The sequence below is a fragment of the Brachyistius frenatus genome, unplaced genomic scaffold (genome assembly GCF_029030835.1).
Source record: "Brachyistius frenatus isolate BFR_SWC_R1_liver_20210118 unplaced genomic scaffold, ASM2903083v1 Contig_47, whole genome shotgun sequence".
Lineage (NCBI taxonomy): Eukaryota > Metazoa > Chordata > Actinopteri > Embiotocidae > Brachyistius > Brachyistius frenatus.
In genome coordinates this window covers 2,656,949-2,717,896 of record NW_027210646.1, presented here as the reverse complement: position 1 = coordinate 2,717,896, position 60,948 = coordinate 2,656,949, and the positions used below count along the sequence as shown (strand labels likewise).

At 40.8% G+C, this 60,948-nt stretch overlaps 2 protein-coding genes across 2 annotated transcripts; both read left to right on the top strand.

Annotated features, from left to right (window-relative positions):
* Positions 1-14,351: 14,351 nt before the first annotated feature.
* Positions 14,352-31,418, top strand: trpa1b (transient receptor potential cation channel, subfamily A, member 1b). The gene is made up of 27 exons (XM_069703473.1): positions 14,352-14,447; positions 14,771-14,933; positions 15,179-15,354; positions 15,798-15,905; positions 16,062-16,170; positions 16,785-16,930; positions 17,685-17,821; positions 19,907-19,955; positions 21,470-21,569; positions 21,675-21,775; positions 22,085-22,260; positions 23,291-23,455; positions 23,665-23,779; positions 24,002-24,168; positions 24,955-25,045; positions 25,197-25,256; positions 25,358-25,450; positions 27,215-27,285; positions 27,400-27,556; positions 27,742-27,831; positions 28,212-28,381; positions 28,473-28,602; positions 29,562-29,744; positions 29,945-30,013; positions 30,417-30,518; positions 30,625-30,743; positions 31,113-31,418. Exons 1-27 carry the CDS (start codon positions 14,352-14,354, stop codon positions 31,324-31,326), a joined length of 3,357 nt encoding a protein of 1,118 aa, XP_069559574.1. The 3' UTR covers positions 31,327-31,418.
* A 3,566-nt stretch (positions 31,419-34,984) lies between these two features.
* On the top strand, positions 34,985-35,413 carry LOC138623782 (musculin). Its single transcript, XM_069703471.1, has one exon. It carries the CDS (start codon positions 34,985-34,987, stop codon positions 35,411-35,413), a length of 429 nt encoding a protein of 142 aa, XP_069559572.1.
* Positions 35,414-60,948: the final 25,535 nt, after the last annotated feature.

Genomic DNA, 60,948 nt, shown 5'->3' with positions numbered 1-60,948 from the left:
ACGACAATTTGTTTTGGGAATATGCACCACTACAATACAATATCAACCAACGTGATAAAGGTTTCATGATAACGATAATAAATAACACGTTTAATCACAATCCAAAATAGGGGCCGGGGAGTATTCCAGTATTTGTAGAAAACCATGTATTTCACAGAAAGCGGCAGGAACAGGAGGGTTGACAGAGCAGTTCTTTTTATGCTCAGGCTCCAGGGAACAAAGAACCTTAAGAAGAAAACCTTCACTTTGTGCATTATCCCAGATAGACATCTAAAAAAGAGATTGTGCCATTGTTAGATTCCTCTTCTACACTTCTGTACAACTTGTACATGTACAAGTCCTCACTTACACCTAATGGCTCCGTTTAGGGAAGCCCTCTGCTTTGTTCTCTGGAACAGAGAAATTGTGCCTCTCTTCTCGGTGTGCCTTTTTCTTTTTCTGACTCTTACACACAAATACAACAAACAAACACGATGACACCTTCAGACTTCATTCTCCAGAACATTGGGCGTATGCATTATCGCTCTCCTTTTGTTTTGGACCTCCTGGGTCGTTTCTTCCTGCCCTCAAATACAACTGACAGGAGTGTTTCCTAAACGAGCATCTCGGGTTAGGTTTAGGCACAAAAAACACTTGGTTAAGGAACGGTACTAGTGTGGCGTAGAAAGGGATTTCTTGAAACAGGTTGTGTCAAAGTTACTACTTCCATAAAGCTATGCAACATTCATCGTCATGGCAACAGTAAAGGGGGTTTAAAAACAACAACAACTGGAAAGTGAACAGGCTTGTCCTGCATCGAAGGTTGCGGTTAAAGACTCACATCATGTAGATGTCAACTGAACTGTGTCACATTTGTGTGGCTGCCATGATAAAGGACTTTTTAGCTGACTTTACATTAGAGTTGTTTCGGGGGTACCAGTGGGTAATTTTAACACATTGTGTATTAGTGCAGCGTTAAGAGGTTGAGGTCATTTCACTAACAGTGAAAGATAAATTTGATGATGACACACCAGATTGTCTGCAATGATAATAGCGCTAGTAGCCACTTAACTTTAAAACTATGAGTTGTAATAAGCGGCTTGCACAAAAGACCAAAGGTGGGGTTTTTAAAAAAAAATTTTTTTTTAAAGACAACAGTCTCTTCTGGAGGCCACTATTGTGATTCAGAATCAGGGGGGTTGAGTTGCAGTAGTCAAGGTGGTCAAAACATCCCTAAAGAGCTTTCATTACAACTTTGCTCTGACCCATTTACAGGAAACGAAAAGTGTCATTCATTTACTATCACTTACAGCAGTTGTCCCACACGGAGTAGATCACTCTATCTAATCTCGTGATGACACAGTTGATGTGTCTTAATGATTTAAAAATAGATCTGATGACTGGGATCAAGCCACATACCACATGCCTTTTGAGTGCAGTAAAGCCAGTTAATTTGTTATAAGGCTGACTTGCGCATTTGCTTTTAGGATGGTTTGTTATTTGGTCTGCTTGCATGGTGCATGTCATGAGTTCTACACACAGTTCTTTATTGCCCGCTACTTCAATACATTTAGCCATCGGTAGAAGTCAATAAGGTTTTTCCTGCCTCTGTAAATCTACCGCAGGCTACGCTGAGTGTTTTTTTTTCTTCCCGACCCTTTTTCCATACCCTGTTCTGTCTGTAACTGTTACTTTAGGAAGCTCCGAAGCTTCACCGGGGGAAGATCCGATTGTATAGATTCCAACGGAAGGAGCTTTAATTTTTTATCATTCCTGTGAAGGGACTGTGACTAAATATGTATCAGCTGTTCAAGAGTATAAAAAAAACAGGGCACCACTTCTCAAAAAAATCTTGAAGTAAAGACGGTCTAAGTTCTATTGTTTAAGTATGGAGAAAGATCATCCAATCCCGAAAATGATTTTGGAAAACAGAGTTGCGAATGAGTTTTATTGTACTTCAAAATCTCCCACGAGTCCTGAACGTACAAATCTCCACCAACAAGGCAAACTCCGAATCCCTTCCCATCATCCATCATGCAGTGGGCCTGGCAATCCTGCGCAGCTCTGCATGCCCTCTACCCAGCGCACAGGTCCAAGCCCTTGTCCAAAAGTGGAATCATGATGAGAAGTATCAAAATGAGCTATTGCTGTCACCATAAAGGAGAGCCCCCGCCCCAGGACAGATGGCAGTCCTTGGATCATTGCACCCACATTAACCTTCCTGTGAAGGGATAAGGCGCAAGCTTACTTTCACAAGGGAGTGGGGTCATTGTTCTAAGAATACCATTTCTGTTTTTTTTAGAGGACACTGATAGAGACCGACTCTCCAGGAGCTCCTGTGGAAGAAAACCCTTCAGGGCCTGGCAGGCAGACAGAAAAGGAATGAAGCCCTCAGTAGAAATGACAGGCAGGCCTTTGGCAGAGATGGTAATGTTATCCCTCGGGTGCTCTGTAACTCACACCTGAGGGAAAGGTTAGCGTGCTGCTGAACTCTATCCATTTGATTACCGTGACAGAGGCAAAGGTAATTAAGTTAATACAGTTTAATTACGCTGAGTAGGATTCAATGAATGTTTCATTTGTTATCCCTTGTTACTGGCAGTGCAATGTAGTCTGAGATAACTGGAACACACAAAGGTGTCAACGAATGGTGGCTTAGAAGTGGTTCCCGAAATGAACAACCCCGCAGCCACCATGCTTAAATATTTAACTTCTATAGCCAAAAGTCAGTGGAGAGGAGCTGGCGATCTGTTTGATAATTCATCTGGAAAATATATTGTTTTCCTCATTAATTATAAAAGGCATTAATGTAGCACCTTTTTAAATACTTATCAGCCCTGCTTTCCACAAATAATCTTAAAGAAACTGTGGCTGTTTGATTTGAACAAAGACATTTAAAAGCCATCATCTCTCACGTTGTGACAATAGATGGGTCCCATTACTGGATTTGAGTGTTTATACAGCACAGTGACTATGTTGTCAAGAATACCGTTGACATATTTTTCACTTGCTGCAATATACACTAATTGAAAGCTTTCAACGTGTGAAAGGAGGATTCATTTAAATCAAAAGCAAACACTTTTCTCTTGGTGTTAAATAATGCTCTCTTTAAAACAGCTTAGTCTTGAGTGTACATTTGAACAGTAGTTTCTGAACCTGTTTCAGCTCATTCTGCTGCAAGGTTAGCTGTGTTTGCTGTCCATTGAAATGGTATTGACTGCTGTCTTTTTTAATGAGTGCATTTGTCAGTATAAGCTTTCAGTCATTTGAAATACAGCTGGACTCCGTTCTATGCAAGGTGTTTAATTGTCTGCTCTCTAAGTGCCCTTTTGGTATTTTATTGAACTAATTTATTCTGAATGGAAACCCGAGAGGGTATAAAGCCATCTGTTTGACATTGCCAGCTGGACCCTGTCCGATAAGAGACATTTTTACAGCCGGGTTAAGCTTCAGGGTTTAAAAACCCACAATGCAGCGAGGTTGGTAAGTGCGGCTCTTTAAAACTGGAAGAGGCATAAAACCGATTCCAAACTATGAATGAGAAGTTACTGAGAGAACACACTGATAAGGGCCTAAATTATTATCTCAATCTTGTTGTCCTCAACCCAAGATAGAGGGTTTGGACAAATCAATAATCTGCAGGGTGCAGGAAGAGATGATTTAAAACAGCTGAGATCAAAACTGAACACCTGAGATAGAGAGAAATTTGTACAATGCCAATGAATAAATTATCTTTTTTTTTTTTTAATTTATTGCAAGGTGAGCTCTGTTGCTCTGCTTCTCCAGGGAAACCTCCACCAACTCACAGGAGCTCACACACAAACACAAACACACACACACACAGATGTAGTCCCACCCACTGGTCAATCGCAGGCCCCCCACCAACACATGTATCACTGCAAATGTCCTCCTACACAGAAATGCATCTACTGAGATCATGCACATGCACGTGCAGCACATTCAGTACACATACGCCTGTAAAGAAATGATGCATTTGAGCAAGCACATACACTCCTCTTTCTCTGAGCCCAATGCGTTCTAATGAGTTATACGAAGGGCACCTTCACAGTGAGTCTCTTGACCCGTGCATGTGGGAAGCTGTTTGCTGTGGGAGAGGAGGAGGTTCAAGGGGTGAACACGGCTCTCAGTAAATACACTGAAATTACGGCACAGAGGAGGCAGCCAATAGAATTTCTGATTTCTGATTTTCAAAACGCTTTTCCAGTGCAGGTTTCTCACAATATTGCTGAACCAACATTTTTACTTTAATGTACAGCTTCAATAAAAACCTGCCACATTTGAAGGTGACACCCGGATGAGAGATACTCTCAGCCCTTGCACATGCTTTACAGTATATACGGGCTCAAATAAATATCAAAATAAATTGGGAGGATAGCGAATGATTAAACTTTTTAGCATTATTTATTGTGTGCTGAGCAGACATGCTGGGAGGTAATTTATTAACAGTCCATGAAAAACATTTATGAGTCTGTTTCAGCAGTAGGCTCTAAACAAGAAGACATAAATCCCCCACTGCATCCTCAGTCCTCTCCTCTTCCTCTCTACTGTATGTTGAGCCGCCTCCACCTCGCCAGCTCTCTCTCTCTCTCTCTCTCTCTCTCTCTCTCTCTCTCTCTCTCTCTCTCTCTCTCTCTCTCTCACTCCACATCTTCTTCTGGTCATTTCTCATTTTTCAGTAGCCCACATCACAGGAGTAAGTGCCTGAGCTTAAAGATTTGCCATCAATTTCAAATTCATCAGTCGTGATTGGACTTTGGGAAGGGAGGGGGTGGTGTGTGAAAAGAGTGAAGTGGAACACATTTCAAAACTAATGTCCTTGATGTCCAGCAGTTCTGGAAAAACAAATTGGACAGACTATGTCCACGAGGTAAAAGATGATTAGTAAGAGCAGCCATAGTTTTCAGGACTGCACAAGCGCACACTTGTCAGATAAGCATTTCTTCTCTAATTAAAAATGGAACAACCTGCCTGTCTACGCACAGTGTGATGTTTGTGAATGGTGCGTTTGTGAACGGAGTTCGTGCAGTTTGTCGCTCGAGCACGTGTGTTCCAGTCAGAAATCTGCGTTGTCTCCACAAGGTGGTGTCATGCCTATTAGCTGAATGTTGCAGCTCGTTTGAACAGCTCTCGTGACTTCGTCGTGTGGGTGACACAACCTCTCCTATTCCCACATCTCTCGTGAAAGAAATAACGTACTGTATCAAGCCTGTAGGTCATTTTGATTTATCACAAAAAAAAGGTTTTCATAAATGTGCCTGTGCTTTTTTTTGTTGTTGTTTATTACAGTCAGTTTAAACTGTCTGTTGACTCTTGTTATCCTTCAGTGTGAAATGCCAAGTGTGAGTGTGCAAAACCGTTTCACTGCTGAGAGCAGTTCAGCAAAGTGAGACAGTGAAGCCAGCCACTCATTACCACAATTTGCAGGCCTTGACCCGTCCATTGACCTTCAGAATAATAGTGGCAGTAGTGTGGAGACAGTTCATTACCCACAATGCCTGCCAGTCCACGAGCTAATACATCCTCAATCACAAAACAAGGGCAAGAAAACGGGGCATCTTTTTGAAGTGCTGAGCTGACTCCCATCTCAATCTCCTAGATGTTCTCTATCCACTGAGCCTTCCAACCTGATTTTCTCTTCTGTCTCTTCCTGCATTTCATCCTCACTCATTACCATCAGACAAACCTGCCCTCTGGAAACACAAAGCTTTAAAAAAAAAAAATCAATTATCGATTTTCTAAACCTGGAATTCCCTGCTGTGTGCGAGAACAAATGATGAGTGATTACGCAATACAATTACAGTAAACCGCTCTCGTCCCTGGTGACACATTTCCCTGGTGGTCAGCTTTGTCTGGGGCAAGCAAGCCCATAACTAAATTAAAACACAATGCACCGCAGAAGCTAGTTTTTACATAGACATCAGTTGGGGGAGTCCAAGGAAATGCTAAGTGTCAGAGAAGTATATACTAGTTTATTTAAAGTTGATTTAAATTATAAAATAATGTTAGCATTTTACATGATCCATTTCAATGAGTGAAATACGGTCGCCATATGGCCTGATACTTGCACAGTCCGCTGATCTGCACAGGCCAGTGCACCATGTTTTTGACAGTTGCACTACATGCAGTTTGATTGTAATGTGGGATATCTCTTTTCTGCTGTTGGACACCGTGCGCCTCTACGGATCAGAGGATCCACCAGGTCGGTTACTTTAAATGTACAGGTAGTGTTGACAATCTGCACAGGGAACAGCATCGACAGATGGGAGAATACTGTTAAAGAGGATTAGAGGTCAACTCAGGGGAAGTGGTCCTTCAGGTACATCAGGGATGGAGCGGGGATGCATTTGCAACACACATCTGTCCCTTCTTCCGTCCTGGTGTGGTGTTTAGTTTGTGATAATTAAATTGTACATTAATACAGTCCACTGCATGTATTCAAATCACTAACACGGCGGATATTCATAATACCAATATCTGTTTGCACACTATATTTTTACTTGTAAAAATAATAAGCACAATTATTGTCCACAATTTGAACTATTTCAAAGAAGAAGAAAAAATGAGTTTAAAAAAAAAAAAAAAAAGAGGAATAGCGACAGTTTCAATGCTCCACTCCGGTATGTGAGGGCACGTCCTCACAAACTGAGCAGATGGCGGAGCAGGGATGGAACAGAAATGAGACTGTCTCTGACAAGCAACAGCAGCAGTCTGTGTAGCTCATGATTGTTTTTCCAATATGACCGGTGCGAATCCACACAGATAATCACAGGCACTGGGATCAAGGACTTAGACCTCGGGGAGTTCCAGCAGTCATAATGCTCATGACTGTCTCAAGACAATGCAGTTGAGCTCACCTCAGCTTAGCTAAGAGCAGCTGGGGCTTGGAGGGACGGAAAAGAAAGGATAGAGACGGGGAGAAAGAGAGCGAGAGTGATACGAATGGAAACTACTGCACTTTTATGTCGCCTGCAGTGACACTCCGACCACTCAGATTCTCACTAACGAATCAGTTTACCATTATTCTGATTTGCTGTTTTGCCTCGAGACATTCTTCAAAAACTTGTGTTCAAAAAAACAGTCCATCTCAACCAACAAGCCAAAGTAGCAGCAGAGAATCAAATCCCTTATTTTGAAAGAGGACTCCTTAGTAAACAGGAAGTAAGAATTGTCAAGAAAACTACAAAACTTCAAGTCAAGTTTCCCAAACAGAAACACACAACATAGTGTCTGATTAAAAGCACTTGCTAGTTAAACAGCCAAACAGCAGCATTTTTATTGGCAATTTCAGTCTTTTCACAATAAAAAAAAAAAACTCTTTTGGGGCCGAAATGAAACAAGGAAATGAACATAAAACTATAGATTATTTAATAAATACTAAAGAAAACAGAATTTTGACAAATTGTTTGCCCGATTGATTAATTTCTTTTGCAGAACACACATTTCTCTATTTTTATCAATTGTTGGAAATATATATTTTTCTTCTTTTGTTCCTTTATATTCTACCTCCTGCACACGTCAGTCTGTCTGAAAGGGCGTCAGATAAACTTTTTCATAACTTTGCAGTAAGTAAAAATAATGAGGAACCTTCAAAACTGTAGCATTACCTTGACTAAAAAAGTAAGTTCAGAATAAAAATCCTCCACCGAAAAGTTTTCGGTAAGAATAAAACATTTATGAATAAAATTCAATGAAATGAAATTAATAAAACTAAATTTTGGTTTTTTTTTTTTTGTTATGGTAAAACAGATACTGAACAATTCCTGTTGTTTCCTGGAGTGACATACAGTTCAATCAATACAAGAGTTTGATAGACTTTGTTGTCATTTTATTAGGGACGCCTAACTAAAACAAATGCAGTCTAGCATCAGCCCTGCAATGAATCATCCCTTCAACTTTATGATCATTATGGAGGATGCAGTTTGTGGTGCTGTTCAACTGCTTTCAATTATACAGATGGGTGTTTCTGCTGTCTCGTCGACCCTCATTGATGTGAAAACGACGGACAAAATAATAGACTTGACGCTTGTCAGTCTAACACAGTTACAATTCAACAGCACTACAAAGTGCGTTCTTCAAAATGATCATACATTTGAACGAACAACCATCTTCACGAAGGTAGGATTCACTGCAGGACTCTTGTATTGAACAGCATCAGTTTTAGCCAAGTGTACCTACCGACTAAACACTAAGTGTACAAGCACCATTTCTTCCAAAAGAAGAAAGTATATAGATTTGTCTCATCTGGCATAATTCCATATCTCAGTAAAGCTCCAAAAGCATGCCTGTGAGCTCTTAATTATATGCTGAAAAATAATCGAATCCCCAGTATGACTAAAGAGATTCCCTGTGCAAACATACTCATTGAAATTTGCATCCTCATTTCAGAGTGATTTACAATGTCTGACAGGCTCGTTGCCATCGGGCAGGAAAATCACTACGATGAGCTTAACTGTTATAAAATGCTTTGTTTGTCCATGTAAATTTAAAGGATGGGGAAGTTACCTTTTGTTTTCATTATATTTCAGTGGTGGCACATGGAAAAAGTCAAACATGCTGAGTAGCTTTCAGCAGGGGACAGATAAAGTGTCAAAAAGCAGTCTGGCAGCCAGACCCGCTGCACTGTCTCCAAGGACACCACCACTCTTAAGAGGAAACCTCATTTATAAGTGATGGAACACAAACGCAGTGGCACATGCTACCAGGACCACACACACACACTAAAAAACACTTAACTCCGTTGTGAACTTCTGACTGACAGCTCGGCGTTAATGCACTCTGCATATCGCTGTTCTCAGCCACTTCTGTGTCCAGCAACACGTTAACGTGTCCTTTTTACACTTTGTAAACCAATAAGAAGTTTTTTTTCTTCTGCAAGCAACGCACTTTAAATAACTTCCAAGTATTCCTGCCCGGAGGACGTTCTGCTGGCAACAAAACACACAATATGCAAATCAGGGCAAATGTGTGAAATTGGAAATCACATTTTAAGTGTACAAGTAATAGTGCTATCACATACATGGCTGAACATGTGGAAAGCATGTGAGACATGACATTTTTTACGCTGTGGTGATTTCTGCAGTGCGCATTATCTGTAGTATGTCTTCTGCATGATGGCATGAATGTATAATTCGTCAGCAGTCGTGGAATCGTGCGACCGCTTCAGTCCAGCATCGTGACAGATGCGCTGCTAAATACATATGCCCTCTGTCTGAATTGAACTGAGCAGGCTATTCAAAACTAAATGTTATAGGCTCGCCATCATGCATACAGGTACACTTATGAAATGAATCCATGGAACAAATCTAGTGAAAATACAAATACTCCTCACTTCACCTTCGCTTCTAATGAGCTGTATTCTACTCAAGGTTTTTAGAGAGAGTTTTTTTATTTGCCACCGTCACCTCAGTGTTTGCATCTTGAGACAATTTCAATTGTTAATGGTGCTAGACCTATATATGTGAAATAAATCGAACATAAAAGCATTCTACTGAATTGCATTAAATTGAACTAAATTCATTTCGACCGCACATTTTCAAGATAAGCACTCTGCGATGTGTTTATTTAACTAATAGGAGTACAACCTGATCCTGGTAATTCATCAAGCTCAGCTGGAGAGATAATACACGCTTTGTGACACTGGCTCCATCTGCTGCATGTGTGGCTTTTCCACAAATATTGCTAAGACAACAATACATCACAATGATAACCTGTATGAACAATAACCGGGCAAATATTAGTTTTGCATTATAAGTCATATGGTAGGTCAGAGCATTTATTATGTTGGTTTGTACTTTGTTGTTTGGCAGGAGAATAGACCTTAAACTCATTTCATCAGATTAGAAAAAAATGCTTGGTCATTACTTATTGGCTCATTAATTGTAATATGGCTGCTGTAAATCAGAGTCATGCCAGTAATTATGATACATTACATTTACAGTGTTTCAATTGAGAGGTCAGGTCAGGTCACATGTGCTGTCAGGCAAATATAGCAATAAATATTCTGTTGTTTCATAGTTTGTAAATTTTTAAAGACACATAAATTACATAAATCTATAAACCCAAATCAAACTATAAGAAGAAAAAAAGAGACCTTCGCTATGGCCAGTAGTCCAGTCTTCTATGACGTGCAAATCTCCAACCGCAGCCACTATATATGTCTGGATATACAGTATTTCAAAAACTATCAGATGACCCTGAGTGCTCCACAACTGTCTACTGTGTTAAGATTGACAGGTACAAGTGTAACCTAGACGATTGCTGGTGCCTGTGAATGAGGATATGGAGTTGCCGTATTATCAGAGCTCCCTGAGTTTTGTCACTATTAAACTTTAATAGTGGATTTTTCAAATCAAATCAATTCACATCATTTTAATTTTCTATAGTACCAAATCACTGCATAAGCCACTTCAACAGTATGTAGTACTGTGACATGCATGGAGCAGAAGGAAACCATTTTGTTGGGTGATCAACATCAGCAACTGAGTCACACACATTTTTGTGAGCGCCGGTCTGTCTGGGCTTACGGCGATTTCACCGCGGACATGAGCAGAAACAGCAAATAACATTTTGTGTCAAGCAATGGAGATCCTTGAAAAGCTTCAGAAAGCCCACATCAACAGATCAATGAACCAAACAAGGTACAGTATTTTGAGTGAGATTTATATTTCAAGAGGGGCAGAACGTCACCGTACAAAACCAAAAGGGCGCGTCGGATCAGGAGCTCAACCAGGTGGGTTTTCTTTGACGTTCACAAAGTTGTGAACCGTGAATTTGTCCCCGAGGGCCAGACTGTCATCACAGAGTTGTACTGTGACGTTCTGAGGTGTCTACTTCCCGGGTTTGGCTCCCTGACACTTCTCTTTCTTCTGAAAAAGCTTTACACTAACTTTGATGTGCACTCTTTGCTCAAGTCCCCCCCCCCCCCCCCCAAAAAAAAAAAATCACAGTGCGCCTGGACCGGGGCTCTCAAAAACAAGTAACTCATTGATCAAGCGACGATATTTAGAATACTTACTCATGAAGTTTATAGCTTCTCCCTGCTCAGTGCACATCACGGTGCTGCGCACAGTTCACGCGTAACACAAGTTTTTGATCTTCCTTCATATGATTCATCCTCTGGGGGAGCATCAATTCGTTTTTTCCTTGCAGCTGATTGAAAAGAGGCCAAAGCGACCCAAGCAACCACAGGCAAACATTACCATCCACAGAGCTTTAAAAATGGATACAAATGTAAATAATTCTTTACATGGTGTCTGAGGTTTCCTGACAGGATAGGTCATCTATTTGCAGTCCCTTTCATGGTATTACATGATTTTGAATATACAGTAGTTCCAAATTCAGTACACCTGGCAGCCAGAATACGCATTTTGTACAGTCTCAGACAAATCTATCTGAGATGCTTATACTTATTCTCATGATGATAGTGCTGGTAGAAATGCTCGTATAATCCTTGGTTAATGATGTACTTTATCTGATAATCCTGCCTGATGAAGATTCCCAAAGGAATACTCCTTAATCCTCAACATCAACAAGGAGGTCATGAAGGTCGTCTTCATTCTGTCATGTCAGGACTCACTTGCTTCAAGAGAAAAAGCAGCAGAACAGGCCTCAGCACAAACGTAGATCTTAAAAGATACTGTTTACTTCACAACGTAATGTTAGGTAAATGGTATCTACTGTAGTATGCCATGTGCAGCTGTGTCAAGGCTTGTTCAAACTGTCACAGTAGCCCTGCCTTTCAAACACTAACAATGAGAACAGCGCTACACACTTCAAAAGATGGCAAAGCCCGTTTTAGACACAAATGCTTGCTTTGGTTTCTTGGAAGTTGAACAAAAGTGTGTGAGTTACCCGTAAATGTTCACCATTTTGCGTAAAAAAAAAAAAAAATCCAAAATAGATAAAAAAAGACAAGTTTCCGGTTTCTAGCATATTAACCAAAACTTAATTTGAGGGAAAGAGAAGTATTGTGTTTGCAGCTTAATGTATTGCTGCCAGTCCTATCACATTACAGCATGGGTTTGTCTTGTCTGTGAAAACATCAGGAGAGGCATTTGGTCACAAGGGGCAGCGTCTTGCCTGCATACAGGGAAATAGCTTTCTCCCCACACTATTTAAGCCCTTTTGCAGTGAAGAGAACATCCAGGTTGTTCAGCTGAATATCAGCATCACACAAAGGTAAGTGCATCATATCCTCTACTTTGTCTTTACTGTTTAAGCTTTTTTGCATAAGTGTCTATTTACAGAGGACTGTGAGAACAAATCAAACCTTAAATGATACATTGAATTTTGTCGAATGTTTTCCAGGGTGACAAATATATCAGCTGACGTGTCGCTTAAAGTACCTTTAAGTTGATTTGCGGTTTGATTTGTAGCGTTTATCGTATAGACGGATAGATAGAGTTAGATCCAACAAGTGTGTACGCTGAACACAGCCACAAACTTTCTCATTAAATATATTCTTTATACACTGGAGTTCATCATTAACTCATCAATTAATACCTCACGTTTTAGAATCACTTGGGTTTTTATGCTCCATGATGTTTATAACGACCTAGTTTCTCATGTTCATTTATTTTTAGTTCTTTTAGTTCTACGAAAGTCTATTCATAAAAAGGAAACCATGTATTATTAATATCAGACTGGTTATTGTAGGTGTTCTAAGGAATAATGTTGTTGTTTTTTTTTTTTAATTAAACTCTACAAACAAACATTTATCCCATCTGTGTGACAGGACTGGGAATAATACTTCCATAAACTGTTGAACATGAATAATGTAGGACTACACGACACAAACAAATTCCTTGCATATGTTGCTGTCATTGTTAAATACAGTTATATCCCCCAATTGTTTCTGTATTGTTTGGAAAATGTGTTTACCGCCCTCCATTAGTGCACTTCCTGGACACTTGGCTTCTGCAAACAGATGAGGGACAGGCTCAATTACAAGAACCAATGACACTTATTTACTGCAGCTGCTCGGAAATAATAGCGAGGATGACATGCTGTGGGCACATTATCAGATTCACCAAATTATGGGGAAAACGATGCTGCGCTGTTTAATTTGCACTGTAACATAAAGTTCTATCTGGACTGCAGAAAATGGGATATAAAGTTATGGATGAATGGCAAATGACATTGATTGTGAGTAATCGGTTTTCATTCACGTTGTGGTCGAGACTTGAGTGCGAGCTAAACCCGAGTATACAGAGTACTAATAAAGTAGGACTAAAATATTGATGGATCATAATGGAATATTTTCCCAGGTGGACATGCTTTACAATATCTAATTACAAACTTGGGTGAACTACAACGCATTGCATATCTTTTGGTTTTCAGCATTGGTAAAATCTGTAACAATCATTTACATTTGTATATAAATACTTTTATATTATAATTAAGTCTTTGGGAGGTCCTCCCTAGCAGAAAGCACATGTTCTTGTAAGAGCTACATTTGATTCTTCTTCCTTTTTTTTTTTTTTACTACTCTATCTTGATGATCACAGTTCACGGATGTTAAAGTTAAATATTAAACTCTCATCTAAGTCATTCTGCTCAGCTTAAGGGAGCCAGTAGTGGAGAAGTCCTTGTTAGAAGCTGCGTTCAGGGGCACTGGTCTATGTGATATAGCTTAAATGTTAAGTTGTCACTGACTGTGCAGGAATGCTCCGTAAATCGAGTAACAGTAACAAAAAATAATTTCCGCAAAATAACTCCTACCCCCACACACAGGGGGGGAAACTTAGCTGCTGCTTTGACCTGAGAAACAACTTTAGTATACACCAAAGAAACACTGGTGCAATGGGTCAACGGGATTTCCAATACAAATTTGCCATAGTAATTTGCCCACCAAAAATGTCATTTGAGGTTTGGCCTTTTGATGTGACGGGAGGGCCTCATGCAACACAATTACAAGGTCTTTCTCAATCTCGCTCACCCGGGATCACCCAAGGACACCTGGGACAGGCTCAAACAAGCTGCCCCCCAACTGTGAAGAACATAATTGCTTTCTTCAACTGAAGGGCCTCAACTTCCGAACACTCGGCGGATCTGAACGCCCTTCCGGGTAAAGACAAAGTCATCTGCGCCCACTTCCCCTCGTGGCAGTAGAAGCCTATGGCTTAAGGCGTTATCTGCCCCCTCTGTCACATAACACTCGATGTTCTTCCAGCTTGTTAAGCAGGCTTTACACTATATACTCACTTATATGGCTCCATTAAAACTGTGATGGATTTGTGTTCTATTTTGGTGTTTTGCTGTTGCCTGTTCAATACAACGTGCACCTATGGGTTATGTCCAAATGAGCTGTCACCGATCACGAGGGCTTGTCTCCCCAGAGTGTCAGCTGAGTGATGAACTTCAGCAGGGATGTGGCTCGGCAGACCAGCTGTTATACATATGTGATCGAGGACGAGGATTCAGCCCTGGCGAGTTTAAATGTATTTGAGGTGAGAATTTTTTTTATTTGAACTGTAAACTGGCAAATTAAAGGACAAAACCACACATGTTCCTCTACAAGTACTTAAAATATGAGGACGGTTTATGTAACAACCTATCAGTCGCAACCCTGTGCAGCCTTAAGTCATTGTGAAAAGCTAAATAGAGTCCCAAACAATTCTCGTGCTGTATAACAATAATGTTGCCGTATGTAATAAAAATGGTAAATTTAGCGTGTAATGGCCAATGATCTGATAAACTCACAAATTGCTTCTCCGCTCCTCTCCTCTCTCCTCTCCTATTATATCATATTACATTGAATTCTACCATCTAGTTGACCGGGAAGGGTGACCTGGCTCTCCTGGAGAACGTAGTGCAAAAGAGCCCAGAGGTCCTGACTGAGAAAGATGAATGTGGAGCCGGTCCCCTTCATCACGCTGCCGCAGGGGGCCACGTCAACCTCATTCAATTCATCACCACTGTCATAGACTCACAGGGTAAGCATGCCTCAGTCATTGATCATAAGCTGCACGACAGCATGCACCGAAAGTCCCTCTTCTCAGTTAATATTCGGAACAATGTGTTTCATTTTTATAAGAGCATCTGCTTCATGTATTTGCGTGTGTGTGTGTGTGTGTGTGTGTGTGTGTGTGTGTGTGTGTGTGTGTGTGTGTGTGTGTGTGTGTGTGTGTGTGTGTGTGTGTGTGTGTGTGTGTGTGTGTGCTCTCGTATTGTCTTTTAGAGCTGAACAGCGGTGATGAGCAGGGCAACACGCCCTTACACTGGGCAGTGGAGAGGAACAGGGCAGAGAGCTGCAGGGCTCTGTTGGACCTGAATGTTGACCCCAACATCCTCAACAAGACCCTGCTGTCCCCGCTGCACCTGGCTGTCAGCCACGGACACAACAACCTGGTGGAGGTAAGAAATTGAAGAGCGGCCAGCTGAAGTAGACATTCATATGAAGTGTGTTTCCTGTTGTGTTTTCTCGGTCGTAACAAGGTATTGCAGAAGCACATGTCTGTTTCTTCTGACATTTACTGTAGTATATTTTACAGATTTATTACCTTTATTACCTCGTGTGAGTTTTTCAAACTAAATTGATTCATTATCGTCACGTCACATCTTTTATATACCACATGAACTTTGAGCAGACACATTATCCTAAAGTAAACTGACAGCTGTTTACACTTTTAAGAAACCTAGGTAAACAGTCTTCTCAGAGAGACCGTGTCATGTCTTGGCCACAGCATCTGGCTCCTGTCTACAAACTGACACGCGCAGTACGTAGAGGTGCTGAGGAAAATACGGACTCAGCTGGAACTGACTGTTTTTTTGTTTTTTTTATCTCCTGCTCCATACAGCTGCTGTTGTCCTACGGCACTACAGACTGCAATCTACAGGGAGACCTCGGGAACACCCCGGTGATGCTGGCCTGTTCCATCAATAACTGCGAAGCACTCAACATATTGGTACGTACAACCTGCACCACCCCGTAAAAGATAACTGTCCATCTGAACGGAACTCATTGCTTCCATATATTGACAGCCAGCCTACCTCAGCTCTGCCTCTGACAAAGCATTGTGTCTGTCGTTCTGTCTCTCCGTCCATTCTCCGGTTCAACAAAGATGAAGCGCGGCGCGAAGCTCTGCCAGCAGAACAAGCTCGGCCATTTCCCCATGCACGCTGCTGCCTTCGCAGGTGCTACGAAAGCCATGGAAGTGATTCTGAAGGCCGGTATGACAAAGCTAATGATCTGTCATCAAAAACTGAAAGTGCTGACAATAATGAAAACATTTTACAAGGCCAAGCAACACATTACGCTGACAGATAACAAGAGACTTCATCTCAGCCCCAGGAGACATTTAGCAGAAAAAAAATGCTCGTCCTACTTACATGTACATGGGCCAGATGCCACAGACCCAACAGCGTGTTTATCCACGGTGGGAGGTCTGCTTGGTAAATCTGGTGTTGTTGGACAAAGTTTAGTCAGAGCACAATTTTTTTTTTTTTTTTACATAAAGATTTTATGTTTTTCAGTTCAAAATATCTTTGTAAAATATTTGTGTCAAATTACCCGAACATTTGGAAAAGCTAGTGTAGATAAATTAATAAATAACAACCAAAAAGTAGACAAAACTTGCTAAAGAACTCCACAGTGGAACAACCACAACCATTAAAAAAAAGTCAGTTAGTTATTTTTGATTCTCTCCAAAAGGATTTTACATCAGTTCAGCTCAGGTGGGAGCAAAATGGCTTGGTTGCTGTGCCCAACCCTTATAATGGTAGGGAAGCCCTACCAGTATATAATCCAGTTTTAAGAAACTAATTATGTGATTCTCTGCTGGCAGGAGAGGAGTTTGGCCACACACCTGTGGGCCACATCAACTATTTGGACAAGTCCATGAGCAGTCCCCTCCATCTCGCTGTACGAGGTGGGAATATTGAGACCATCTGTCTCTGCATTGATACCGGAGCCAGAGTTGACCAGCAACAGGTATTTGCCTCACAAATGATCGCATGTAAATTTCGATACCAATTTAAGACAGACACTCTCATTTGGTTGTCACCACTGTTTTTCCTAACATTCAGCATGACCCAGTCATAAACATATTAACATCTGTGCATGACAGATAACAGGTGTTGCTGTTCATAGCATGTTCTATCATATTTGCATTGTTTTATTTATTTGGATCTCATTTGCCTGCACCTGTAAAGCATTTCTCTGGACAAGGTTCTCAGTCTTTGTCCTCAAAGGATAGTCAATCTTATCACGCCCATCTGGGAGTGATCGTTATGTCTAGCCCTGGGCTAGTGGCCAGAGCTACAGCAGGAACAGTGAGTACAGTAATCGCTTCGGTTGCCGAAATTGATACAAATTACCTCCACTTACAACGTGGAGCTGAGTGGAGCGATCACTGGCCTCCTCCTGCCAGTCCTGGTTATCTCATTAAAGGCTTGTGTTACAGCTCCCAGTGTTCAGCCATCATGTCTGGGAGATACTTTACCAATGTTACACTGGGGAAGTGTACAATATGTACGTGTGTTAGTGAGTACACATGATAGCTCGTGTGCATACTAATTCCTGCATGTGTGTTTCTGTTTTGTGTTTATATCGCTCAGATTTGATTTCACTCACCACAGTGTCTCCGTGTGCAGCAGATATGATCGTGTTTGAGGAGCTTGTGAATATGCAATCCATGTATCAATTATTCATCACTCATAATGCATCCATGTTTGTTGTGGTCCAGAATGACAAGTCTACACCGCTTCATTTGGCCTGCACCCAGGGAGCTACTGAGGTAGTCAAATTGATGCTCTCCTCTGTTGACCAAGTTGAAGACATCATCAACCTGTCTGATGGGGCGTGTCAGACTCCTCTACACAGGTGGGTTTCCAATTCACTTCCACCATGATGCCGAGAGTAGCTCAGCAAAGAATCTGGGCGCACATCAATCAAAAAAAAAAAAAGAGTCAGCCAATTAGAGGATATCAATTTGCCTTAAAGATACAAACACAAAACAGCTTGTTTTTGGTAGGTCAAGAGAGAAGCTTAAGACAGAAGATATTACACTATATTGAGATGGTTCATTGTACTTTAAACCAAATTATTGTACCTGTGGAAAACAAGACTGCAAATAAAACCCTGGAAGTGGGTTTTTGGAACATTACTTACTTATTTAGCAGTTATGAAAAATATTATTGTTGCTTGATAGACTGATCCATTTAAAGATGTCGGGAAAGATATTTCATGTTGACGGTTTAACTATGTGGCTGGAGGACTGGAAAGCAGTTAGCTATTTTGGACTTGATGACACTCGGGCCTTTATACTTTTATTGACTTCCTTTTGAAGTCAGTTGCACTTTCATAGCATCAGAACTTGGGATCAGTTCTTCTGCCAGTGAGATTCATTACAAAAACACAGTCAGCATTGTGCTTTAGTCATAGACTCCACTAAAGCCTACTCAGCTGCTTTGGTCTCAGCTGTAAAATAGTGGAAACCTTTTTCTTTGAGTGTCATAATATTTGCAAACTAACTAGTTTTCATAATTTTTTTATAATAACGTTTGTAGTGTTGTCGTCAGAGCAGCACAATTGATCTATTCAAGTTATCATAGAGTTAATCCAGAAGATAGCTGGCTCTCCCGGCGTAGGTCGGTGGTGCGCGTGCTCTACCTGTAAACGCTGCCCTGTGTGCAGTCATCTGGCCACCGCAGCGTGTCACCACATTTAAAAACTCTTCATACTGTGAGATATAGAGAGCTTTCTGTCTCTCTCTGAATCAGCATTGTGTGAACTCGTTTATTTAGGGCTGAGTGTAACTGATGTTTATTTACTAGTAGAAGTCCCGCACTACAGTTTTAAGTACTTCTTATGTGCTTTTATGTCGAGTTCTAAATTGGTCAATTTCTAAAAACACATTACACAGTTGATAAAAATGCAAACCATCTTGGCAGTACGGAACTTTGAGAGGACAGAAATCCTGAGAGTCCAAAATGTAAAAAGCTATATTTTTCACTGTATTTCACCATCCAACTTTATATCACTGTCCACAGTGATAAAATACAAACAAGACAATATCTTTCAAATATTTCCCCTTGGGTTAATAATCTGGCCAGTAAGTGACTGAGAGCACAAAATCTAATTTCACCAAGCCAAATTGTAATCATTTTATGCAGAGACTTTGTATAGTTAACATTTCCATCATTCATCTATCATTTTATTCATAAATAGTATTTCAATTAAACTACATGACAGTTTAAAATGTACCCCCACAGCATTTGTGTTGATGTGTAATATCTGAAATTATCATCTGAATTGCTTGCTCAGACTGTGTAAACATCAATTTAACTGCATCATATCCACACTATAATGCTGTGGAAAACAAGAGGAAAGGATGTAACCTCCTTAGACATGGCTGGCAGAACAATGAGCTTCAATTGGGTACAATAATAACAATATAATTACATGATGAAGAGGCTTCCCACATAGATTCAATCTCAAAACTATTTGTATTGGCACAGACAGCAGCAGAGTAAAGGACAAAAGTCCTTACTCACATTTTCATTCCTATTCTGATATCGTACAAACAATTTGCTGTATAATACCCAGACTAATTTGAGTAATATCTGATATGACGTCTAACCCATGACTACCAAAACAACAGCTTTGTTCCCCTCTCACCCCAGACTTGGGGTTTGCACATTGCTGGATTATCAAGTATTTTCAGATCAGTCAGTTGCGGATATCATCCAGTCTAGTCTCTCACTTGATGCTGAATTTCATCAGAATACCAGGAATTAGTTATTCAACGTTATCAAAGAGAACCACTTAAATCCTGGAGAAAAAACATGTAACCACGAAGGAAAGTCTGTCTTTTATATAATTCCCCGACAAATAAGAATGAGATTATCCTTATTGAACGTCATGTGTGGTGAGGCTGGTTTACAACAATCGTGTTTACATTTCCAGGGCTACAATATTTGACCACGCGGAGCTGGCAGAGTACCTCATTTCTTTGGTAAATAACACACACACGCACACACGCATACACACATACACACACGAACATGCCAGACAGCTGTTGAGCACAGGACATCCCTGGCTTGAATAGCAGGGATTGTGTTATTAATCTCCTGCTTTAAGAGCAGAGAAACTGCATTTTTTTTTTCCTGTATTAAATACAGATGATCAAAAATGAAATGACAACTTTTGCTGAGGCTTGCCTTTACTGCTCGTTTGATTTCATTCAGTAAAATCCACCACTTTAATATGTGTGCTCCCCTTGCCACTATTAAACAATATCTACAATTTGAAATACGCTGCTCAGCATAATATTTGCCACCTATTGCTTATTGACCATCTGTCGCCATCTGTTGCACTTCGTAGATTGTTTTAACAGAAGTGTTGCTAGGAAAGAGGCGCAGGTCCAAAGCTGTCACACTGAAACAGGAAATAAACTTGAATGTGTTTATCATTACCAGCAGTTGATAAGATCAGGAATCAGCTCGACTACAGAGATTTGGGATCAGTGAATGATTTATTAATTTCACCATACAGGATGTATTCTGTATTAATGTGCATTTTTAAGTACAAGTTACTGAGCATTGGTCAAGGCCCATCCCCTTAGTTACAGTTTTTATGCCTGTCAAAACTTCTGCATGGCACATGCACAATTTCAGGACCTTTATAAAAGCAGCTTCTCACTTCTAGTCTGAGCAGGTTTTTTTTTTTAACCTTAATACCGGTCATTGCTGTCAGGTTTAATTAGGGTTTTTTCCGTTTTTAAGCTATAGTGTAACTCCATACTTAGGTTAAAGACCCTGTTTATGACTTGACTTTCTAATGTGCCCAGCGGACCCTTTTAAAAATGTCAATCCTGTGAGAGCGGCCTTAAATGTGCACTTAATGGCTACACACATAACAATGTGAAACAAGACTGAGGCTAATGGTGCATGTTGCGGGTAAAAAGTCGACATCCCCAGAGCTCATGATTCATGAAGAGGACATATAGAAGCAGCTAGTTAGTCCCATAGCAATCTATAACCCAACAAACTAATGTAGATAATTAATGATATGCTTCTTTGCCTTCGAGGTCCACTCAGTTACTACTGTAGGTCGTAGGGAGCACAGTTCGCTTAGGAGCATAAATACACTTTTGATGCTCTGTTTTTGGAAATCTCTGCAACTGTTGCTTTGTACATGCTTTCCATTTCAATTTGAATTCTGGGTAAAATGATCCTTTCCACTCATCCCATGCGTGCTGCTTCAGCACGTGGAGAATTGCAAGGCTGAACAGATTGGCTACAACCAGTTAAATTGAGAAGCTACAACTGGACAATTGCTAGTAGGGGGGAGAATTAGGGAACAGGAGTAAAACTGAAAATCTTAGAATTCAAGATATAAATGTATCTACTGGCCATTTAAAGTCCTTATCAGTACACTGCACATCTGACATAGAGACACTGTTAATTTCCCCCCACAATGCCGTCATCTGTCAGCCGTAATTTCAGCGCTGTGTAAATCTCTTCTCAGGGTGCAGACCTGAACAGCATTGATTGTAAGGGAAACTCTCCCTTGCTGCTGGCTACGAGCTGTGGAGCATGGAAAACTGTGGCTCTGATGCTGTCTAAAGGTGAGCTGCAGTACTGTACTCCACCACCAGCAGAGCTGATGTAGCGCGTAAGATGCCTGATAATGCAGACTGTGAACACACGTGCGCATGTTTATGTCTTTACAGGGGCAAATGTAAATATGACAGACAGATGCGGCTGTAACTTCCTTCACCTGGCCATTCTGCAGCCCAAGGGTCTGAAAAATCTCTCCGAGGAAGTGCTGCAGGTATCCTCAACGATCAGTGTAGTCTGTGGCTTGTCAAATGTATGCTGTCAGCAAGTGATTGGAATTTAATTACTATACTGTCCTTGATCAGTTTGCCTTGAGCCTTCAGTCGTTGCATTCAAGGCCACGATGAAGTTCATTACACTGCCACCAAGCTGACGAGTTCTTTACACACTGTATGCCTCACTTAAACCTACAGCAATGACCCGGCTTTCAAAATAAGCCATTAAGGATATGTTTATAGACAGCGTGTGAATGGGATCATTATTATGCATCAATACAATGTGTTTATCATGTGTCTGCCTTTAGCAAAACAGTGTGAAGGCATTACTGAGCTGCGAGGATAATGAGGGCTGCACGCCCCTCCACTACGCTTGCAGACTGGGCATCCATGACTCAGTGAAGAACATGCTGGGCCTGTCGGGGCAGCTCGGCCTCGCATGCAAGTCCAAGGACAAGAAGTCTGCCCTGCACTTTGCCGCTCAGTGAGTTCGATTTGTCCCTGAGGGCAGAACTTTCCATAACATTGATCTGAACAATACTGATTTGAGCTGATTTTCGCTCCAAGTTGCTTCAATTTTGCAAATTTGTTTAGAGAAGTTCTGGCAATGTCAGGGCTGATGACATTGCAATAATTTGAGTTTGAAGATAGCTTTATTATTAGGACTCCCTGTTGTGTAAATGCAGTCTCCACAGACAGCAGAAAATCGCTGACATTTTTATTCTAGTCTTCAGCAATTTTAACACATATTATAGAAAACAGTATTGATCCATGATAAAACAAGAGTAAGATTAATTTAAAAAAAAAAAAATGTCTCCTCAGAATACTTTTGATCTACCAATGTAAAGTCAATACTTCTTCTGTACCTCTGTAATTGAACAACAGTGAACAGATGAAAAATGAACAATCTCACTGTGTTTAAAAAAGTTACCTCCCTGTCCAGCTGTATTAAATTCTGAGAGAAATTTCTGCACACAAAAGCCTTTTGAAGATTAATTGCAGAGACATACCTATTACAGTGACCCAGAGGGGCAGTCACAAGAATAGACTTCATTTAGCGAGGCACACGTGAAGAAATGTTACTAATAGTGAGAAATGACTGAACATTCAACATTATTGGTATTCATTTTTCTGTCATGTACACCCATTTCATTAGAGCCAGAGGGTAAATGAAGGCCATGCTATGATATCATCTCTTGTAGAAACATCAGTCCTTTTCCCCACCCGGACCACTGCACAGACACAAAGTGCTGCTGACCTTCTGCTTACGTCATCTTCCAGCTGCCAGCTCTATGAGTCATTGTTGGTACCCAACACGCTTCCCTTACACTATACTCTTGTACCTCTAGGTTCAAGCCCTGTAACAGCAGCCTTAAGCGTTTAAGAGTAAGAAAGTAGGAACTGGGCTCTGTGACTTCCACAAAAGGCTCTTCATTTCAGAGATCAGCAGGTCATAACAGTGAAACTAATTCTTCCAAAACCCAATGTTTCTCCCCACCCCTCTCTTCTTTAAGGTACGGGCGCGTCAATACATGTCATCGATTATTAGAGACCATCACAGACTCTCGTCTGCTAAATGAAGGGGATGAACGGGGCCTGACACCACTTCATTTGGCCTCAGGAGAGGGGCACACTAAGGTGGTGCAGGTGCTGCTGCGCAAAGGAGCTCTCTTTCACAGGTAAACCCAAACACGTATCAAAAGCACACGTACACACAAAAGCTCAGGATAGAAATCTTTTTTTTTTTTTATTTTTTTTACTGTATGTACTCGTTAGTCAATAGCCATATTTATAAACCAGCAGTGAGTGCAATTTACAGTGTACAAATCTCTGCACAATTTTTACCGCTTTCACCGATTACTATTTCTTGGGCTTGTGTTGTTTACAGCGATTACAAGGGCTGGACTTGTCTGCACCACGCTGCATCCCAAGGATACACACAAACGATGGACATCCTACTGTCAGCCAATCTCAAGTTACTGGATAAATCAGATGAGGATGGGGTATAAAAGGACGATTGTTTTCAAATTTTTCAATGTTAATTGATTCATAATTTGTGGTGACAAATGTTAGATAAAGCTATTCATGGATAGATAAAACGAGCTAAAGCATATGCCCTTTGCAAACATCTGCACAGTAATAACTACCATCACCATGGAATGAAAAAAGCATCAGTGTACTATAATAAATGCATTACTGTCTACTGTTATACACTTATTTGCCAGAACACGGCATTACACATCGCAGCAAGAGAGGGACATGTGGCTGCTGTCCGGCTCATGCTGAGCAGGGGGGCAGAGATCACCTTAAACAAGAACGACACTTCCTTCCTCCATGAAGCTTTGCAAAATGGGAAAAAAGATGTGGTCAATGCCGTCGTTGACAGTGACAGGTATGTTTTAAAAATAACTTTAAAGTTTTTGTATTTTTCTTTTATTTATCCATATTTCATCTTTTCTCTCTGAGCATTGCCGTTTTAAATGAAAAGGTTATTATTATTATTATTTATTTTATTTTTTTCCTTTATGAAGTTTAGTTAAATCAAATCAATACGATTTTTTATTTTTTTATTTTTTATAATCGAATACGAAGCGTCAGCGTATGACCTATGAGGCTCCCTTTATGTTTGTTTAAACCGACCTGTAATCCAAGTGGAGAATCCGCTACGTTCAAATGCACCGGCGGCTCCTCCGGTCCTCCACGCTGCAGCGGCGGCCGTGTTTTGCATCTTTACTCGCTGAAAGTCCATGTCAAGTTCCGGTCCGCCGTAGCCTTGTCGACAACAAAATAGCAAAACACCACACCTCCCGTCTTGAATAACTTAAACATCCACTTTTAGGTAGTAAACGACTTGTATCTTCTCACAGTAACTAGCTGTTACACCAGAATCTACTTGTCTTCATTTTACGGGTTTCTCTCCCTCCTTTTTCTTCACGTTGACCTCGTGTTGACTCTTTCTGCAGACGCGTAGCGCCTCCTAGAGGGTATCTTGAAAACTGCAATAATAACCCCACAATTATTTGTTAAGAGTTATGGGAGTTAAATGAGCATCCCATTCAATTTCGGGATTAGTAGGGTCGATCACTGTCTGTCGGCGTTTATTTTTGTAAACCCTCTTTGGGAAGCACTGAAGTCTTTTCTTTAATGTGATGCATATTTGTGGGTTTTCTTCTTCCAGCTGTTCTGAGGCTCTGAAAACGTTCATTCCCGGCTCTAGCCAGCGATGTCCCATACTAGACATGATTGAGGTTCTGCCTGAGACTTACAAGGTTTGCTACACGGCAGAAAAAAACAACAACATCCATGTCATAAATCTGTGTACACAGTCAGCATGACTCATCTCTTTGTGCAATTTTCTGTAATGAAACCTTTTCTAACTGCACACTGAAAAAACATATAAAGCTGTGTCTCTAATTATAGCATCTCCTGGACCGAAGTATGAGGGAGTCAGATGACGACCCCAACAGTCCTGAATACCATGTAATTTATCTAGTATCTTGTATAATCTAAACAACACAATACTCCTTATTGTATAAAGCAAGTGCCGAAGAAAAAACTAAACTATTCCCTATGTGGTTTAGATTGAGTATAATTTCAAATGGCTCCAGCCTCCCATAGCAGTGAAGAAGTTAACTGACGAGGCCACGAAGTTTCAACCACTGATTGCACTCAATGTAAGTAATTTTGTTTTTTGTTTTTTGAGTCAAATATAATCTTGGTGCAGTAAAATGCAAATATTCTACTCCCTCGTGATTTATAAGTAGTAAGGTTCTATTTCTCTCACCTATTACCCTCTTTTAAGGCTACGTAGACTTAAGCATTCACCTTCAGGCTTATCCGATCACGATTTGCAGATTTATCTGAAGGGACACGGTGATAACACTTTTCTATATCCACACTCAGTGAGTGTTACCACAACATAGCTACAGTTTGTGATGCAATGCTTTGCTAAAGCAAAGTTCTGACATCTGTGCGTCCTTGGATCTTCGTTCCTCTGGCTGCCTTGAAAAGTTACAAAAAAACAACAACAACTGTATTCCTGCTGTCATACTAGTGGCCTTCCATCTTTGCTGCCAGGGAGAGACTCATAGGAGCAGCAGTAATCTCTGAATGGAGTGGAGCCGCTAAAGTTAGTAACCAACCCTGTTGCTTTCTGTAGTTGGGTGGCAAACAGATAAACAGAGCTTGGATGCTTTGACTCAAACTTGAGGAGCTGTAGTCCTACTGCTTGGTGCAGACTGTGGATCAGTCCTCCCAATTGGCTTCCTTAACAACGATGAAGGGCTACATGGTAAAAGCCATGAGGTCAGACTTCTGCTCTCTTCCTGTTGAGTATACAGGTTTTCTCATTTCACCGTTACACACAGAATGAGTTTGATCAGGAGAGACTTCAATCTCAACGAATGAAGATGGGATTTTATTGCCATGTGAACAAAACAAGAGGAGAAATGTGGGGAAGTCTTTGGTTATAAGACCCCATCGTAATGTCATAATGTTGACATTATGTCAAGGGTGTAAAGTAGTGCGAATGTGAGGACTGAGAGAGCTCTGAAGATCTGGATGTGATGATTTGATCCTGATGAGCTAAACCCGGGCACTGCATAAAGAGTGTTGGTGAATGGGATGGAAGTGGGGAGAGGACGACAGATTTCAAGTTTGACAGCAACGGCATGATTGGCTGATTGAGAACATGGCGAATTTGGATTGGTTTACTGAAAACGCGTATAGTCAGGTGATTAGAAGAGGAGGAAGAGTGACAGCGAACGGAGAATAAATATGCATAAAGATAGTCTTCCTGACTGAACTTCCACTAAGCTTCATATGTTTCGGTTATTTAGGCTGGCCTCATTGATATGAATGTGGTGGATAAAATAATAGAAACACCTATCAGTATGTTGCAAAACAATTCAACAACATGATCCCCTACAGCTCCTAAAATGACTAGTTGAATTGCCATTGTAACCTTCATGGGTGTAGCATGTATTGCAAGACCGTTGTATTCGAGTGCATTATTTTCAGCTGGTTGTATTGAATAAATTGGCAAATGAGCGGAGTTCAGAATGGGTTTCATCTGCAAGCAAACGTTCACAAATCTGGTGAGTGGCCCAGTCTATAATGGCTTACTAAAAGATTCTGCGAAATCATTGAACTACAGGTACATTGTGTAATCTTCGTTATGTAGTCACAGCAACCACATTTTAATTAAACATGGGCATTTTCCAAGTACTATTTGATATGTTGCAAAAACCCAATAACCTCTTTCAAATTAGAAACACTTCATGGCATATTTCTGCCTGCTGATGTCATCTGACATTATTCCAGTTGAGATCAATAATAATGCTCGCATATTAATATCTTTTAGAGTTTAGCTGTTGTTTTTACCTGCTTGTGGAAAATGTACTATTGACTGGACTGTTTATCTGCTGCACTTTCTGCAGGCGATGGTGCAGTACAACCGCATGGAGCTCCTCAACCATCCTGTTTGCAAAAAGTATCTGGCCATGAAGTGGTGTGTATTCAGGGTGACTCAGGGTGACCTTTCTGCTGATCTGATGATAAGACTTGTTCAGTATTTTCCAAAATGCCAAAGAATGATTTACTCTGTCTTTTCTTTTGTCCACAGGGTTGCTTATGGGAGCACAGCTCACATGCTCAACATGTTTTTGTACATGCTGGGGCTGCTGCCCTTAACTCACCTGATAGTGACTCTAAGACCATCTATGAACATGACTGAAACGGGCGAGCACAATATCACCATGGTGCCCATATCTTTCATGGAGGTAGGAATGCCAGTAGTGAACAGTATTAAAGATATTGAAGCTGTGCAAACATATGTGGAATTAAAATCAAATTATTTAAGTGGCTACATTATATTGCACTGCTACAAACTTACCATAACAGCTGTGTGATTAAGATACTATCTCCCTTGATGGAATTAATTTCAACCTTGTTCTTGATTTCACAGCAAAGTCTCTTCTTGTCCATCTGCATCGTGATGGTTTTGACCATCAACATCTACTCAATAGGAAAGGAATTGGTGCAGATATCACAGCAGGTACTGTGCTGCTGCACAAAGTGTCATTACCTCATATAAAACATGTGGCCATAAATCTGTTCAGCACCGGGTCCATGTGGACACACTAGCAACGAGGTATGATGGATGAGTGGCCTCTGATTTAGATTTGCAGGGTCAGTGAATGGCCAGAGTCAGAATGTCACCTCTACACTTTAGACTCAGTCATTTGCTAATAAGAAATACTCCCACATCACCTCACAAGGCTCAGTAATATACAGTTAAAATGTTGATGTGCATGACTGTTTTTAAGTGAAATACCTTTCTGGCAAGGAACATTTTGAAAAACATCTGGAAGGTGGTTTGTTTGGATTCTTAAACAATAATTTAAGATTAATGATTCTTTTCTTGTCACCTCTCAGCGCTGGATGTACTTCACGGATTTTTCCAACCAGTTTGACTGGGTCTCAGCCATCTGCTCTCTACTGTTCATCATCCCCATCATGCTCAATGCAGAGGGCTCTTTACACTGGCAAGCTGGGGCACTGGCAGTTATAAACTCCTGGTTTGGATTTCTCCTTTATCTCCAGAGGTACTATACAAAACTCAATTTCTGCATTTCAACGTAGTGTCTCATTCATGGCGCTGAGGTCAATAACTGATACGATTACCTGTTTCCTCAGGTTTGAGGGTGTGGGCATCTATGTTGTGATGTTTGGGGAGATCATGAAGACACTGTTTCGGGTTATAATGCTGTTCGTATACATGATGTTGGCTTTCAGTTTGGCGTTCCATGCCCTGATGCTCAACCAGGTAGGAGATTTTTTTTTTTTTAAATAAATATTTAAAGTCTCTTTGGTCATCCTTTGCGAGTGTGAAAGACCTTATCCTGTTTGGAGTGCAAATAGACTCATTTAATTTCATTCACTTTAAAAAAAAATAATCTCAGGAATATTTAAACCTGGTGTTAGAAGAAAAGTCACAGTCAAAAGTCATCCTATGGGTGTCGTCAATACCCAACTTGAACATCAAAATATAGCACAGTGCTCTGGATCAAATAAAGCCCACCCCAATGGCAGACATGTTTTGTCCCCGCTGCAAGCAAACTACTTTGCAATTTGCATTTACACTGCAAAAATGCCTGATCACATATCAGTGAAAGCATTTTGAATACGAGCCTTCTTTTGCAGGAAACAAGCTAATTCAGTATTTGTTGACCCCTGGCTTGGAGCTGACCTTTTTGGTTCTGAGTGAAATGTTTTGACAACTTTGAGATGAACTTGGTACACATACTCACAGTCCCCAGAGGGTGAATATCAGTGACTTGGAAGAGGTGACCCTAAGACTTCCTCCTCTGCTGCCACCTACAGGTCAAAGGTTTCACGTATCCACAGAAGTTCCTCAAAATCTACTGCACTGAAATGTATAAGATTCAGTTTCATAGCCCCCACAGGATGTAATCCAGTGACTGTAGTGATCCCCTGATTCCCCCCCCTAACATGAGGCTAGAATATCAGTACTTTAGTTTATATTTAAGTACTTGTAAAAGGTAATGACATTTACATCAGCCGTTGATGTGTTTAATATCAATGAACAGATGTTTCAATGTGAAGCAATCGTGACGTATATATTGACATCACGGACACTGAAAATGCTGATTAAGGACAGGACATGCTACAAAAATATCTTTAGGTTTTAATATTATGCCTGTGTATGCAATATTATAATTGATTGTTTTATACCTGTTTGGCGTTGTTTCTTTTTATCATTAGAAAGAGTTTGACACCGTGCCGCTCTCAGTGGTACAAACCTTTGTGATGATGGTTGGGGAACTGAACTACCAGAACAACTTCCTGGAGGCTTATCTGAAGAATGAGCTCCCTTTCAGTGCCCTGACATACTTCATCTTTGTGCAGTTTGTTCTTCTTATGCCAATCCTGCTGGTGAACCTGATGGTAAGCATCCTGACATTTAAAATAAGTTTATGTAGCTATACATTTTGTTTTTGTATTTATTATATATTTGGGAATTCTGTTGTACTACTTTGACATCATTTTCATTGGCTCCTCAGCATCTACTTGTTGTATAAAAACTATTATTTGGCATTATACAGTGCCAACCAAATGACATCGAAGGTTTTTATTCTGTGTTGTAGATTGGTTTGGCAGTTGGAGATATTGCTGAAGTTCAAAGAAATGCTGCCCTAAAACGGATAGCCATGCAGGTACGTATGAAACCAGATGGTCTGCGGCTACAACAATTTTTTGAAATGCTTGTCAACTTTTATCCTGCTTCCTCTGAGTCTGCTTTGTCTGCCATGGCTATATATGGGCCAAGCAACCACACAACAAAGACAATACTGTAGATAATGCTATCGTGTTTTGTTTTTGAGGCTCTTTTACCAATACAAGAAACATGGACATGTCAATATATCATAGGCATGTTATTTACTGGGGACATTAATTCAAGATACATTACCAAATTTATATAATGGGTCTATACAAATTGAGCAATAAGGCTGACAGATGTACTGAAGAATTTGATTTCAGATTTTGCAGAGCTTGTCATTGGAAGATTTGTTCCCCAAAGTTGCACCTCTGACTGAACATCTGACTATCTGACCCCAGATTGACCTCCACACCGCTCTGGAAGACAAGCTCCCCTACTGGTTTATGAAACGAGTCGACAAACCCTCCATCACCGTCTACCCCAATCGCAAGTGCTCACAGGTTTGCTGAATTCTTGCTAAGAAACATACATTGTACACGATCCTGATTTATTTCTATGTCACTTAAGTGTTTCCCCTTTATTTATCCTGTGCACTTTTGTTTGCAGTTCCTCCTAAGGACATTAATAGTAGGTGAGGAGGAAACAAATGAAATGCGGAGTCATCTGCAGGCCAGATCACAGAGCTCCTCTTGGATAGAGAATGAGCTGAAAAAGCAGAAGTACAGGTAAAGCATGCAGGGCTAGAAAGAATAATTACACAACTCAGTTTTCTATTTCTCTGAATCATCAAAGTGTACAAAGTATTACTAAGATAATGGAAAGTAAACAATTTAAAATTCTTATCCCAAATACAATTAACTAAGATGAGCTATGCAATAACTAGGGGTTGTGATCTCATGTAGTAGAAAGTGCTTTCAGGCATTTTGTGATATTGTTTTTGATGCATGAGTGGCCCCTAGTGGTGACTCATTGTACCCCCTCCTATTATGAGCACAGTCAGCCACTCAGGAGCATGACCTTCCAAAAGTCTGACTATAAATCTACCAAAGATTGAATGAAGTCTGTCACTGAGCCACTGATGTTTTCTTCTGTAGAATGAAGGAGATGTCAAGCATGCTGGAGAAGCAGCACGGCCTCTTGAAGCTCATCATCCAGAAGATGGAGATCACCTCTGAGGCCGACGAGTACGACGGCCCTGTGAATGTCAGAGGCAGCCTGTGGCCCAACCTGAGTCAGGCTAAACCAAGAGGACACAGTAGGTCCCGATGGGTCCCGCTGATGAAGGCCATCAAGTCCAAGAAAAAATGAAGAGGACGAAACAAACATAGCAACAATATATATGCACTGGGAATTGTCACGACATCATAACACTCACTATATATACTATATTATAAAGAAGGTAGAAAATAGGCATAAATATAATTCAACATATTAAGATGTAAAACTTGAATCCACTGTTTAAACAATGTACATTGTAACAGTTAATTTAAATAAGTGTTTGCTGACTAACCTGTTTAATTTATTTTTTTTAAATAAGGAATTAAACCTTAATATAATATGATTGCATATTGAGTTTAAAACTATAGGATTAGTGATAACATATACTTTTTTTATTTTATTGTAGTCTGAAACAGTAACATTTCTTGTCCGGTACTGTTAAGTTACACCAGTCACCCGCTGATAAAAAAAAAAAAAAAAAAAGAAGTGCCTTTTGGTGTGTATGCAGTGTTGCCATACTTCTATTACTCAGTTGCTGCTACGTGCTCTTCATCTTACAGAAGATGTTTCACCTCCTCAGTTTTCTCAACCCATCATTAAACATGACATTAAACCTTAAACTAAAAGATGATTGGATGTGTAATTTGAGATGATTGAATCTGAGCTTTCATTAAATTTAAGTTTGTTGGTTATTGCTGCAATAAGAGCTGAGGGTAAATCTCCCATGTGTGCATGTCAATTCCAATTTGTATAAAAAACTAATAGCAATTTGGAGTTTTCCATAGTATTGCAATTCCTTCATCACCTACCTTAACAACACTTCTGCTGGATCAAACTCAGAATCCAGATTGATTCTGATCATGTTTAAAACCTTTTTACTGTCAGATGCCTTCCTACATTCAAGATCTATAGTTTACTACAGTTTAGTTTTTCGTATCTTATTGTATTTTATACTATTTTTCAGCATATTTATTGTCTGCATTTCATGTATATTGTCCTGTCTTTTTTTTACTTTGTTGTCTTTATGTTGAAACACTTTGTAACTTATGCATTTTACAGTTGACACGAATGTGTAAAATAAAAAAAATCTATCTGATAATGTGAGACAAATGAAATGTTGGGCATGGTTTAATGCATGACACGATAAAAACAACAGCAAGAAAAACAAAACTTCAACACGTTTGACGGATTCTTGCCTCTTATTTGCGTACCGGTTTTCATGCTTGTGTAACCCAGCAGTTTAATGTGCTGCAGTGGTAATCATGGGAATCACAAGAGGTTGAGTGGGACTCCATTTCCCACTCAAGGCCTCTGACATCACGAGCCTGCACCTGTCCCTCTGCTTCTCCAGCATAAGGCCCCGATTGAGGTCAAGCCCCTGAAAGACCCGCTGATAGACAAATGCTTGCTCTCCCTTCAAGTCAAGTTTCAAGTGATATTTATTACTGTTGGCCCTGCATTTAATTATTCCCAGGGCAAAGACAATAAACATGTAGCCATCAATTACACTGATGTTTTGGACAACATTTGCTTCTTTTACTTGAGGAAGTACATGTCCAGAATGACTAATGAGTGCAGTGTTTTATCTCAACCTGTTTCTTGTTGGCAGTGGATGTAGCAGCAGGTTGAAATATGTGTCATATAGCTAACGCCCTCTAGAGTCGGGTAAAAAAAAAAAAAAAAAAAAAAAAAGAGACAGTTTATCAGATGAGGAGTAAATCCAACAGCAGAATCCCTGAGCTAGCACCTTCAAATGTGTCAGTCAGGCTGTTCACCTCTTTGACGGATGTGGTGACAGAGGATGAGTTGGCAGCCGGCCTGAAGCTCTGACAGTCTCACCTGCACAAGTGGAACCCAATATATCAACATCGTGTCACATACAGAGATACGCTAAGAGCAGAGATCCCTCCAAGGTCCTCCAAAATCTCGGGTCTTGTGAAACCTGCATGGAAAAGCAAGATTATGGGAAGCATAGGAATGTGTCCTTGGATTAGGGAGCATTCTTGGCCTATGAAAGAGGGAAATCTGAGCAGCAGAATACCACAGAAGACTTCAAAATTGCTGTGACTTGCTTTTTGACACTGAAAAATTTTGTTGGAACATCAGTATAAACATTCGTAAACAATTATAACAAGCTTTGAGAAACTAAATAGTTTAGTGGTTTAAGAAGGTGAGATTTGAGCCAGCATGCTGTAATAAATTACACGCCATCCTGGGAACTGTAGTACAGTACAGCATTGAGCCCAGTGCAGTACAGTAAATTACCCTTTTTCTCTCTGTATAGTGACCTTGGCATGCCCATCTACCAAAATCAAGCATGCATCTCAGCTGCAGTTAGGTAATCCTTGGCAGAGTCTTGCTATTGTCATAAAAAAATAAAAAAATAAAAAAATCTAAATTTCACACATATTACGTGGTGTAATAGTAATAATAGCCTGGGATTGTCTGGGAATATATTGAGAAAGCATGAAAGTAGTAGGCTCCAATAACTTTCCATTTATCCAGAGAAATTATGCTCCCACACCTCCAAGTTGTCTCCAAAACCTGACATGCATTTTTGGACTGTGTGCAGTATGCTTACAGTGTTTCGACAACAGCTATATTCTGTCTGAGTCAGGAATAAAAATACATCTTTCTCTGGAACCTTCCAGGCAGAATGGTAGTTCAGAAAAAAAAAAAAAAAATTTAAATTGCATTCTTCAAAGCCCTGAGGCCATCCAACTCTCTTCCTCTCTTCCCCCCTGGCTTTTGATTTCTGTCCACACTGTTTCATCTCTGTCGGTGTACACTCTTTGAAAAGTTTGAAGGGATGCAAAAAAAAAAATGCAAAAGTGGCCAAAATACACAGTAAAAAAAATAAATGTGTGATACTATGAGAATGAAGATGGTGCCTCCTCGCCTCTGCCACACCCTTGTCATGCCAACGCTCCAGATGTCATGGGAACCGATAACAGCTGGGGCTGGTACGCGCAGGCTGCGTGTGAAAGGCTGCTCCATCTGCAGAAACCCAATCCCTCTGTGAAACCAGCGAAGGATTAGACACTTTTGATAAGGTCCTCGAGACATTTCTATTACCAAAACACATCTGTGGGACCAACAAAACAGAAAAATGTTTACTGTATAAGTGCATTTCTAAATGTTCCAATCGGTGCACCATTATCAGGAAAAGTACGCCTTCCTATAATACAGCATATTAGGAAGATTATCTGTTTTTGATATAATCAACCCTCAAAGTAATTCAGCAACTTCATTACACTTTACACAGCATTACCAGTGAAAAGCCATTCATTTACAGGGCTTTACTTGATTACCAAGTTGAAGACGAGCAATTTAAGTAAAAAAAATAAATAAATAAAAAAATTCACAGATTAATAGAGTTGTGGTCTCACTGAGGTCATGGTTTCTTGAGGAAAAAAGGGGGAGGAGAAATACTCCGAAAAAAAACCCTGTACAGATGCCAAGCCCAGGACACTTAAATTTGAGGGGTAGCAAAGCAAGGAAGGCATGTTTCACTTTTAGAGAGCGCTGACTTTACCTCATGCAGATGGTGTTGTAGTCCTGTGAAGTCGGTGACCTCATAGGCTTCTGTGTGAAAGACCTGCCAGGGTTACCAAATGGGAATTTAAAAGGGCCGATAGTCTGCTGATTTTGCAATCTTGTCGTTTACTAAAATCGTGTCAATCGGAGATTTGAAGTCGCTACTGTACTCGAAGTGTCCACCTCCAATTAAGGCACAGGTGGAACAGCCATGTCCACTGGCTCGGCTGCAAGTGACGCTGAGGACGATGAGACATGTCACAGAACAACTACCAACCCTCTGGAGAGCACTGGCCGGAAGACTACCTGCTATAATCCCAACCGGTACTCGGATGAGGAGTTTGAAGATAACGGTGTGGAAGGGAGGAACAAGCAGGAGCGCAGACTCTCCAAGGCGCACCAAAGGGAAGCGCGGCAGTCGCAGAGGAATGCGGCCAACGCCAGGGAGAGGGCGAGGATGAGGGTGCTGAGCAAAGCTTTCTCCAGACTAAAAACCAGCCTGCCCTGGGTCCCAGCGGACACCAAACTGTCCAAACTGGACACGCTTCGTCTTGCCTCTAGCTACATTACCCACCTTAGACAGCTCCTGCAGGATGACCGATTCGAGAGCAGCTTTGCGCACCCAGTCAATCTGGTATGAATGTCAAACTTTGCCAAAAAGCATGCTCAGAAAAGAAAACAACTTTTAAAGCAACACATTTCGCTGTATACTTAGACAACAAATGTAAAACCACTTTAAGTGTCCTTTTTTATTGACTTCATGTTGTCATTTTTGTCATTGACATAAGCACAGAATATAGTATTTTTCTTTTCATGGACCCAATTGTAATTCTGAAAATTTGTGTTGGATGTGTGTTTTTTAATTTTTTTTGACTGATAAACCTGTTGTACAACTTGTATTTTGCTTTAACAGACCTGGCCCTTTATGATGACAGGACGGTCTGAGGAAGACATCTCATCAACTGTAAGACTTTGTGGAGCAACAGCATAGACAACCTCTCATCATGAACCAGCTCCAGAGCCTGAAGACACTATGACAAAAAAAAAAAACTGAAACAAAAAAATCCTCCTATCCAATCATCTTTGAAAAACTCAGTGTGAACCCTCTTACCCCCTTATGTCTTCAACAATGAAATTGGACTGTAAACTGTGTTGTTTTGTTGTGTGCATATATGCTGATGTGTCACATTTACACTGAGTGTCACTTCTTCATTTATATTTGATTTTAAAAGACTGGATTTGGGTTTTGCAAACTTTGATACTTGTCAACCTTGTAATGTGTGCACAGTCATTAAGCATTATGGCGATTGTTTTGATGCATAAAACTGTTGGGAGCTCAGTCTGTGTATTAAATTGAGTAGTTGTCTGATTAGTATGCTGGTCTTGGAGTGGATTCTACAAAACCACTTCATCATATCTGTTTTGCCACTATTGACAATATTACAATACCCAAGATAAGAATTCTTCTATTTTGTGGATGTATTTATTTTGTTTGTGCTTTAAAAAAATTTCATGTCAGATAAACAAATGAACTAACAATGTCTTCTTCTCTCCTTGTGTCCAATCAAACCAACATTCATGATTCATTCTAAGTTATTTAGCAGTGTGTCATTGTGTATCAAGTTCTTCTGTTGAAACTAAAGCATAGATGGTATCTTATAATGCAGGGTGAACAGCTCCATCAATCTTGGTGGTTGACATGGGATGTCTGCTGCAGATGAACCTGCAGCTGCACCTTTCATTCGCTCTGAAAAGCAGATTACAAATGTGGGGATATTTATGACAAGTGCCATTTAGGCAGGAGAACTGATGTTTGTATGGTTATCTTTGTGAGGACATTCCTCGACATAATGCATTGCATGGCCCTTTGCTTTCCTCCAAACATCACAACTAAGTCCCTAACCCCAAACTTACGCTAATTCTAACAGTAACCCTAAAACCAAGTTTTAATTCGCAAACAGCCCTTTGAAGGAGAGTGAGAAAGTGATCATCGAGGAGGTCCTCACATTGCCAAAATGTCACCATTTGGATGGTCTAAAACTGGCAATGGCCTTAACAATTATGGTTGTACAAGTAGGCTGCACACACACACACACACACACACACACACACACACACACACACACACACACACACACACACACACACACACACACACACACACACACACACACACACACACACACACACACACACACACACACACACACACACACACACAAACATTTGCCTAAACGTCCTCACAAAGTATTTGTCCTCATGAATGTTTTTTTTTTAATGAAAATCCACACAACTATAGAAACACATGTAGACACACACACACACACACACACACACACACACACACACACACACACACACACACACACACACACACACACACACACACACACACACACACACACACACACACACAATAATGATCTTTCAATGTAAGAAAAATCTGTCATAAAAGGTATAAATTAGTTGTTACCCAAAATATATAAAAATGTTGGTCTAGTTTCTGAGGTTGAATGAATTTATATGCTATTATAACTAAACCATTTTTCAAATCAGCGGCATCTACTTTGGGTTGTACCACATGACAACTCATATCTGCCAGCAGGAGTCTGGGGATATTGAGCCTCCAGAAAAAAAATGAAATTTTTCATATTTCAGTCAAAACAAAAAACAAAAAAAACTCTCATAAGATACTGGTCAAAAGTTCAGGGAAAAACTGAAGGTCACCGTCAAATGAACAAATGCAAACTTTCACATCCTACTTGCACAAATGCACACTCATAGACATCCACACTTAGTCGACAGAAAGGATAAGAGTGATCTCTTGATCCACAACTCCTTTTATCCCGTTAAACCCCCAAATGATGTGAGTACAGATGGATTGAGATTCAGGCCCAGGCAGTCTGGAGGGACACTGACAAAACTGTTCAAGTAGAGAAAAAGACAAAGAGAGGAGAGGACGAGTTTTCATCAGGTTCATCTAGACTTGCAGCTGTTGCTGTGTTGGTGAGTTTCCCAGAAGCCTGAACTGCTCTCCTGGGAGAAAACTGTCCACTCTGCAGGACCCGCACAGCTAATGAGCTGCCTTCTCACACTCCCTCTGCCGCTGTTCTCGTACCATCCACTTCAAACGCGGCACCGAGGGAAAGCAACTTGTAAATGTCCAATGTGCAACTTGACTGCACTGAAAATGAGGTGCCACTAATTAGAACAGGGCATGTCAACTAAATGATGTTATTTGGGACTGTCAGTGAGCTGGTCTCAGTTTTTTTGGGGACTGAAACTTTAGTTTTTCACAAATAATGCCAATTTGGGGGAAAAAAAACTGTGAGTGGTGGAATTAAAGACATGTTTACACCTTAAGGTGAAATTGTGTTGCTGTAGCAAGTTGTATTTAAGGTCATGCAGTTTCATATATTACATGAGTGGCATCTAGTGGTGAGGATTATGAACACAAACCAAACCCATGACAGACTACATACCGGGGTGAGCAGAACAAAAACCTAAGAGGAAATGTGTGTAAAATGTTTAGAAGAGAATTAATATTTCTGTTTTCTAATGTTGAAATAGTCACTTTGTGTAAATTCTGATTTGGAGTAAGTAAGAAACTTGTACAAAAATATTAAAGAATTCCACAATTTCTCAGTAAAACCAAAGTATCTTTGTTGTTAAATGTTGTTCCACAGCAGTAAACATCTATCACTGTTAAAAACACGACAAAGAGTTTAGCCGATAAAACACAAAAGATAAGTCCTTCAAACTTGGCTTACCAAACCTCCACTAAACTTTTTCTTTTAAAACACCAATGATTCAGAACAAGATTACATTGTTTCCAACACAAATTTCTGATTGTTGATATGAGTGCAGAAACCCAGTTGTTCTTACTTGTTTGAAGATAGATTGACAATCATTGCTAATTATTGAAAATATATAGCAACATTTATACTTTTTAAAAGAAAAGTAAGTGTTCACGTTTGAATGCAAGACACTGTGACAGGTATAGTATGAGATAATAAATAAATAATAAAGAAAATGGTGGTTCGATTTAGATACTTCAGTTTCAGGGGTTCTTGCTGTCACACTGTCACACTGTCAGGCCTCTCTGGGATACTTCAATATAACAAAGTCATTGTTATTGACATCTATTCTATAAGTCATTATGTCTGCTGTGAAATTAACAGATTTTTATATATCTTGTTTTGAAATTGCTCTGTGTAGAAAATAAAAGTGGCAAGACTAGTAGAAGACAGTGGACAGATTTTTGTTTCTAAGATTTGTAAATTAAAGCCAAGTGTGTAGAAGGGACTGAAAGCCTGCCTGATTTCCAGCTGTCTTAAAGTAATAAAGCTTCTCTCGTCGTAATCTTAACCAGGTTTTAATATGTTCAAAGGTATAACTGTTATTATGTCTGCTGGACATGGAATTACAATTTATGGCCTCTAACATACAGACTGACATCTTGAATTTCAACAACAATGACTCTCTACGTCCAGCAGAGGTCAGCACATCTTCACAATGGTCACAGTTGGACACAATCTGAAAAATCTTGCTGCCCTATTTGATAGCAAGAGTCGAAAAGCCTCAAGATTATATTTCTACTCATCACAGTTTTCAGTTTTTAAATGAGTATGTAGCAAGTTTTCTTTAACACAAGAGTTTAAATGAGAATACAACACTACATCTGCCCTTTTGCTCCCTGTGTGGATTCCACGCTGAAACAATTTTTTTTTTCAGTATCATTATCATCCTTTTTTTAAACCTGAGTTTTAAATGAATTCAGGCTGAACACATTGTTCTGATATAAAATTGCATCGTCAGCCATCAAAGCTCAGCACAATCCAACTTTTTTTGTTGTTTTTTTGGTACAACTGAAAATTGTTTCATTTAAAGAAGAATTTCCATGAACAGGAAGGAACTATAGGTCCAAAGCCAACATCGGGGTTCAGTGAGGATGCCTTTGTAGCTGCCCCAAAAACACTAATTTTAGGCCGTACAGCCTGCAGGATTCCAACCTGGATGCTTTGAGCTTCCCAAACCCATTTTCAGCATGTTTGTTATTCAATATCCAGTCACTCAATATCACTAATGAGAAAAGGGATATGTAAATCCCAAACTATTTCAATCACGTTTGCCTAATGTATACACCCCTCCACAGGGAGATCAGTTCCTCTCCTGTGTCCAGGCTTTGTTTAGAAAATACATTCTTTCCAGGTATGAAAATGTTGACCCCTGAACCTACAACTGTCATCCGACAACGCAAATTTAAGGTAACAGTTGCTTTTCTACAAATTGCTGTAATCATGATTATTGCGGTGTGATTGCAGTGCAGCATGATTGTATATATATTTTTTTTTTTTAAATAAATTCTTCCCACAATCACTTTGTGAACTGAGAGTTTGCATGCACTGAACATCTCCATGAATGTGCCCATGAACCCAACAGCCACAAGTTTAAGGACACTTGCAACAGATCCAAGAGTTGGGCTTAGATTGGAGCAAGCAGTCGAAGGAAGTGTTCATCTTTCTGATGGTCACGTTGAATGATGCTGACATATTTGTACGTGTACAAGTGGATGTTTGTGTGTCTTTTATACCAATTTTTCTTTTCACTCTTTTGAGTAGATACGCAGAATCTATGTGTACAACTGAACACTGTAGGCTTTAGGACATGTCATTTAAACAGGACTATGAAGTACATTTGTTTTGGGACTATTTTATGGTGTGGATTTGGTGTAGCAGTGAATTTTTCCAGCAGCACGATGATGTACCTGGGACTGACTACATTAATAAATAACGGTCTGGTTCTTCATCATTAAGGAACCTCGGGCAAGAGTGTGGTTCATTCATGTGTTTTAACAGATTATTTTCATCAGATATAATAAGCTGCTTTGTTTGCTGTTTTGGGTATTTCCACTTGTTTGGCTGTAAGAAAGAAAACTATACAATATCACCAGATGAAAATGCTCATTTCTAAGTTGACTATAAAAAAAAAAGAGACCAAAATAAAAATCATACGCACGGTTGTCAATGTTGTGGGAGATTTGAGGGCATACATACGTACATACAGCAAATATACTCATGTCCTCTGGTGTGTAACTGTAAATGAAAGCGAGACAGACACAGAAAGAAGGAGATCTGTCTTGTGCACAAGACTTCCTGTTTCTCTGTGGAGATGACACACTCTTCTGTTAGATAGATGATTGGGTTACAGCACGGGACTGGTAGCCTCCTCTCAGGAGAGAATTGAGGCTCTTTGTGGCAGGATGAGCTGGACAATCTGAAAGAAAAGGTCGAGCCAGATGGAGAAAAAAAAGGAGTAGGAGAAGACAAGAGGGAAGATGGATAAAGGAGGAGGGGTGAGGAGTGCGCAAGGTGGGGAGGGTTGACGAAGCAACACCCACAGAAGCCTCACGGCCGTTTCTCGGCCTCAGCTGCCATTGTTTCCCTAAACCGAGTGACAACACACAAAGCGAATATCAGTGCTGCTGTACTGCCTACTGACTGAGACAGTTGCTGAGCTGCTTGGGTGGTGTCCTGGTTCCAGCGCTGCTGCCAATAGAAGCCAAGAAGAAACAGATATTTGTGTTTGCTCTCAGGGCATGTGGAGCAATCCAGGCCCTGTTTACAAGGACTGGGCGGTGCCCCCTGGCTTATTATCTTGTCCTCACCTTTCTGTCTCTCTCACAAAGAGATTTACAACACCAGCTTCTTTCACTGGGCTTATTTTACATACACACGGGCTGCATATTTTTCCCATTGTCTCTGAGTTTCTGGGCATTCAAGGTGTGCTTAGCAGGCATGCACATTTACAATAAAAACAAAGGTAAACATTTTTTCTCCCATAGATAGAAAAATTTAAATTCACAAAATGTTGGTTTTGCAACGAGGGAAATTTTAGCCCACAAAGTTTTTTGTGAATGTATCTTTTTTTCAGTCATTTCATAAAGTTTATGACAAAATAGAAAAAAGAAGGCAAATTAATTATTAATATTAGCTTTAAAATAGTGGATATTAGTACAAATCTAAATGGAAAACAGACAGATAAATAAAAATATGACCACAAACACAAGAACCAATTCATCGGTGTCACTGACTTTTATGTGTAATCTTAATGAGGCCAGGAGAATTTGTTTTGAGACAAGGTTTCACACTAAAACCTCTTCACCTGCCTAAATAGCTTTCACACAGTCTGAGCTGGTTCCACTGCTACTCCATTTCCCCTCCGGTAGCATATTCTCCCCGAGTTCATCTTCTGATATTACAAAGACGGCCACAACCTGACAATGGAGATGATATTTTCCTTTACAATGGCTCCCAGTCTCTGCTCTGGGCGAAGGCTCAGTAAGCAGCCCGGGTTTTCCCATCCCTGTCAGACAGCAGCCCAGCCCAGTGGAGAAATGAGTCCCCAGGTTGCTTAAAGGCCCAACCTGTCAGCGGTCCAGAGGGATTAGCCATTCACAGCCTCCATATTGTTCTCCAGGCCACAATGGGCTGCATGGGGCCCGACCCTTTGTCATCAACTCTGTTGTGAACTTCTGCTGGGGCAACAAAAGTGTAACACACCTGCAACCATGGATTAGAACTTTTTTTCCACATTCTCCTTCTCTTGTTCTCTCTTGTCTTTTGCCTTTTCTTCCCTGGCACGTTGCCCGTGGCTGTGTTGTCCACATCAAAAAGGCATCTTTCAGACTAAAACTAAACAGAAAGAGAAAAAAAAAATACTGAGACCGACAAGATGCTGAGCAGGTTTTTTTTTAAATTTTTTTAACCTACTTTTGTGACTCTACCTGTGGTTTAAAAAAAGAAAATTTATTTTTGCTACATATCTGTTGAAATGTTGAAATCATTTCTTATGTTATACGGAGATCCTGCACTGTAATCAAACATATTGCGTGTACTGAATTTTTGTAGAAGTCCAAATAAATATCAGGAAGTATATCTTTTCCAGGCATCAGTCTTATTTTGACATCCGCGCGTCACCTTTAACCTCGTTGAGAAAATGTTCTGTGAAGGGTCTTTGACTGCCACATCCCAGCAACTAAACCTCAAATCCAACCTTCTTTTTTCTAAGAGGCCTGAACTTTTCCTGACCACATCAGAAATCAAAGTGATTTCATGGTCATCACATAGAACGTGATGTCCTAAAAAAATCTGAGTGGAAGGGAGAAATTTATTGGGATCTTTTCTTGTTTATTGCCTCTGAAGACAGCTTTGTTTGCACAGGTGCAACAGAAAATTTGGGAAAAAGAGAGACACATAACTGAATTTTGTGTAACTGATATTCGTATTTGTTGCTTTACAAAGTTTAGTGGAGGTCAATAAACTGTTACTCCTCTTTATGATTCATTTAAAATTTGTTGAATGTTTGTCTATAATTAAGGTAAAGTTTTATAGCACAGGTGAATCCTGCATTATCAGACACGTCTCATAAACAGCAGTCATATTCCACAATAAAAATCCCTGGTGAATACATTTGGAGGATGTTTATACAAAATATTTCTTAATTTAGATTTTTACTCCTTTTCATTTTTCTGATGTCTTTTTGAAAACTTTTTGATAAAGTTCTGTCTGAGGATGATATCGGTCTAACTTGGCCTCATAAAAGTTTTGAGTACAATTACAGCATTCTGTAATTTAGTCGAACAAAGAAATGAGATAATCCCAAACTGCTTACTTAGAAGTAGTAGTTCCAAAAAAGGATGTAATTGTTTGTACTTTTTCATGTTGGTGAAAAGTTTTTAAAGAAAAAAATAATAATGAAAACTTATCAAACTATTCAAATTGTGTAATTGTTGGCCTTCGATCAGACTTCATATATTTAGGATTAGTTATGGTACATGTGCATCCAAATTGCTGGAGTGGGGATTGTCATTACAGCACATGATGGGATAACCTCAGGGTCACCATCATACATAAGACGCAGCTGACAGCGACACTTGGCCAGTTAACACTGTGTGATGGATTACCTGTGCATGTAAGCTTGAAAGTGTGCGTGCAGGCTTGCGTGTGTGTGTGTGTGTGTGTGTGTGTGTGTGTGTGTGTGTGTGTGTGTGTGTGTGTGTGTGTGTGTGTGTGTGTGTGTGTGTGTGTGTGTGTGTGTGTGTGTGTGTGTGTGTGTGTGTGTGTGAGATGTTGACTGTGTCTATGTGAACGCGTATGTGTCTCCCCCCCTAGAGAGCCTCTATGGCTGGATGGTGTATCAGATGGCACGATAATTACTCAGCCTTCAAAAGGGGGCTGTCCTGGGCAGAAGTGAGTGGAGGACTGATGGCTGTGTGGTGGTCAGAGAGGCTGCCCGTAGGGGGATAAGGCGTGGAGATGAGGGGGCACATGTGGATATACCTGCTCATCACACAGATATGAAAACCACTTATGCAGGTGAGCTGTCAGGTTAACATAAAATTTAAAAAAAAAAAAAAAGAGAGAGAAGCAGAAATTTCCCGGCTCTCCCCGTTTGTAACTGTTCTGTATTATTTCTTTTAAAATGGGACATATTAGTGGCAATGTCAGCCATTAATAAACAATTTAAGTTCAGTTCAGCTCATTCCTAAACCCATCACTTAACCACATAAAGAAATGTTGCTAATATAACCCTGAGCAGATGGTAGAACAAGCTTTGGAAATTTTGGCAGTGGAAATATCACCATTAACTTTGAAGTTGATATGGGGAGTGCATTATAATACAGTTGGCGGTTTTCATATCCAGCAGATATGTAGCAACATTACTGTTTATTTTGAGTGATATTTATGGCCACCAGACAAGTGTAGGCCCAATAATCATCCTCTTTTCAGCTCTGTTTTGGTCTCCACACCCACTCCTCAGGCATACATTTAGGTCTTTAACTGCTCCTCCACTATAATAGCTCTGTCTTTGGTGGTGTGCAGGTAGCTTACAGCAGACAACTGCCTCTGCGGGAAGAACTGATGATAACAGAGTGGTCAAACATAGTGAAGGGCTGGAAAGCCAAAACAATAAGTTAAAATATGCTAAAAAAAATAAAATAAAAAGCACTGAAGACCTACAGGAAAGAGCAATCAGGTGATAATTGTCTTTGGGGTTTTTGCCACGAGTGACACCTTTTATTTTACATATTGTCATTTGATAATTTCTCAGGATATTGTAGATATTGATTTTATCAGCTTTAAACTCTCAGTTTTGTTTTATATATATTTGTATGAGTTTGTGTTTGTGTGTGTGCGGGAGCAGTTCTGTTGCCAACAACCAGGAGGATAGTTGAGATGGACACCGACCTTTGACCCCGCCTGATCCCAACCATCCCCCTGGCTTTCAGTCTGCTACCCCTTCACACACATACACAGAGCTTAGCGTTCCCAAAGCCCTCTCAGACCCCCTTCTTCTGTCGGTCAGATCAAAGCTCGCCGGGGGTTGAGAGGGACCTGACCCGTGGGAGAGGTGGAGGATCCTGCTGTTTGGCTAGTCGGCGGTGTGGAAAGAGACAAACAGGCAGCTTCAAGGACAGCCAGAGAGTCCCCCCCCCCTCTCCCTCCCAACCTCCAGGCTGATGGAGCCCTAAATCCACAGAGGGTTCCCAAGGCCATGCATGACAGAGGAGGTCGTTCGGTCTGTCGTCATAGAGAAACATGCTCACACACACACACACACACACACACACACACACACACACACACACACACACACACACACACACACACACACACACACACACACACACACACACACACACACACACACACACTTGAACAGACACACAAACTGCGCTTCTCTCACCGTCTCCTCCATCCTCACTGCATCAGGAAGACTCACACACTCTCTCCTCCTCAACCACCACATCACAGATGCTCACACACACTCCCAGATTTTTCTCTTCCTCTTCCTGCGTCACGCAGACGTTTTTCATCCATCATTTCTCCCACTGTCTGGGCCTGTGACACTGATTCATTTGTGCTGAGTAATGGAGACACAACTAATATCAGGGAAAGTGTTTAGCAGTTGTGTACAGATTGTGATGCGGTGGAAGAACATTATAAGATGTGAACTTTTGTTATCTTCTAATTCTCTGATCGGTACAAACTCAAAAGATCTTGATGGAGTCCAGCAATATAAATGTGCACTTCCACTAACGTCTGTACATGTGGAAAACAGCAGTGTCCTGCAGTTTTTCTGACTAAACATTTTGTTAGGACATGCGCGTTCTTGTTTTTGACCCCATTATGGATCTTTCCTGCTCTGTGAATATTGCTGCCGCCTGCTACCTCAGCCTGTGGCGTTGATTAATCTGCGTGATAATGAAGACATGCCACAAACCCTGGTGGGTGTGTAATCACCATAATCATTTAATAATTATGTTGTATTCATAAGGAGCGGCTGTTTAATGAACTGTTTACTCACTTTAACTTCGCTTGATTAGATCTAATCACACCTCAGTGATATACAGTGTTGTTGTTTTTTTATTTATTTATTTTTTTTATAATAATTGCTTGTAGCTCCAGTGAATTTCTAATTAACCATTTCCTCTATACTGAAACTGTGATTGCTAATTTGCATCTATATTGCAAAAAAAAAAAAAACTAAATAATATCTAATGTCAACAATCACAGGCTTCAATTTCACAGTCTCTCTTAGCTGAGTTAAAATACAGTTTTGCAGCATGAAATTTCCTTTGAAATCCCAGAGACACCTGATGCTTGTTTAAGCTACTTCATGCGTCTCATACTAGCCTTCTCCACATTTTTATTAAGCACCCCTGCAATTCCAGACCCTGTGTTCCCCTCTTTGCTCCCTCTGCCTCTGGTGCGCAACAAAAAGACACACTGCCGTACCACTCATTGACTCCCTCGCACGCCTCTGTCTCTCCTCTTTCGTTTACAAGGTGACAAAGCTCGCCGCAGTGTCTCAGTACAGCTGGCATCTCCAGTAAACGGGGGGCTCCCATGTGATCTATCTGCATGGCGCTCATGTTATCTCCGGTGAGGGCATTTAAAGCTCTATGTCTTTTCCACATGGCCCAGACTAGTTTAATTACCCAGCTCTGCCTCAGCTGTAGCTGTTGCACGCCCACCACTCGGTCTCACTATGTGGGAACAAGGACGGAGGAGGACAGGGTCTACAGCAAAACTGCATAACAGATTGGAATTAGTACATGTAATATGTCGATGTTGAGAGGGCTGCAAAATTAAGAGAAATAGCACGTTCATTTCCTCTTCTAATTGAATATACATTCACAGACACATACTGTATACACAAATATCAGCCTGGTGACACACCAAAGCATATAATATACTTGTTGGTAGGGGATGCTGTGTCAGGGTCACTTTTTCCCCACCTGAAAAGTAAGGTTCTTTAGGTTGAGGGAGCAAAAACTACGTGGTTTGGTTTAGGAAAAGGTCATGGTTGGGGTTAAAATAAGTAATTTTACATAAGTAACAATGCGTACATCACATAAGTTGTTTAGTATACGTTACATAAGTTAAACACAATAAGTTATGTAAACATGTTGCCACTAATGTGATTCTGATGGGAGGAATTCAAACCATCCTGGGTCTCCTGTAGAAATCTGTAAAAGAAATCCACGACTGTGCCAAACTGAATAATCATATCATGAATTCTTCCCAAATCTGCTTTTCCACAATTATGATAGTCTGGATTTGGTCTGAAAGACCACAGTCCACTGTAATTAGGGAGTCACTGATGTATACAGTCTAGAAATCAAAATTATAACTGGAAAAGTTAGAAGGATTCTGCAGACTTACGTCCTTCTTCATATCTTGGACATTCCAACAACGTGTTATAGTTATTGTGTTCTTTGTTGTTTCTTCTGATTTCTTTATTCTATGTGTCCATTTTATGGCATCATTAATCTTCAATGAGATGCAGTGATATAAACAATAATATAAGGTTTCAAACCTTTTTGGCATGTGACGATTTAAAAACAATACGTCAGCTCATGACTCCAGGTCAAAGGTCACATAGTTCCAGGAGCTCTTCAAGCAAACAAAGCCTGATTTGACTGAGTTGAATTTGAATAACCTTGAGAGACCCAAATATGTTAAGTTATCCAGTACTCAGGACACAGTGAGACGAAAAACACAACAACAAATTTAAACAATGTCAGCCTAATACTGGAGTTTACTGCTTTATTTGCCATAAAATGTAATTTCGGTATGAGCCTGGAATGCACACCCAATGCTCATGTACCTGCAAAAGCAATACGAACATTTTAGGGAAAAAAAAGTTGTTTGGCCTAACAAGAACCACCCAGTGTTGTGTTCATCTGATACTGCAGGCCTGTGTCAGGTCTTCCCTGGCTCTGAGCAGTGAGAGAAGGTGAGACTCTCTGATAGGATCAGTTCGAATGACCTTTTCACTCCTCTCTTCTCTTTCCTCTACTGCCCTCTCCTCACCCCCAGCCATCCCCTCCACCCCCTCCATTCCCTCTTGGCACTGTTGGCGCTGGGTGGCACCCAAGAGCCGCTTGGCCCGGGGGGTAGGGTTACAACAAACCAGGGCCTTGGCTCACATGTTTTAACAATTTCCTCCGTCCTCTGGTGAAATTATGCAAATATTTTAGTCCAGTTTCCTTGAGTCTGGAACACCAATTAAGAGTGTCTGTTTGGTTTTCATGACAGCTGTTGAGGAGACTTCCAGGCAGGCCTTGCGCTGGAAGTGAAGGGCTCCCACCAAGCTGGCCTGGACCCAGATGTAAGACATGCAGATACACAGGAGGCTGCACACAGGGAAGTGCTACTATTGAGACGAGACTGGGGCATAAAAAAGGAGAAAGTATCGGAATAAGGAGGTTGAAGTCTGTGAGGTGGGAGGGTAGAAAGGAGAACAAAGACAAAAACAGAGGAACATAAATAAAGGTGGAGTGGAAGAGGAATCATTATTTTCCCAAGCTAATTTAGATTATAGAAGACTTGTAAACATTTGACTGTGTTTATTATGAGAAAATCTCCGGTGTGTGGCTTTCAACACATCAACCAAATTAAAGCTTATCACTCTGCGGCGATGATGTTCCAACAGTTTCCTTCCGGCAGCAGGTAAGGTCATACCTGCGACTGCCAACATTTAAAAGCACCGACAATAGCAGGAGGTCAAACATTTAAAGTGGCCCGCTGCTGGGAGTTCACGCTTCTTCTATGTGTATAATCAGCCCTGGTCCAGAACTCCATCTGAATTATTTTTATGCTCTCTTTTCCTTTCGCCTTTCTCCATCTCTGTAAAGACTACCCATCATGCCCAGCATGTGAAAACTTGATCTAAGGTCTGAAAAGTCTATGAAGTCCACTCTACCTCTCTACAAGTCCATCTTTGCTTTAAAGTTCTGGTGGCTCCAGAATTTCTCCATCACGCTGAACAATTTGATCCAGGGGATTGTGCTGTCTGGATAAAAGTTCACTGCGCTCTCCGAAGGGAATGGATTGAGGTCATGGCACTAAAGAATCTCCCTCAGTTCAAAGGTGCGCATGAACGTGAGTCCTGAAGAGAGATTCATCTTGGTTAGCAGAAAACCTCTTGAAAGGAGGGCGTGTAATTGCAGTATGGGCCGTGACGGACCATATCGTTATTAAACGGTATTGTTAAGAGAAATAGGAGAAAGGGGTCAAATTTGATATAAGCCGCCTGATTGTGACATTTGAGATGAGTCCTTCACTGATGCTGGTGATAGATAGAGGATCGGCTTTGATGAGTTTATCCATCATTATAAGTAATAGCTTAGAGGCACATGACAAGTGGGGAAAATGGCAATTTTATATTGGCTATTTCTAATGGCTTTACTATCTAAAATTTTCCTTCATAAAATGGTGAAATAAACTCTAACAGCGGCACCTGAGTTACACACGTCTTTGTGAGCTTCTGGTCCAGCTCGTCTGAGATTTCATCATGCACCTGAAACCTAAGCAGAAAGCGCACATCAAAGTTTGTGTCAAATTTTAAGAGAACATAAAGAAGTTGGAGGTAGTCAAATTCGATGAATAGGGAGGGTGTGGAGCAAAGATCGTGTTTTAATGCGCTGTGAGCGGACGTATTGTCATGTCGGAGAACCCAAGTGCCATCACGCCACAGTTTAGGTCATTTGCACCAAATGTTTACCCTCAAACGGCTCGGAGCAGTTCAGTGGAACTCGGTTGACGGTCTGACCCTGCTGAATTTACATCGCACGACCCCCGCGAATGTCAAAGAAAATCCACCTGGTTGAGCTCCTGACCTGATTCAGCGCCTTTATTAGATTTGGTCATGCCGTTCTGCCCCTCTTGAAACACAAATGTCACTCAAAATGCATTGCCTGGCTCATTGCTTCATCGCTGTAGACTTTGTGAAGAATTTCAAGGGTCTCCATTGCTGTTTTCCTGAGTTGGACACAAAATTTGATGTGTGACCTCTGCTGCTCATGTCCATTGCAAAACCAGCAATCACAAAAATGTGTGTAACTCAGGTGCTGATGATGATCGAACAATAAAACCTGGAATACTGTACATATTCACAAAGGTTATAGCTTCCTCTTGCTTTGTGCAGCTCAGGGTGCTGTGCAGGAAAAATCTCTACTTTTTAATAGCCCCTCGTATTGACTTTATAAACATTGGGCCATCATTTAAAAAAAAAAAAAAAAAAAATTGAACTCATAATGAGAAAGCAAAGCGTATTCATCAAAACAAATTACCCTTTCTTTCTAAAAAAAAAATTGTTAGTTGCTAACTAAGAAAAGATAAATGTTGGATGCAACTTTGTAGCACCCAATAATTCTTTCTAGTCCTTTTGCCTCATTCAGAAGCTTCCTTTGTTTGTCTGTTTCTTCGTCCTTCCTTCATCTTCTGTCCACCCCCTTCAGCCCCTTCATAATTTTCTCCCTCTTTTACCCCCACTTCCACACTCTCCTCTCTGCGCTGTCTCCCAGAGTTCTTAGTGGTGCTTGGCTTTTCTGCTCCAGGTGGTCTGCAGCCAGCCACCTGTGTTGTCTTTGTGGCGCTGTCATCTGTCTCCGGGCAGGCTTTGTGGGGTTGCCAGTGTGAGGACAGGCCTGGTGAGCATTGATGATGGAGATAGTGCTTTCTGCTGCTGCTTCTCCCAGACTCTCACAGGACTCCAGTGTTGCTGGACACAAGGAGCAATGTTTACAGTCCCAGAGAAAACTCCTGGGAAAATGTTTTACTCGTCTTCCTGCCTGATTGTTTGTACTGAAACAAGTTCAAAGTATGATGTTCTCTTCAAGCACAGATTCAAAAGTTTGTACTTTTAAAAATTAGATAAGAGTCCAGGAGGCTGCATAAAACAGTATATACATATAAACAAATACATAATGCCAATATGGTAAAAGGTAGTTGTAATAATAGAAGATATGTCTTCATGGGAGAAATTACACTTGAAATCAGAGTCTGTATTGTATCATAAAATGCATTTCTGCCGTGCCTGTTTTTTTTTTTTATGTGCATGTGGTTTAGGATGAATGTTTAAAAAACAACAACAACCTAACGTTCCTCTCCTGCTTCTGAGCAGTACCATGTTGCTGACAGGTACTGCACAGCGATAGACCAGCCAGCAGAAATGCTCGTCCACTGACCTGTTCTGAGATGCAAGAATATCAATTTGTCATGCTGGCACGCTGCCATACATACTGTCCATGTTTTTGTGTCATCATATCATGCATCATACACCTTAAAATACAGAATTTGAAATTTAAAGGATTACGTTCACATGCTCGTCTGACTTCTGCCAGAGTTAGTTCTCTGCAATGAAAATGAGAAAGAAAACATAAAATCTGACTCATAGTCCAAAGCTTTCTAAGTGATTTCCTGTCCAAACCTACCTGTACAGTTAGATAACTGTGGAGTGAAGTAACACAGCATCAGAGACACATACTGGACTGTACTTTACCAGACTAATGCATTTTTCTTAATCTCCACTTGAGGGAAACATTATTCAGCTATGGCACCCGTTTATTTCACTACATCACATCATGGAATAAAAACCCATCTGATGAGAAACAGCTACAGTGAAGGTTTTACAAAGTTACCATATTTTAAGGACATACCTGGTTTATTTGCTGATCATTTTCTCAAATAGTTAATTATCTGAGCGACAAAATGTCAGAAAACTATAAAATATCTTCTTTTTTTTACAGTAGGCTATGATACATAATTAAATAATTTGTGCCCAAAATAACCCAAAAGATATAAATTGTAAAAAATATATTAAAAAAAAAAGAATTCATGGTTTCATTGTCAATTTTTTTTTTTTTATAAAATAATCATTTCAACTCTATTCCCTCATGAGTGTCATGAAGCTGGTTTAAAGAATGCTTTAGGAGCGTAATACTACCCGAGATGAAGAAAGGCATCCCAGAAAGTGATTAGTAGACTGTTAATTAATCCCTTTAATCAAAAATGATCACAGAATAAACATTTTGAAGTTCTATTTCTACTCTTTAAATGTATCAAAAACCACGTAAATTTACTGTACAGTCAACATGAAAGTAAGTTAGGAGCATGTGATTTAGAGAAAATGTTCAAATAAATAAACTAAATAAATTGACGACTGCTCGGAGGTCAGAGTTTAGGCACTTCTTTATTTACCATTACACCACTGGATATGCTCAACATCCCTGGATACACCCCCTCCCTTCCCCGTTACATATTCAGAGTTTTATTTACTCCTCATCCGGAGGGGAGAGTGTTGATAAATGATGGCGCTGCGCCCTGGGACTCCCCTGTTTAAGGAGCGCCGAGGCGATTTATGAGCGCGCTCTTGCAGGCTTCACTGTGATTAATCGACGCCGTCCACTGCGGCCACAGGCGGGGTGGGGGCAGCCGGCCCTCCACTGTTTGGATAGAGAGATAACATCAAAGCAGCCTGCTGCTTGTGTTAAGAAAATACTGCATTCTGGGTCAGCGCAAATGAATCCAGGAGGAGCTGGAAACTGTTTTTAATGGCATCCCCATCGATATATTATCACTGCGCAGAATTTGAGTCTAGAGGTCGTCAAATGACATTTGCAAATGTCTTTGTTCCTTCAGCGTCAGAGCTTCCTCGAGGCTATGGTTGACTTTGATGATTCAGCTGTTTATGTTCGGCTATATTTATCAATGAAGGGGGAACGTGTTGTCAGTGAGAGTAAACATTAATAACTGCTGCAGCGCTAAAAACAGTGATTACCTTTAAAAAGGTATTTATCCTAAACTGCACTCTATTGTTATAAAATTGGATGTCAGCCTCTGGTTTAAAGTTAAGTTTCTAGTGATCCCATCTGTTAAAACCCACATAGATGTGTTGAGTATTGTCAAAGGTGTTAGCCTCCTAGATATTTACCTGCCCTGCTGCTCTCCTCCACACCTGCACCATTGATCACAGGTCACACTGATGAGCTGGATGCTTCAGGGCCGACACTGCTGCTCTTTTGATCTCTCTTCACAATGACCTGCTCACCTCAAAGCCCAAAATCCCTTTTTTTCTTATGGCGGACTAAAAGAAAAAAAAGTTTGTCCTCAGGAAATGACCCCCCGTGTTCAAATGTTTATTTTTGTTCACCAAAATGTGCCCACACACATATCCTGTACAATTCATCAAGTGCAAATTCAAACATTAAAGAATGTTTGATTCCATTTTTTTCTTTTTTTTTAATGCACTGGATACATTAGCTAGCCGGGTCTATATGCAACAAAGTAGAGCAGTCTTGGCCAAATCCCCCTTTTTTTTCTTATCTCATTTACACATCAAAATCCTCTCTCTCCTTTCCCATTGTGAGAAAACCATACTCCTCAAGTCAACTGGGAATCGTTGGGCAAATTTCCGCTCTTTATTTTCTACTTCCAACTGCTTCCCGGAGTTCCTAAAAGGATGCCAATTTAGCTGAATTCAGGCTGAGTTGAAAGGCGCACTGTTACCTGTCCGCTGGGGTAGAACCTCTGCGGTGGCTGCCCTTTCCCATGCTTCCACTGCGGGACCTCGACCACAAGCAGACAGAGGGGACACCTGTTCCTTCAGAGAGGTTGGCCAGCATCTGAAATCTTAGCGTCGGCCCTGCCTATTGAGAGCGGGCAGCGCGATAAGGCCCCTGCACTGTGATGGGGTGGAGGAAACCTGAGGAGAGAGCAGGAAAGGGGATGACTATAGCCAGATGAATCTGGTGCAATTTGCCAAAACACAGTGGCTGCTTCCACAAGACGATTACCCACACTTGCAATAGAAAAGCTATTGTCTGGTAAGAGTCTCCACTTATCTATTCTTTATCGTAATGCAGAGATATAATAGCCTGCCTGTGTTGCAGTGAAAGGACAAAGTTTAGTGCAGAAGGGAGGGGGTGAAATTAAATGTTTCTGTTAACTGTGTAAATCAGCACGGTTATAGTCTAGTAGGAAAAAACATTGGCCTCTTCTGGAAATACTTTTGACTTAAAATCATAAATTGCTGGCACAAGAAGCCCATCAAACTTTACAGCCTTTGAAGTATTTGTGTTTTTGGCCCCTGCTCTGCCACCATTCAGCTCCTGCAGAAACAAAGGAGCAGAGAAGTTGATTTGAGACCCGAGAACTCGCGCACGCCCCATTGAGCATGATAACTTTTTAAACATGTGGTTAAAAGAGTGGAAGGCGGAGAGATGAACGTGGTCCTTGTCTAATATTTTTTATCCCTCATGGTTCCAGTATAAACAAAGCGCACTGCCATTTCCTGACCTTGTTCCGACAGCAGCTTCTGAGCATCTTTTGTGAAGAAAAAGCAACAATATTTCTCCTGTCTGGGTCGAACGCTGTCAGAAACACGGGTCACAAGGGCCAACGCGGTGCAGTGAGAGTTTGTACAAGACGTTTCCGCAATGAGCCTCAAACTGCCTCTCTCCTCACACCATATATCAGCCTTCCCCACTGAGGGCGAGTCAACTTCCCCATTCCACCTTTGATGTCCCGAAGGTCCAGGAGTACATTTTGTGATCGCCAAACTGTAGCGCGGCTTCATGCGGGCCCCAGCTGACAGTGCTCCGTCTTAGTCCTTTCAACTTTTTATGGTTTTTTCTTCACCACTGTAATTGTAACATCTTACAAGTGCACCCTCGCTGATGCTCAACTTGCATAAGTTATGGAATAAAAATGTCATGCGCCTCAGCGTTCAAATATGCCATAGATGTACACTGGAAAGCAGGATGGCCACCGAGGGGCTGTTGGAGGCCTAGAGGTCAATGTATTTCTGCTGCCCTCAGAAGCCACGAGAAAGTCAGTGAGCTCCGGTGGAAGGAGCGAACAGTCTGAGGAGCACAGATGCACATTCCTGGAATCATCACAGATTCCTTCATCTGCTCATCACTTTCAAACACGTGTAACAAGAAGGCTGTAAGCGAGGAAGGCAGCGAGATTTACTCAACGACAGCGCTACGTTTTAAACAACAGGTTGTCGTTTTCTTGAATATGTCTTTCAATATATCCCAGTGGTGATTTTAAAAGAGGTTTGTTGTCTCCCGTGGTGCAGTCTCATCGGCTGCTGTTGTTGTTGTGACCACAGAACAATATACAGAAGGGCAACGACACGTTAAATTTAAACATGTTAACACGTTATTTTGTCCAAAAATGAAAAATGCCATTACTTTGAAAACCAAGAAAAAAAAAAGAAAAAAAAAGAAACAACAGTGCTTCCATTAGTTTTAGACTTCATGCTCATGTTTATGGATTCAAGCAGGACTAGTTGCTCCATCCTCCCACTGAAAAGCACAGTCACATGTGAAAAGCCAGTGTGTGTTCAAAGTCCTGGGTGACAGCTTAATGTGGCTTCCTAATTTATCTCCCCACCCATCCATTGACTGCAGGACCGAAGGCAAAAGAAAATCTCTTTTGTAGAAGCAACAGAGGAGGGCATGTTATTGGGGACAGTCCGTTAAGCTGTCCTCACCTCTCCGCCTGACCTGAGCTTGCTTGAGATGTTTTCGAGCTGAGGCATCCTTCCTGCCGGAGGGGTGATTTATGGACCAACGTGCTGAGAGGGAAATGTAAGGGCACCGAGAAGTATTGATCCTGGGAATCAAGAGTGAGGAAGAAGCGGTGGAAGGAAAGAGACAGCCAGTCAGACAGGAGACAGATACAGAAAGGGAATAGAGGGCAGCGCTGTGTGCAGCAGAGGCCATTAGCCTCTTCCCCTTTGCTGAAGAGACCAGGCAATGATGGGCGCTCTCCTGTAAAGGGAGGGGGAGTGGAGCGCAGGAGGGGCTCTAATAGGATAACTCCCCCATTAGCCCAGGGGAGCTGCCTTTCAGAGATGCTATCACTCCATGCACACGTCTCCATCATGCCTGCCACACTGTCGCCACGCAACAGAAGAAAGGCAGCATCCGTTTATCATCCAATCTGACAATACGTAGTGTAAATCCAATCTGCTATAGAGAGAAAATTATGGAATCGAATTAGCTTTCATGTAAATCTTCAATATTGTAAATGAAGGAGCAAAGCAGAAGAGGTGGTAATTGGCTGCAGACCGCTGCTTCCTTTCTGGGTTGACGTCATTCTAATATTCACTATATGTTTACAGTACAAACATCTGCGCGGAGCTGCTGAGCACTTAAAGAGTTGTGCCTCTAACAGGCGAAACGTGCACTTGTTTTCTTAAAGTAAACATCATCTCCATGGTGAGTGTATTATTTAAAAGGTAACTGACAGTGTTCATAAAGCTTCATGCGATGCCATTGTAGCCCCCCCGATTCAAAATATGATGTCATCACTGTCTAATTTAGTGTGTTTACTCTTCGCTCGCTTACGGCACAGCTCCTTTTTTTTTTTTTTTGCCAGACATACCAAACTGCTTTAATTGCACTCAGAGAGAAAATGAGGGACAGACTGAAATTGTTAAATCCAATTTACCATATCAGTATATCATGCGAAATGCACCCTCTTTACATGCCAGATTGTGAGCAAAATAATACTGCAATAACAATGCACCGTGTGTTTTAAAAGTTCGACCAAGCCAGACAGGTTCTTTGCTTCTTCAATGCAGCACCCGCTTTGATTGAATAAGCCCGGCACTTCATGTATGAAGAACGAGTGTCTCCGGACACCTTGAGTGGATAACCATATGCTGTCACAGTAGACCAGACGCGCCTCATATTGAGAGCTCTGTTGACCTGGGAATTGTGTGGGAGGTGGAGAGCGGGGGTGGAAGGGCACGGGGGACTTGTGAGAGTTTTGAGAGGTACAAATCAAGGATTTAACTACTCCAGCTCTCTCTCCTACTCACAACGTATATAGGCCAGTGTTCTGCTGGGTTTGTGGCTGTGGGTGCTGTTGGCGGACATTTACAGCACAGAAAAACGATCAGGTAATCGCAAAGTGCTGGATCATGCAGTGCAGATGATGCTCTTTTGAAAGAAAGAGTGAGAAAAAAAAAAAAAAAAAAAAAAGAGCAAGAGAGGGACAGATCTAGCAGATCAAGGCAGATTTTGCACCAGTGCCATGGGTCTTTATTGGGCCACACATAAAATCAAAGGCAGATGTTCATTCCCTTCAACCAAACCACATCAGCTGTCGCTCCCCTTTTTTCCTCCAGCCTCCCCAATTATTTCTCCAAAAGGGACAAACCAAAACCAACTATCAGTAAACATGCAGACTGCTCAAATTCCAGAAATGTCAAGCTGCACAGACAACAAGTCAGCCGGCCTCTGTTTGAGTAACTGGGAAACCCCATTTGGGTTCTGACACAGGGCTACGGCTAGCACGCTAGTTTTGGGTGTGTGTGTGTGTGTGTGTGTGTGTGGGGGGGGGTGTTATTATGGTTTAACATGCCAGAAGTTCTCCCTCATCATGAAACAACCCACCAGCCTGTCAAACAACTGCTGCCCTCTTATAGGGAAGCACATTATCATTTGCTCTGTTGAAGTCCTACTTGTGGTCAAATGTTGGTATTGTGGAGAAGAATCAGTTTGTGAATAAGAAATGCAACTGAACCAAATACAAACGTTCCTTTGTAATTTAAAGTGAGCCGAGAAGAGGCAGCAGTGATGGTCTGGGAGATTTTACATAATGTACCTTACAGGTCATCATTGTAAATGAGAATTGGTTCTCAATTGATTTTACCTGGTTAAATAAAGGTCATATGTGCTCATGCCGTGGTCAAACATTTGCAACATGTCACTATAAACTACAGCCGATGTGCACAGATAACGCTCACATGTATTTGACAGCAGACTGAAGCTTAGATTAGAGGTGGACCTTAAAATTATACAGCAAAAACCTTCACAAATCCATCTCTACTTTAATTTTCATGGGAGATAGAATGTGTTCCCTTCCATTACTTTGACTGTGACTCAGTATGAAAACGTAACATTTTGGAGTGCTGCATATTCAGCTCTTGCTTGCCCTAATGGTGCCCAATCAGTTCCACCAGGTCTGTTCCAATGGGGTAGGAGGCCTCTACCCTGATTACACTGAATTGTGGGTATTTCCTGCCTCTAAGCCTCGCATATGGATTGAGTAAGGCAGTGGCTGTGGGACTACCGTTTCTCTCCACTACATCTTCCTTTCTTTCTCTCTCGCTTCTTTTTTTTTTTTTTCACGGAAAAGCAAAACACTTTTGTTTTTTCTGGCTCTGCTGTCAAAATACTGAGCTCGGCTTTGGCTCAGAGTCTGCTTGCGTGTAGCCAAGGAAAATCCCACGAGACAAGTGTGGCTAAATGCAGTTTAATGCGCATGATCACTATCCGTCTGCGGGACTCAACCACACCTATTGCTGACCTATTGCTATGAGGCACATGTATATTAAATATGTTTCCCCGCTTTAGGATGAAGATGTTTTTCAGCACATTCAAAACTTGGTAAAGGCATACGTGTTCTGCTTTAGTTCCACTATATGGGCTGTGGCCTGTTTTTATCTTCTTAAAGCAGGAGGGCTACATAAATGCTTTTACACCTAACATACCAGGACTTTTTTATTTTATTTTTTTATCAACACTAACACTCTTCCTGTAATCTACCAGTTATTGTATTAAAACCACACATATGTAAGGCAAACCTGGAAGAAAGTGATGCTGGTATAAAAGAAAGGAGTGAGTGGTTGCGAATGGCACATCAGTGGAATCGCATTATATCCAAGAAAAGCCAATAAGGTAACCCCTCCCTGGTATTGCTTATGACATTTTTAACCTTCAGAAACATTACTTCTTCCAGAAGCTGCTTCTGCCAGAAGCCAAAAACAGACTCCGGTAAGACGATCATTTAAAAAGGCAACACTTCTCACTGAAGTGGTGAGAAAGCCCTATACGAGAGACGACTGCCAACTTTGGTCAAGTTTAGAAGATCCCTGTTTGATTCAAAAAGGATGTCCCGCAAACAATCACGAGTTAGTAAAAGGGGAAAACGAGCTCTTGCATTCAATGAGTTTTTCTTCATGTCATATTAAAAAAAAACTCCACACATTCAAGATAATTGTACCGAGCAGTTTTGAAGGACTTCTCCCGACTACAAATTTCCCATACTTTATGTTATTCCACTGGACCGGAGGCTTTGTGAGCACTTTTTGTGGAAGATTTTGGCATTTGATGTCAGCGTTTGTATGTTTGTATTAAACATTTTTTGGAATAGACAGCTCATTATTTAGCACTCCATTTTCAAACACTGGCTGAACTTCTTCTCAAATACTGCTGATAGAGGACAGATTGAACTGCATTTTTCAGCATTCTGCGTACCTGCAGGGGTATTTGATTTGGCAAATGGACAGCCTGTTCCTCGAGGCCATATCACAGACCAGAGCAATGAATCAAAGTGTTTTGCTTGTTACTTTTATTTTTATATTTGGATGTCTAGCAAGTCAAACACATAAATGACCACCAATGGCAATTAATTACTATTTTTGGAATAGTTTTATGGGCCTGGCTGAAAGGCCTCTTCTTTAAACGCACAATTTGTGAGCACAAGCTGAAAAAGAAAACTTAATTTACAATCAATTACTTTTTGGATATTCAAGTGCAATAGTGACTGCCATGTGCAAAAACGTACAGCGCTCTGTTCTGTATATAAACAACGCATACAATTTCTGTTTAGTTTTAATGCATCAAATATTGTTGCTACATTCTATATGAATTCAGAGATTTATACAAACTGCTTATAAAATGCTTCATGATCTGATTTTAGGAGGCATCCATACGCCTTTTTTTGTGTCTTTAAAAGTATTTTGTTGTCTCACTTCCCTTTTGTGACTCACTGCTGTCCTGCTGATAACAAAAGAGATAGTGTGACAGCTACTAAATAACTGGTGCACGGAACCGTGATTGATTGACTTGTTGTTGGCCTGCCATGACCACTGGAATGCACCTTGTGCAAAAGGTGCCTCCAACAAACACACCGGTGCATACCTCCTCGGGTTACCTGGGTGCCACGCCAGGTATTGTAAATTTCACTGTGCTTAAAAAAAAAAAAAAAAAAAAAAAAAAAAAAAGGGGCAAAGAAGACCAAAAAAAAAAAAAAAAAAATGAATCATGGAGTGCCTCAATGTATCAAGAAAGTATGTGCTTTTACTTCAGGTGTAGGCTGTTTCACTTTGCTTGTAATGTGATAGGAGACTAATACAAAACACCTGAACTCAAAACGAAACGCAGCATATAATGCAATAAAGTGCATTGTCTGATTGGTTATGGTAATTCTTCATTTAGCCACAATAACCTTCAGCTCAGCCGCCTCAGATCCAGTAAAATCACTTAAAACAGATGTGGATGAGGTGAGGTCCCACGAAAAATGTGTCTCTCAGAAGAGGTACCACCAAAAACCCGGTCCTCAAACTTATAGGAGAATATTCCCGTGAAGACAAAGCATCGGTGCATTGTTATATTTTACTGTGTGGCATAAATCAAGAATTATAGAGGTGCTGAGAATAAAAGGCATCTGACATTTTTAGCGTGACAGTTCCGCCATTCCTGTGTTTAAGTGGCGGTGGGAGCTTTGTGGCGCGAGGCCGAGATCTCCTCCTGTTAAGCACACATCCTGCAGGCTTTGTCCCATGGCAGTGACCTGATCCAGCAGGAGGAAGCAACCAATCAAGAAAATATTAGATCAGCTCTGGGAAAAATTAATAAAAATTCTCTCAAGTCGGCCTCACCTACTGTACCGAGCCATGAGATTCATATGCAAGAGCAAAGGCGTGCACTTTATGTGCTTTCATCAGTGCGACTCCATTAAACTCCCCTCTTTCCAGGTTCAAATGATCTATGGGCTTCATGATACGCTTGTGGAAGGT

Excerpts from the sequence above, each read along its gene's own strand:
- LOC138623782 (XM_069703471.1), top strand. The coding sequence starts at position 34,985 with ATGTCCACTGGCTCGGCTGCAAGTGACGCTGAGGACGATGAGACATGT.
- trpa1b (XM_069703473.1), top strand. The coding sequence starts at position 14,352 with ATGAACTTCAGCAGGGATGTGGCTCGGCAGACCAGCTGTTATACATAT. Across the intron at positions 15,906-16,061 it reads GCGAAGCACTCAACATATTG|ATGAAGCGCGGCGCGAAGCT; the intron begins GTACGTACAACC and ends GGTTCAACAAAG. Across the intron at positions 25,046-25,196 it reads TTCTGCCTGAGACTTACAAG|CATCTCCTGGACCGAAGTAT; the intron begins GTTTGCTACACG and ends CTCTAATTATAG.